Genomic DNA, 72,089 nt, shown 5'->3' on the forward strand with positions numbered 1-72,089 from the left:
TCATTTTGTCCTATTGACAGTGTCCTTTGCATTACAGAAGCTTTTCAACTTTATGAGGTCCTATATTCTTGATCTTAGAACATAAGCATTGGTGTTTTGTTCAGGAATATTTGCCCTGTGCCCATGTGTTTGAGGCTCTTCCCCACTTTCTGTTCTACTAATGTCATTGTATCTTTTATGAATGTGGGTGCCCTTGCATTTGGAGCACAGATGTTCAGAACTGAGAGTTCACCGTGGTAGATTTTTCCATTAATGAGTATGAAGTGTCCTTCCTTATATTTTTTTGATAATTTTTGTTTGAAAGTTGTTTTTATGCAATGTTAGAATGGTTACCCCACCTTGTTTCTTGGGACTATTTGCTTGGAAATTTTTTTCCTAGCCTTTATTTTGAGGTAGTGTCTGTCTGTGTCACTGAAGTGCATTTCCTGTATGCAGCAAAATGCTGTGTCCTGTTTATGTATCCAGTCTGTTACTGTATGACTCTTTGTTGGGAATTGAGTCCATTGATGCTAAGAGATAGTAAGGAATAGTGATTGCTGTTAGAGGGGGAATTATGTTTCTGTGGCTCTCTTCTTTTGGGTTTGCTTAGAGAAGATTAATTTCTTGCATTTTCTAAGGTGTACTTTCCCGCTTTGTGTTCGAGTTTTCCATCTATTTTCCTTTGTAGGCCTGGATTATGTAACTATATTGTTTAAATTTGTTTTTGTCATGGAAAATCTTGGTTTCTCCTGGGCTCACGGTTGTGTTTTCTTAGTGTCTGTATGAAATCTGCTCAGGATCTTCTGGCTTTCATAGACTCTGTTTAGAAATTTGGTGTAATTCTGATAGCTCTGCTTTTATATGTTACTTGACCATTTTCCCTTACTGCTTTTAATATTCTTTCTTTGTTTTGTGTATTTGGTGTTGTGACTATTACGTGACAGGCAGAATTTCTTCTCTGGTCCAATCAATTTGGAGTTCTGAAGGCTTTTTGTATGTTCATGTGCATCACTTTCTTTAAGTAGGAAATTTTTCTTCTATAATTTTGTGAAGATATTTACTGGCCCTTTAAGTTGGGACTCTTTGCTCCCTTCTATACCTATTAATCTTAGATTTGGTCTTCTCATTGTGTCCTGGATTTCCTAGATGTTCTGGATTAGGAGCTTTTTGCATTTTGCATTTTCTTTGACTACTGTGTCAATCTTTTCTATGGTATTTTCTGCACCTGATATTCTTCTATCTCTTGTATTCTGTTGGTGATGCTTGCATCTACGACCCCTGATCTTTACCTAGGTTTTCTATCTCCAGGGTTGTCTCCTTTCATGATTTCTTTATTGTTTCTATATTGTTTTCTGTTATTTATATTTTTAGATCCTGGATGGTTTTATTCAATTCCTTTACCTATTTGGTTGTGTTTTCCTGTAACTCTTTATGGGATTTTTGTGTTTCCTCTTTAATGGCTTCTACTTGTTTACCTGTGTTCTCCTATATTTCTTTAAGGAATTATTTATGTCCTTCTTAAAGTCTTCTATCATCATCATGAGATGTGATTTTAAATCCGAATCTTTTCCAGTAAGTTGGGGTAGCCAGGACTTGCTGTGGTGGGAAGACTGCATTCCAATGACGCCCTGTAGACTTGGTTTCTGTTGCTCGGGTTCTTGTGCTTGTCTCTTGCCATCTAGTTATCTCTGATGTTAGTTGGTCTTGTTGTCTCTGATTGGAGTTTGTCCCTCCTGTGGGCCTGTGATTCTGTGATCTTAGGAGTGAGACCGCTCTTTGGAGCCCAGGTCTATCTGGGTAAGATTTGGGACAGGAGGACTATGGGACATCCTTAGCTCTAGGCACAGGCAGAGATTGGAAGGATTCTGTCCCAGGCTTTTGCTTGGATCCTGTGTCCTCTGTGCTCCTGGCAGGTTCCACTTTTGACATTTATTTGAGCAAAGCTGAGGTCTCACCTTTGAGCTTAGGAGTGAGAGAACTCCTGGGAGACCAGCTCTATTTGGGCAGGATTTGTGTCTGGAGGGCTGTGGGGCAGCCTTACCTCTGGGCACAGATGAAGACTGGAAGGGTGACATAAATTTTTACACTTTTATTTTTAGGAGCCTGAAAAGTCTGACTTTAAATAACACAAACACACACACACACACACACACACACACACACACACACACACGCACGCACGCACGCACGCACACGCAGTAGCGGGAACATTTATATAATGTTTCAACTCACTTTTTACAAAACAATTTAGAATGTTCATAATATACTATGTATTAATACGATTGCTTATTGGAAATTGCAAGTAAAAGCATGTAGTTTTCCCTCAACTTTTTTCTTGAAATGTTGTGCTGATCACTATGCTGAAATTTCCAAAGCAGACCACAAAATACTTTGTCAATCAGTACACCTGATGGAGAATTATAAAGTAATCACAACTTTGAGTCTCAAATGTGACAAACCTGTTTTTACTGCATGATGTAAATACAGGTTCCCTAATTCATTCATTCGAGGGACTCATGAAACATGAGAGAAAATATTAAAGAAAATAATCTTCCAGGGTTTGAAACAATTTTCACTGAACTGGGGATCATGGAATAAGTTCTTGCTTGAACCAGAAAATGTCTTATAATCTCATATAAGGGTGCTATTTTCTTTCTGAGGTCGAGAATGAAAACTTTTTAAAAAAAATCTGGTACAGAAACTGTCACATTCCACGGTGTAATTTTCATAGCGTGTTAGAAAGAGACCTTCATTATGGCTACTATCATCTTTATCAGCAAAAGTTTTGGATTCCTGAGGAGAACAGAGAAGAATCCATTGGTTGCAGGAGCAATACAGTCTCCATGGAACAAAGCTGATCAGCAAATTTATTTGTTGTAATAATTTTCCTTTGGCCACAAAGGTAAATTCTAATTTTTTTCTTTTCTTTTCTTTTCTTTTTTTTTTCTTTTTTTTCTTTTCGGAGCTGGGGACCGAACCCAGGGCCCTGCGCTTCCTAGGCAAGCGCTCTACCACTGAGCTAAATCCCCAACCCCCCTAAAGTTTAATAATACATTATTACTGCTTTTTAAATTTCTGATCTGTACTGATGAGTAAAGAGAAGCGAGAAAAGATGTTCAAGATATACTTAGAGTTTCCTCAGCATTCTCTCTGCAAAGAGAAACAACAAAGGGACCAGGGATTTCTCAGGATTCAACCTGTGTTGTCATGACTGAATACCTTGCAGCATTTTCACAGAATACTGTACTTGCAAACCCAGCAGTTTCAAAAATCTCTTCCTGCTAAAAGATACTTTCTTTTTAATGTCACTTGCTTTCCCTCTCCCAACAGATGCGAATGCAAAAAAGCAAATGACTGTAGAGAACGACTGTTCTGTGACTGATTTTTTATTTTATGTAATTAACACACCAACCTGAGTTACAGGTGTCTTTTTTTATTTTTTTTTGCTTATTTCTCTCTCTCTCTCTCTCTCTCTCTCTCTCTCTCTCTCTCTCTCTCTCTCTCTCTGTGTGTGTGTGTGTGTTTCTGCTGAATTGCTGAATTATTCAGCCATTGTGATAGGAAATTTGTGTTTAATGATTTTTCTCATTTGTCCAAACTCATACCTTCACACTCTAGTGTACTTTTTCCTGTTTAATTTGTCCTTGGTTGATTTCTGTTATTCATTTGTCTGTACCCCTAAAGTGCTGATGGGTTTTGTTACAGAAAAAAGCATCATATCGTATACAGGATGTATGACTCAGCTATTCTTTTTCTGCTTTTTTGTTAATTCTGAGTGTTATGTGCTGACAGCAATGGCTTATGATCGTTATGTGGCCATATGTAAGCCCTTGATTTACGCCATTCTTATGTCTCCTAGGATGTGTTCCCTGCTCATGATTGGGTCCTACTTAATGGGACTCGCAAGTGCCATGGCTCACACTGGCTGCATGATTAGGCTCAGCTTTTGTGATTCGAATATCATCAACCATTACATGTGTGAAATCTTCCCCCTTCTCCAGCTTTCCTGTAGCAGTACCTATGCCAATGAACTTGTGAGCTCTCTTATTGCCTGCATAGTTGTCATTGCATCTGGTCTTGTTATCTTAACGTCATATGTTTCCATCCTTTTAAATATTGTCTGTATGTCATCAGCTACAGGTTGGTCTAAAGCCATGGGTACTTGTGGTTCTCACATCATAACTGTTAGTATATTCTATGGTTCTGGGCTGCTTATTTATGTCTTATTTATAATCAGCATCTTCTGAGTATATAGACCAGGGGAAATTTTTCTCAGTGTTTTATACTCTTATGGTTCCCATGCTGAATCCTCTTATTTGTAGTCTCAGAAACAAGGATGTCAAACTTGCTGTGAAGAAAACTATGAAGAGAATCACAATGTGATGTAACAGCTGTGTTTTCAGTAGTCTCTCACTCCATGGTAGGGTCGTTTCATTGCCTTTCATCCCCAATTACCCTTTTTCCATTCTTTCCTTTCTTCTTTTTTTTTGGCTTTTTTTATCACTTTTATCTTTAGTTCAGAATTTCAACTATATTGCATATACACACACATATGCACAACAACACCATAACTCACACTGCCACATAGAGCACCACAAGAATCAGTACCAGCACAAGAACTAGCACTGCCACCACCATCATCTACCATCATTGTCGTCATCATCACCGTCATGGTCGTCGTCATCACCATCATCATCATCATCATCATCATCATCATCATCATCATCATGTGCCAGGCAGCCTTGTGCCATTACTCTTGGGATTTAAGACTCATCTATACTCTAAGATTATCCATGCTGATTGTCATAACCTGTTCCAGATTAAGACTTTGGTCTAATATATTTTATACATAAAGATAATACTATTTTAAAGTTTCCTTTTATATCTTTTTTATGAAAATAAGTCCATGAGACTATTTTAAATCCTAGGAATAATACCCAGAAAACTGAATCTTCACCATTGTACCACAAATTTTTAAGTTTAGCCATGTATTGTTTCTAAGAATAGGTAACCAGATAAATGTTTTTTAAAAGAAGAATATTTATTTAATTATGCAAAAACAATGAAAAGAAATAGAGTGGTAAAGACACAATACCTTTTGGAGAGTTGTTTTAGTATAGGTCAAAATGGCAGTGTATTTGAACGATGGTCCAGCCAAGTTGGCTATATTAGAAATGCTATCCATAAAACATTAGTAGGAATTATTAGGAAATGAGTAGGAATAGAAGCAAATTCCCAGGAAAAAGCATGACTTTAAATTCAGTGAGTAGACCAAGCTACAAAGTGACATTTTAACTTGGTTCTTCATATTCATGATCATTCTTTTATGAATGGTGAAGCTGAGTGTTTTGATCAAGCCTTTTTGTGGAGAATATCATTATTTCTCCAATAAAATAAAGTAACAAAATAAAACAAAATGAAACAAAACAAACAAACAAAAAACCCAGAAAATTCCATAAATATTGAAACTGAATGAATCTCTACTCAATGATAATTTGGTTAGGGAAGAAATAAAGGAATTAAAGACTTTTTACAATTTAATGTAAATAAAGGCACAGCATAACCAAATTTATGTGAAATAATGAAAGCATTGCTAAGAGGAAAACTCGTAGCTCTGAGTGCCTCCTTCATAAAAAAAAAAAATTGGAGAGAGCTCTAGAAAAAAAGCATACTGCTTTATTGAGAAGCCAAATTATTTGTTCCAATAAAAATTAGCAGAAATTATGCTCTACAAAATTTTCTAATATGTATCTAGTATACAGGGAACACTTTGATTTTTAACCTCAATTTTTCGAGAATTCAGGCACATACCCATCAGTGGTGATACTATAATCAGAGAAAGATTATTCAAAATGTAATTCTTATATTTATCTCAAGTTCATGGTGTTTTAAAAGTTTTGAAGTAGTAGATTAGCAGTATAACTTTCAAAGCAAATTATCAGTGTTAAGGTATACTTCTTAGTTTCATTTTAGTACCTGAAATGCAAGTTATTAAAATCATTTGGTTTACATTTTTATCATAAGACATATTTTAATAAAAGTGTAGAAGAATAAACAGTTACAGATAATAAGGTATATGAAGTTTCTGTTCCAAAAATCCTTGGAGCTTTCAAATATACTACATGATTTACAGAATAGAATGCATGTTGAGATCTCAATGTGACACCATTGTTTAAATAGAGACAGGTTGAGAAAATATGAGGAAATACTATTGGCACATTTTTATCACACCAAATAAGTTGATTTTATAGGTGGAATTATTTATATCGCCATGGAAAATTTATTGATTTAACATTTTAATTAGCCTGCGTTTTATAATAGTTATGAATAAATTATTAAAAATTGGTAATCATTATAAATAAATGATTGCACATTTAATTTCAAAAGTAGCATTACAAGTAAGTTAAATTCAAGATAAATTTTAGAGGTAAATTCACTTGATTATAAGCATTTGGAGAAACTCCATATATATTCGTGAATAATATGGGAATAGTATACTTATATTTCTTCTCTAATTTGTGCATCATTATATCATCATTTACAAATTTTGAATGTGAAATTTTGTTTCATAATTCCATATTAACAAATGTTAAGTGCACATAAATCTGTTTTTAGATAAAAGCTTAATTTCATACATTTCTGTCCCTTAGATGTCATTAGTATAAAGGGAAATACTTTATTAAAGTTTGACAGTGAAGACAATATGGCACTTGAAGTTATATGAATTTCCAGTTCTCAACAACTACCCACTGTATGTAGCTCTTAATGTAGGGTGTAAAGCATGGTTAAATTTCCTCAAGTGCCATCGTTATCTCGGCATGAAATTCCCCAAATTTGTATTCCCATAAGATATGTTATATCAAAGGTTTGGGTTGGGTAAAGTATAACCTCTGAGCTTTTTTCTTCAAAGTAACATTATTTAGTTTATTTTGCTATTTTAACTGTCTTTGATATACAATTCTGGTGAATTGATTTTCAAGACTAAAGGTATATACACTTCATGTTGAAAGTTCTATAATATGTTCTTGTGAATGTTTCTGAGACAGGTATGTGTCATCAAGTAAGGTCTTTGTAATTCAAAAAAGTCAGGAGTTGTCTAGACTCTTAGAACACTGGAAGGAGAAATCTCTCCATATTCTTCTGACTGAGACTCTTTTCTGTATATTTTTGTGCAAAGGGTCAAGATACAGAATTGTTTGGAATTAGCTTTGATGTTAGAAAATTATTGGCCAAGAAACTGTCCTTGAATTTAATAAACCTTTTATCCTATGGAATACCTCAGAGGAAATGTTTTTCAGCTATGATGAAGAATGTAAAAGATATCATTAGCAATGTTCTATGACTGTTTCTGACAAAGGAACTAAATAGCCCTGCCTGAAGTAAAGAAGGGATGAGCTCACGCACGCGCACACACACACACACACACACACACACACACACACACACACACACACACACACACGTTGGAAGATGTTTTCTTCAAATTCTTGTGTCTCCAAAACCAACCTTGAGATCTAGATTACAGTGACATTCTGAGGGATTGCCTGATCTCAGTGCGTTCAAAGCATTCTTTGATATTTTCCCCAAAGTTCTCTGATACCCTCATACCTCTGAAAAGACTAGTGAAACTTGTTGACATTTTAACATACAGCTAATTTAAAACTCTTTGCAGATCTGTAAGTTCCAGTATTTTCTCATATTATACTTTTTTAAGTGCTATGGCTTTAAATTTATTTTGAGGTAAATTACAAGATATGAATTAATTTTTCTGTGTAGTGTGTATGATTGCTCTTACTATCTTTCTTAAGCACCTTTCTTCTCATCTTCAATATCCATTTTTTCAAAGTGCTCCCATATGAAATTATCCTTCAGCATCATTTTCGGAGCCCAAATACTATGCAGAGCACATTTGAAAATATGTAGTGAAATGTTCACCGTATTCCTATGTAGATGGTAGAGAGGAGAAAAATAGGGCATGGGATGGAAGGTGTTAAAAAGTTTCTGTTTTTTTTTTCTCCACTAAATAGAATGCTAGCACAACAAAACGTTAATTTCTCCAAATTTGTCAAACGAGGAACATGTTTTTTTATCAGATCCATGGCTCCAGCTGCATATGTAGCAGAGAATGGGCTTGTTGGGCACCGATGGGAGGAGCAGCCCTTGGTCCTGCCAAGGCTCAACCTCGCCTCAGTATAAGGGAATGTCAGAGTGGGGAGGTGGGAAGGGGTGGTGTATGGTTGGGGAAACACCCTCATAGAAGAAGGAAGATGGGATAAGGAGTTTATGGCTGGGAAACAAGGAAAGGAGATAACATTTGAAATGTAAATTTAAATAATCCAATAAAAAAAAGAAAATAACATGTAAACAGTATGAGGGCACTTACACATAATAGTATATTTTCATTCATCTAGTAATCTAACACACTATGTAGATTGTTTCAAAACATAATAGATTTTATGATTTAAAATTACTGTTGTTTGTATAAATTGTACCCATGAATTTAGTAGAACTACTACTCGCTCAGTATTTATGTGAAAAGTTAAGATCCTCTTCTCTCTTATCCTGTTCCTACAATTATTTTTATTACAGTGCTAGATATTGGTAAACAGTTTATTATTGAAATTATAGGAAAGCTACAAATGGCAAATGAACATGTCCCTGGACATTTCTTCTTGTAGAATTGCTCAGACCTTAATGAAAAGAATAACAAATGGGACCACTTACAGTTCTGCTCTGGGGACTAGACACTCCTTATGGGAAATTATACAAAAGACTGATGCTAGTTCTGTAGCACAAACTCACTGATTTCAAACTCAGGAGACCGTTAAACATGAGGATTGTCATAAACAAGAGTATAACTTTCAGTGCAACTAAAATTTTCTGTTGAATGTATTGGCCTTGAGGCTTTGGAGACTCAGATAACGGAGACATTTAATGTGTGAGACAAGAGTCTGAAATCCTCAGAGGAAAAGACGCCATTTTCTCAAGGGAAGGTCTTCTAACAATTGAGACACACTTTCTGCACTGATTGCAAACACCTTGTCCATTAATAACAACTTTGCCTTTCTGGCCACAGGGTGGAGTAAGACAACATGAACTCCAGTGTCAGAGAGGACTCCAGGTGAACCAAAGTGAGTGCTGGATAATCTTTACGTTGGCATTTTATCTTCATGTCCATGGCTATCAAATGTTCTGGGGAAAATTGTTCTTTTCAGCCTTAATCCTCAGTAAACCTTAGTAAACAGTAGGTAAAGAAAATAATGTAATGTTCAAAGAATTGTTCTGGAGAGATAAACCTAGCATGACTAGGGATTCCTCACTTCGTTCTCTCATTCAAGCTTGTAGAGCAATAAATCCCACATTTTGCTTGGAGCAAATGATGGTTTATGATTTAATATTGCTTTCTACAATTGTTCTTACAGATGCCGCACATGACTATGGAAAATAACTCTTCTGTGTCCGAGTTTGTTCTGATGGGACTGACAGACCAGCCTGAGCTCCAGCTGCCCTTGTTTGTTCTGTTCTTGATGAACTACACAGCCACCGTGATGGGAAACTTAACTTTAATGAATCTTATTTGCTTAAACTCAAACCTTCATACTCCCATGTACTTCTTCCTCTTCAATCTGTCCTTCATTGATTTCTGCTATTCAATGGTCTTTACTCCCAAAATGTTGATGAGTTTTATTTAGAGAAGAATATCATCTCTTTCGGAGGATGCATGACTCAGCTGTTTTTCTTCCTGTTTTTTGTGAACTCTGAAAGTTATGTGTTGACAGCCATGGCCTATGATCGCTATGTTGCCATTTGTAAGCCATTAACATACAAAGTTATTATGTCCCCTAAAATCTGTTGTGTGTTGATATTTGGATCTTACTTGATGGGATTTGCTAGTGCCATGGCCCACACAGGATGTATGATCAGGCTCACCTTTTGTAATTCTAACATCATCAACCACTACATGTGTGACATCTTCCCTCTCCTCCCACTCTCCTGTAGTAGCACCTATGTCAATGAGCTTATGAGTTCGGTTGTGGTAGGTACAGCTATAATTTTATGTTGCCTCATTATTTTAATCTCTTATGCAATGATCCTTTTCAATATCATTCATATGTCATCAGGTAAGGGTTGGTCCAAAGCTTTGGGGACTTGTGGGTCTCATATCATAACTGTTAGTCTCTTCTATGGATCTGGGCTGCTTGCTTATGTCAAGCCATCATCTGCAGAGACTGTGGGTCAGGGAAAATTTTTCTCAGTGTTTTATACTTTATTGGTGCCCATGTTGAACCCTCTTATTTATAGCCTCAGAAACAAGGATGTCAAACTTGCTGTGAAGAAAACCTGGAAAAGAATCACAAGCTGATCTATCCCATGATCTATCCTGTAGTCACACAATTCCATTTGATATGTTTTTATTTCTTTCTTGTTTTTTATATTACCTATATTTTATTCTATTTATCATTGAAGTTAATTAGAATTGGTAGAATGTATTGTATAACACATGTTTCTCTTTAAATCACGAAAAGTAACTCTGTGAGTACTGAGAGGATATGAGATATCCCCAGATTCACTATTTTTCCAAGATTGTGCCATGTTCATTGACTATATGATTAAGGCAATGGTCAACTTATTTTTACTTTACTTCAGGATAAATTTTCTTAGTTTTTAATTTTACCTGTTTATTTTAAATTTTAAATGTATATGTTGAACCTCCTTGAGTGTATGCCTGCCATTTGCATTTAGGGACCTGTCATGGATAGAAGAGGGTTTTGGATTCCCTTAAAGTAGAGTTATAGGCAGATGGGAACCACCATCTAGATACTGGGAAAGGAACACATACCTTTTATAAGAGTATTACAAGCTCTTTTTTTTTTCCAGAGCTGGGGACTGAACCCAGGGCTTTGCGCTTGCTAGGCAAGCACTCTATCACTGAGCTAAGTCCCCAACCCCGTATTATAAGCTCTTAACAGCTGAACCCTCTATTCTGCCACCATTGTTTATTTTTTCCAGCAAATAAAATTTCTGAAGGTGTATGCCTTATATCTAACTCATTTCATCCTGGGTTTTTGTTTCTTGATAACTTTGATGTGTTTCCTTATTAGAAGGTTTTTTTCTTGTACTTTTGTTCTAACAGATGAGAAGACAAGTATGGGAATTGTATATCTTAAAATTCTAGAAATTATTTGATATGTTCCCTTTTCTAACATTTTAACTTTAAATAGCAGGAATTTGTAATTAACTGGGATAAGTTTTTACCTCTGTGATTAACAGAGTACATGTTAGGGCTATTCCTCTGCACATGAATCACCCCCCCTCCCACCCCCATGAGAACTTTAGACTGTTTCAGAAAGCAGACATTTTTGTTATGTATATAATGGAAATTGTCACTTTCTTATTTATGATATGTGGATTATGTCTCTGACTGTTTTTATGAAATTACACACATTTCTGTCCATGGAACATAGTATTTTCAGTAATATACAGACTACCCCATTTCCCCATTCTACAGAAAGGATAGTCTTTTCTTAAAAATATGTAAAAGAAACAGCACATGTGATAAAGACATAGTTATATAGTTCCTGCATTTGTGACTGGATTCCTATAACTGAGAAGGATCTCTATATCATTCCTCCATCCATGTCTACCTCTATATCTATCTAGATATCTAGATACAGAGCCTTTTTTTTAAAAGATGTATCTAGTTGAGGATATGGTCACACGACTACTACAAGATTATAAACTATTGATTCACAGTTCATTTTTTGCATATGCTGCATTTCTTCTTTTTTTCCCTCTTCATTTTATTTTACTGGCTTTTTTTTTTTATTGGATATTTTCTTTACTTACATTTCAAATGTTATCCCCTTTCCCATTTTCCCCTCTGGGGTCCCCTCCCCCTGCCTCTATGAGAGTGTTCTCCCATCCACCCACACACTCCCTCCCTTTTCCCTACATGGGGGCATTGAGCCTTCACAGGGCTCCTCTCATTGATGCCCAATAAGGCCATCCTCGGCTACATATGTGGCTCTTTGGTTGGTGGTTTAAACTCTGGGAGCTCTGGGGAGTCTGGTTGATTAACATTGTTGCATTTCTTATGCAATAATACAGTAAAAGGAAAATGGAGTGTGAAGAAATAGATAACTGCTGGACAGTTATTCCCCCTGACTCCCAAAGACAGGAATCATTGAGAATATGGATTCAGCCAAAGGATCTGTACCATGTATTCCTACATGCCTCAGAGTAATGTAGTGTAAACCTGCTAAAGTACATATCAACATTTTTCCTGTTATTTTTAATGAACAAGAGTAAGGAGGTTTTTTTTAACCTTTCTAAAGCATCATGTCACTATTCTTCTTGTTTAGTATATATGTTAAAAGGTTTATTAAATGTTTCATCTTTGATTAGCAAAAAATATAATACATTCATGAAATATACACTCAATAATTGACATTGCATTACATTTTTTAGGTTTTTTTTTTTTTTCGGTAGAATATGTGCTTCAGAATATTCACTGAGAAAACAACAGACATGGAGATGATGAGTGTCTATGTTCCCTTGGGGAAGTTACCTGCCTATCTTGCTGTTAGCTTTATTTTAGGGTCTGTTTTTGTCCAGAAACTGAATAATGACAACGTGTTTTGTGAGTTTCCTAAATACTATAGGCATCTGTCTTCACCTCTAGAATAATTCAATTAAAATTAATTACATGGATCATGAAAGCATGATTTTTATTTTAATAATATCTGAAAAATTATATGACATTTGACTTAGAACTGCCAAAAGTAGAAAACTGATGCCTTTGAAATATGAAATCAATCTGATGAAAAGTAATGGTATTAGAACATTAAACATTTCTATTTATGTTAATACTAGCATGTTTATTGAATATTCTTAATTTTTCAAGAGTAGTTTGAATGCTTATGTCTTTTTAAATTTTTGTATTTATGTGTGTGATTAAACATAGTTGTGAAAGGTAGTTTTGTATTTGAGACTCCTATATTGAGAATTCTTTGTTTAGACCTGTTTCCCATTTTTAAATTTGATTGTATGGTTTATTGATGTTTGGTTTCTTCCATTCTCTATATATTTTGAATATTATTCTTCTACTTGATGTGGACTTGTTGAAAAATAACTTTCCCTATTCTGTTGGCTGCTTCTTTGTGTGAATAGCATTGGCCTTTGCCTTATAGAAGCTTTTCAGTTTCATGAGGCTCCATTTATTAATTGTTGATTTTAGTGTATGCTCGAGTTGTGCTCTGTTCAGAAAATCTTCTCCTCTGCTAATGGTTTCAAAGCTACTTTGCACTTTTATATCTATTATGTCCTAAGTATCTGCTTTTATGTTGATGTCTTTGGTATACTTGGACTTATGTTTAGTACAGGGTAATGTATGAATCTATTTGCATTCTTCTACATAGAGACATTCAGTTTGCCCAACATTATTTGTTGTGAGGAATCGTTTTGGAGTTTTGATGAAATAGCACTAATCTATAGACTGATTTTGGTAAGATGGCAAGTTTTACTATGCTTATTCTACTGAGCCATGAGCATGAGAGATCTTTCCATCTTCTGATGTCTTCTTCAATTTCTTTCTTCAAAGACTTGACATGCTTGTTATACAAATATTCACTTACTTGCTTGTTTAGAGTTACTCCAACGTGGCATTTAATACTATTATGAAAGGTGATGTTTGCCTAAATTCTTTCTCAGTCCATTTGTCATTTGTATATAGGAAGGATAATAGTACCCTTCTATATAGATAGATACTCTTATATCTAGCCACTTTGCTAAAAGTGTTTATGTATATTATCATATCATTAGAAACTAATTATACTTTTTTCCTTCCAATTTGTACATCCATGATTACCTTATTGCTCTAGATAAAACTTCAAGTTGAATAATTAATAAGATGGAGAAAGTAGACAGCTGTAAGCACCCATGCTAACTTATCAGGGCAAGGTCATCTGATAGGGACTAAAGGAATTAAACCAGGTTATTTTGAGAGGCCACAGCCAGCCTTATGCCCTGATAATTTTATTGAGAGCTGTCAGAGTTTTTATTCCTTTTTTCAGAAACAGAATATAGTGGTAATTGCCAAAATATATAGTTGGCATGATATAATAATGTTTGCAAACTTTATAGGTTATACAAGATTAATGTCTAAGATGAATTGTCCTGTCAAGTTTCCATGCTGCCTTGATTTCCAAGGGAACATAAGGAAAAACACAAAGTGGGCTGAATACTTCATTGCATGAAAGAGTGTGTTGGGCTCTCAGGAACTAAAGGACACCCCATGTCCCAGGAACCATAGACTCTAACCTGAAACTGTATGTATCCCAAGGCAATTATGGCAGGTCAACTCCATGGTCCCCTGTTGCCAACCTTGTATTGTTTCTGATTTTATTAGAATTGCTTTAAGTTTCTCTCTATTTAATTGATGGTAGCTATAAACATAAAATAAACAGGTGTGTCTTCTGTATCATTAGTCTCTCCTGAACTTTTATCATGTTGAAGTATTGAATTTTGTCAAATGGATTTTCTGCATTTAATGAGAAAATCATGTGATTTTTTAATTTTTCAGTGTGTTTCTACAATAGATTACATTTATTTGTTTTCTTATATTAAACCACTGTCGCATCTCGGGAATAAAGCCCATGTGATCCTATTGGATGTTCTTTCTGATGTATTTTCATATCTGGTTTGCAAGTATGATAGTGATTATTTCTAAATCTACATTCATTAGAATTTTTTTTTGTAATTATGCTTCATTGTAGAGGCATGTGGTTTGTGTATCATGGTAACTGTGGCCTCATAAAGTGAATTAGACAGCATTCCTTCTGTTTCTACTTGTGGAACAATTTGAGGAGTATTGGCATTAACTCTTCTTTGAAAGTCTGATATTATCAATTCTGCATTAAAACCATCAGTACCTTGAGGGTTTTTTTTGTTGTTGTTGTTGTTTGTCAGACTTTTAATGACTATTTCTGTTTCACTGTGTGTTATGGGTCCATTTTAATTGTTTAGCTAATCTTGGTATAACTTTAGTAAGTGGTATCTATGGAGAAAATTATTCATTTCTTTTAGATTTGTTTTAATTTGTTAGAGTATAGCTTTTAAAATATGCAGTTTTTTTGATTCTTTGGATGTTCTCATGTCTATTGCATTGACTTCCCTTTTACTTCTGATTTTCTTAATTTGGATATTTTCTATCTGTAATTTAGCTACTTCAAATAAGTATATATCTCTCTTGTTGATTTTCTCAAAGAACATAACTCTTTGATTGATCCTTTGTATTGTTCTTTTTGTTCTATTTTATTGATTTTAGCCCAGAACTTGATAACTTTTTGCCCTCTAATCCATTTGGATCATGTTGTTCTACAGTTTCTAGGTGTGAGTTTTAAGTTGCTAGTATGAGACCTCTGCAATATTTTGTGCAGGTACTTAAGGCTATTAATTTTCCTCTGAATATCATCTACATGGTGCCTCATTAATCTGCAAATGTTTTGTGTTAATCTTAATTAGATTCTAGAAAACTTATAGGTTTTTTTTTTTTTTACTTTTGTCTTGACTCACTTTTTCATTTAGTTAAGAGTCAGTTTCCATTAGTTTGCAAAGTTGTGGTTTCTGGTATTACTAATATTGAGGTCTAATCCATGACTGTCTGGTAAGATGCTGGAATATTTCAATATTCTCACACCTTTTAGATTGTGCTTTGTTTAGTAGAATGTGGTAAACGTTTAAGAAAGTTTAATGAGGTATGAAGAAGACATATTTTTTGTGTGTTTGTGAAATATTATGTAAATATCTATTAGGTCCATCTTGTTTCTGGTATCTGTTAGCACCCATATTTCATGTTTAGGTTTGTCTGGACATCTTGTCCATTGGTGAGAGTGAGGTATGAAAGTCTTCCACTATCTGTATGTTAGGGCCAATATGTGATTTAAACTGAATTAGTTTTTGTTTTATGAACTTGAGTGCCTTGTGTTTAAGGAATAGATTATTGAAATGTCACCTTGGGAGATTTTTCCTTCAATGTATACATAGTATCTTTCCAAATCTATTTTCTTTGGTTTTGGTTTGAAGTCTATTTTATTAGTCATTAAAATGGTTGATCATCATGTTTCTTAGACACATTTAATTGGAGCGCTTTTCCCAAAACATTTTCCCTGAGGTGATAACTATCCTTGATGTTGAGGTATGGTTTTTGGATGTATGTAGCAAAATAAAGAAACCGTATCCATTATGTTAATTTGAATCTTTTTATTGGAGACTTGAGATAATTGATTTTGAAGGATGTCAATACCCAGTGATTGCAATAATTGTTTATTCCTGTTATTTTGTTGTTGGTGATGATGATGAGTGTGTGTGTGTGTGTGTGTGTGTGTGTGTGTGTGTGTGTGTGTGTATGTGCATGCTCGTGCTTTCCTCTTTTGATTGAATGATGTGATTTTCGATTTCCTGTGTTTCATAATATATAGATATAGGGGACAATAAATTTGTTTCCTTCAACAATGTCAATGAGGTCATTACCTGTTGCATTACTATGCAAAGTCACATCAGCCTTATGAATTTTATATTCAGCCAGAATACTCCACCATTTCAGCATCTAGTTCACTCTGAGGGTAAGTGGCTATGTGATTAATGACTCCATTGTCTTTCTTCTTAAGGCTGATGTTGGGGAGTTTGCTATTCACACGAATCCTCAAGCCTTCCAACTCATTTTCAATTATCTTCTTATACCCCAAGGATTTTAAGGCATCCAGAACTATCAAGATCAAATTACACATTCAGTCCACTGTAATGACTTTTCCCATCTTTGGCACCTTCGATAAAACCTGGGAGATCCAGGAGCTGGATTTAGGCACCTTTACATTGGATGATACCAAGCATGGTGATCAAGGTAGTGGATTTGTACACTCTTTCTAGGTGACTTAGCAGCTTGACTTCCCCACAGATGGAAAACGCACAAACTCTATTTGAGCATCACCTGTCTTGGCGATTTCAAAACCTTCTCCTGGTCCACCACTGCCGCCACCTTTTGGAGTAATGAGTTCTCCTTGAAGCTTAGGAAGGTGAACGTTAAGCAGTCCAACGTGATTTGCTGTAGCCTTGTTGAGTCAAAGCCATCTCAGCTTTGATCTCTGTTATCTTTGTTATAGTCATAGTAGCGGGGCCTCGAGGTTGCACTGTCCTTTATATTAGCTAGATCACCTTCATAGGCCTACTGCGCCATTGGCCCAAATGTTTTGTTTGATATAGTACTCGGACTGGCATCTATATTCTTTATAATCTACAGCATATCTGTCCAGTACCTTTCAAATTTTAGCATCGCCTTTGAGAAGTCAGATGTAATTCTATTAGGTCTGCCTTTATATCTTTCTTGGTCTTTCTCCCTTTCAGTTTTTAATATTATGTCTTCGTTCTGTAAGTTGTTTTGACTTTTATGTAGCAAGGGGACTTCTTTTTTCTGGTCCTATGTGCTGTTCTGTATGTTTCTTTTACTCTTATTGGCTTGCCTTTCTTGATGTTAGGAAACTTTTATATTATTTGTGATGATTTGTATATTCTAGGTTCAGGGAGTGGCTCTATTAGAAGGTGTAGCCCTGTTGGAGTATGTATGGCCTTGTTGGAGTTGGTGTGTCACTATGGGTGTAAGCTTTAAGACCCTTATCCTAGCTGCCTGGAAGCCAGTATTTTGCTAGCAGTCTTCAGATGAAGATGTAGAACTCTCAGCTCCTCCTGCACCATGCCTACCCGGACACTGGCATTCTCCTGCATTCATGATAATGGACTGAACCTCTGGACCTCTAAGCCAGCCCCAATTAAATGTTGTCCTTATAAGAAGAGTTCTTGGTCTGTGCACAGCAATGAAAACTCTAAGACATTATTCGATGTTACTTTTAAAGATGTTGTTATCCTGACTTGTTTCTCAGTTTGTCATTTGTATAAAGGAGGGCTACTGATTTGAGTTAATCTTGTATCTATCTACTATGCTGAAAGAATTTTTCAACTGTAGGAGTTGCCCAGTGGAATTTGTAGCATCATTTATGTATCTAACAAAATATTCAAGAAAGTAATGTTGAACTTGATAATCCCCAACTTTCTGACTGTGCAACTATAATAATACATAGATAATGCTACTAATGAAACCTTAGAAACATAATCACTGAATCAAAATCTAAACTCCAGACATTGACCTTTATAAAGTTACCAAGTGATTTTTGCCAAGGTGATAGCTATTTATTACAGCGAAACCAGTTTTTTAATAAGGTTGATTATATAGCTTACTGCACTAGGGTAATGACCATATTTCATATTCTCAGACCTATGTAAAGTCAAATAGAGTAGTTTCTACCTCTACACTCCTTGTGTTCTTCCACAGAGATGGAACATGGAGACAGGATTGTGGCTAGCTATCCTAATGAATGCAAAGAGAGGCACTGACTCTGACACAAATATGGTGGAAATATCTGTACATTTCTACAATGTATATGAATCATTTCAATCTATTGCTAGTATCTTTCCTACTTCCGCTTCTAGTACCCACTTCATCATCCTCCCAGGTTCATGTTGTCATCTTATGGTTTTTTTATAGACTTGATATTGCATAGGTTTTGTGCAGGTAGCTCTTAATGCTACAAATTGATTTGTACAACTGCCATGCCATTCTTAGAAGTCAGCAATTTGCAGCTTTTCCACATCTGCATATATATATATATACACATATATATGTATATGTATATACATGTGTGTGAAAATATATTTCTTCATACAATATATTGTGATAACACTTTCTATAACCCCCTGAATGTGCATGAGTAACAATATTCCTACCTTGAGTACCTTCAATGACCAGTTTTACCCACATAACACTCTAACGGCCCTAAAGGCTGGACCTAGCCTCCACTCTACAAAGTAAACTCCCAAATTCTGGACTTGAAATCCACCAAAGTCTACCCTGGAAAATCTTGTCTGAAAAATCTCCAGGTCACCAGAAATATTTCATAAAACCTGTCTTCTGCTCAGTTCTCTGTTGCTTCTTGCCTGAACAGAGGCAGCCACTTTCTCTATTTTTTTCCTCCCAATAAATCTCTGTGTGTGGTTTGTTGTGTGATATGACTTTGTGGTATCATTGGCTCCTGACTGCAAGGATAACTTTCTTCTCAGAGGCATAACATAGTTTGCACTCTCTCAGCTCCTGTGAGATTCTCTCCATCTATACTCCTTCAGGATCCAAAGCTATATAAAATTTTATCACTCCTTAGAAAATAAACAGCCATCTAAAGACTAATAATAAAAACAAATAGAATAGAACCAAACAAAAGAATCATAATCAGGGAAAACAAATACACAGAAGAAAGGGAGTCAAAACAAAACAAAACAAAACAGAGGAAGCAGATGTGGAAGTAAAGACACACACTTGCATACACAAAAATTACATAAAAACAAAATTAAAAGTCATAATATATATGCAAAGGACCTGTGAGGTAAAAAAAATAGTACTTTGATATAGCATTATATGAGAGAAGGAACCTCCAAATATGCTGCTGACCATCTATTACTGGGCATTATACCTACCCTTAATAGTTGTTAATTTACTCCCTAAGACACCTACAGAGAAAAATCACTTTTCATTTGAAATGGTTATAAGTTGGACATAGCTTCTATGTTAGGGATGGGGACATATTTTCCCATTTACTCACAGCTCTGAGATCACACCCGTTTCTAGAGTAGACCCCTTTAGGTCCTGTGAATGGGACAACATCTTTGTGAGGTCATGCAGGTTGTCTTTAGCAGGGTTTATTTTCTTTCTTTCCTTTACCCCTTCTGGGTCTCATAGTCTGTCTACTCATCTACAGAGAGACCTTGAGCCCTGAGAGGAAGGATACCAGGAGATAGTTCTTTTAGAGATGAATGTAGGTATTCTTTGTTTCTTGAGAATTATTGTCTTAGAATTATACATAGCATAATATGTGTGTATATAATTATATGTCAGTTTTGTAATTTTATTTTTTTTCCAGAGCTGAGGACCAAACCCAGGGCCTTGCACTTGCTAGGCAAGCACTCTACCACTGAGCTAAATCCCCAACCCCCTTGTAATTTTACATAAATATTTTGTTTATAGATTTTTTTAAAACATCATTTATGGTATTTTCCCACCTCTTTTTTTTTCTTGTATTTGTCTTAGTCTTTTCACCATAGTTAAAGTGACTCCATTATTCCCAAGATTCCATTTGTAGTGCCTTTTTCCTACTAATCCACCTACTACCCTCTCCCCATAATCTCTTTCTGTAATGGAATTTTAATATAGCAACACAATTCATTTGTCAAGAAATCAAGTCTAAATACCTTCTAGCTCTATTTAGTCAGGGTAGAATGTTCATATGTTCTGGATTATAGTATGATCCAGCCAGAATACAAATAAATCCTTAGTTCATGCTTTTAATTCCAAACAATGAAAGCAAGGCTAGTTTATAGAAGGAAGCAATCATGTTTGAAAGTGACATCTAATTTAGAGGTAGACATGTTTGATCAGATAAAGATTTGATAGAATGAGTCAGATAGGATATGCCCAAATCTCATAAGAACAGACAGGAGAGAAGATTTAGGAGTGCATTGCAGAGAGGGAAACAGGACAGAGGGATACACACATACACACACACACACACACACACACACACACACACACACAGAGGGAGAGAGAGAGAGGGAGGAGAGAGAGAGAGAGAGAGAGAGAGAGAGAGAGAGAGAGAGAGAGAAAGGCAGAGACAGAGTTCTCAAGAAAGAAGCCAGTTTTAATAGTACAGCCATTGCCAGAGAATGAGAAGGAACCAGAAGATTAGAACAGATTTCCAGAATTAGTTTCAGGCCAAGCGTAGCAATTCAGCCAGAAGATGAGAGAAGATGGTTTGAATCAGTCAGCTTGGAGAGGACTTTTGGTCAGAACAGCTGAACTGAACCAGAAAAATCTAGAAAGGATTAGTTTATCAGCAGTATCAGCAGTAAGCACTCTAGATGACAATTATATTTGGTGAATAAAAGTTACTTTTACACCTTTTTAATTTTTTATTTTATTTTTCTAGGCAAATATAAAATAAAATTATATTGTTTATATTAAAGTTTTCCTATATCTTTAGCTCAACATAATGCTTATTAGATTTAAGTCATAGTTTTGGATTTGTGAGAGCATTTACTTGCTGAGGTGGATGCCATTAAATGTATTTTAGCTAATTTATTTAACCCTTCTTTGATAGAAATTTTAGTACAATGAAGGAAATTTAAGTGAATTCCCATACCCTAGATTTAATTGTGGACATGAATTAAAAATACAATATCATTTGGGGAGTGTGAGGGAAATGAGGAGAAGTGGGGAAAAGGAGGAGGAGGAAAAGGAGAGAAAGACAATAGGACAAGAATGATAGAAATAGCTCTTTTTCTACAAATTTAACAAGATATATACAGGTTTTGTCGGGATATTAATGTGAATTATTCTCCAAAGGATCATGTGCTTAAAACTGTGATCTACAGATGATATGGCTGTTTGGGAGGCTAGGACCGTGGTCTACATGTGACTTCAGTAAGAAAAGTGTGTTGCTGTGGCTAGCCATTGAAGGTTGTACCCAGGTAAAGGTGTTGTGTGAGCCATCATTTTCCTGGCCATTGCTCTTCACTATTTTGCTTTATGCTCCCTTTAGTGTTGAAAGATGGAGCCTCTGCTACCCACCATGCCTTCTTTGCTGTGCCTTCACAGTCAGCAGGGACTGATATCCTATGAAACACTGAAACAAAATAAACCTCCCACTTACTCTCAAATTGTTTCTTTTTTATGATAAAAATAACAAAGTTTCATAATGTGAATAACTACAAAACTCTGATGAAAGTGAATAAAAGAAGCAGAAAAATAAAATGTTTCCATTTTCCAGTATTGCTGGAAAATATAATGTATCAGGGTTTTTTTGTTGTTGTTGTTGTTGTTGTTGTTGTTGTTGTTGTTGTTGTTGTATAGATTTAACTAGTCCAACTCACACTCTAGAATATTGCAGTGTAGAAATGATCAAACAAGTAGCAAGAAAATATTGAAGAAAATAGTGCACCTGATAATCCCCAACTTTTTGACTTTGAGCAAATATAATAACTTGCATAGCATACAAATAAGTAAACCTAGATACTTGAATCAATGGAATAAAATGTAGACTCCAGACATTGATCTCCAAATACTGCCTAGTAATCTTTGCCCAGTTGACACCCATACACTACAGGAGCAATAGTCATTTTATAAAGCTGATGACATAGCTTACTACTCTAGGGTAAACACCTGAGTTCAGGTCACCAGATCCTATATAACTTCAGACATGGTAGGGCCCGCATCTATAATCCAAGTATTCCTCCAAGGAAATGAGATGTGGGAACAGGAGATTAGATAGATATCCTGATATATGTGGACAAGAATCACTGACCCTTCCTCAAACTGATGGAATGTGAGGAGTCACATTCAAATGTGACCTGCACTGCTATATCATGTCATATGCTCAGCTGTACACACACACACACAGACACACACACACACACACACACACACACACACACACACACACGGCTTCCAAAAGTAACTGCAAAGAGACTGAAAAGACAATTCTCTGTTTGTCTGTTCTCTACTGCTTTGATAATATTCTTTGACTTTTTTTCTCATTAACCCATTTCCCCTAAATTTCCCACCTGTGACATGTATTCTTTCTTTAATGTGACCAAGGTCCTCTAAAACCTAAATCTTTGGAAAGAGTAATGAGATTTGTTCAGTTAAAGATAGAGCTAATTTAAAACTGCAGATCAGTCAGTCTCAGTGTTCTTTTTTAACTTATGCTCTTTTTGTAAGAGTGTTATGTTTTAGATTTTATATTTTGGTAATGACATGTTATACTTTAATTTTTTTGTATGTAGTGTGCATTACTCTTTTTATCATCAGTCTTAAACAACTTCCTCATGTGTTCAATGATGTCTTTTTCTTCAAAGTAGTTCCCATGAGAAAATATACTTAAGCAACACATTTTCTGAGTCCAATGTCTATGATAATATATATGATGATATCTAAATAAATATCACTGTACATGTATAATGTGTGTATGGTGATGAGAAAGAGAGCATGGCATGGAATCGTAGGGGTCAAAGATTCTACTTTGTCTCTATCACATACAGCAAGAATTTGTCTTTTCCAACAGTACCAAAAATGAACAACTTAATTTATTTTAGTAAGAATGAAAACAGTATGAGAGTACTAACACATACTATTATATTTTCATGTATTCAGTAATTTCTAATGCACTGCATAAATTTTCTCAAAAATTTAAGTCTGTTATGTTACACATTTGAATTTCTTACTGTCTGTAAAATTGTACCCAGAAATTCTGTATTACAAAGAATCCACAATTTAATCCCATATTTATGAATCTATTTTACAGTTATTCATAATCACATATAAACAAGCATGGCAAATTTGTGTGGTTTTGTTTCATGGCCTGGGAATGAAAAGTTCTAATATCAATTAATACAAACTGGAGAGCCTGTTCAAAATTCTTTTATCCCCCTGTTTTAAGTGTTTTGGTACAGTATTAATCCTTGGTCCACAGTTTATTAATGAAATCATATAAAAACAAATGACAAGTAAGTATGTCCCTGGGCATTTCCTCTTGTACAGCTTTGTGAAACTTAATGAAGAGAAAAACAATGGGGCCGCCTCTGCTCTGGGGATCAGATACTCCTGCTGGAAAATTATAAATTGAATAAAATATTGAATCTCCAAAGAACTGATGTTAGTTTTCTGGTACAAACTCATCAGTTTAACCCTCACACTACTCATCCAACATGAAGACTATCTTAAAGAAGAGAATACTTTTCTGTGATTCTAATAAATTTTGTCAAAAATATTGATCTTGAGACTTTGAAGACTCATATAAGAAAGCTATTTTCTTTTTTGTATGAGACAAGAGTCTTGGAGAAATTCTCAAAGAATAACCGTGTCATTTTTCTCAAGCAAGTGAACTTCTAGCAAGTGAGATACACATTCTGCACTGATCACAATTACCTGCTTCATTATTAACGACTTTGGCCCTCTCTGCACAGAGGAGAGGAAGATACCATGAGCTCCAATGTCAGGGATGGCTCCAGGTGATCAAAGGTGGGCACTGTGTAATCTTTATCTTGAGATTTTTGTCTTCATTCCCACTGCTAGATGAATCATAAATTCTGGAAAATGTGCATGCATTGACCTTTGCAACCTTTAATGTTGGTAAATAATAAATGAAAGAAAGGATGCTTTGCTTGAGGAAAATAAGGTTTCCCAGCAACTTTCTGGACAGAAAAGGGAAGAGGAAATAGGGATTCCTCAAGACTGATGTTCCCCAACTCAGGCATAGAAACCAACAATTCCAGCTCTGCCCTTGGTGTGAAGAATGGTTTATGTGTTAATACTGTCTTTTACACTTACTACATTACAGATGCCACACATGATGCACATGACTATGGAAAATGGTTCCTCTGTGTCTGAGTTTATTCTTATGGGACTGACAGACCAGCCTGAGCTCCAGTTGCCCTTATTTGTTCTGTTCCTGGTGAACTACACAGCCACTGTGATGGGAAACTTGTGCTTAATGAATCTCATTTGCCTAAACTCAAATCTTCACACTCCCATGTACTTTTTCATCTTCAATCTGTCCTTCATTGATCTCTGTTATTCAATGGTCTTTACTCCCAAAATGCTGATGAGTTTTGTTTTGGAGAAGAACACCATCTCCTTCAGAGGATGCATGACTCAGCTGTTTTTCTTCTTATTTTTTGTGAACTCTGAGAGTTATGTGCTGACAGCGATGGCCTATGATCGCTATGTGGCCATCTGTAAGCCACTGCTCTACAAAGTTGTTATGTCACCTGGGATCTGCTGTCTGTTGATATTTGGTACTTACTTGATGGGGTTTGTTAGTGCCTTGTTCCACACAGGTTTTATGATAAGGCTCAACTTTTGTGATTCTAACATCATCAACCACTACATGTGTGACATCTTCCCTCTCCTTCGGCTCTCTTGCAGTAGCACCTATGTCAATGAGCTTGTGAGCTCTGCTGTGGTGGGTACAGCTATCATTTTATGCTGCCTCATTATCTTAATCTCTTATGCTATGATCCTCTTCAATATCATTCATATGTCATCAGGTAAGGGTTGGTCCAAAGCCTTGGGCACTTGTGGGTCTCACATCATAACTGTTAGTCTCTTCTATGTAACTGGGCTGCTTGCTTATGTCAAGCCATCATCTGCTGAGACTGTGGGCCAGGGAAAATTTTTCTCGGTATTTTACACCTTTTTGGTGCCCATGCTGAATCCTCTTATTTACAGCCTTAGAAACAAGGATGTCAAACTTGCTGTGAAAAAAAACCTGGAAGAGACTCACATATTAGTTTACCCATTGATATCTTTCCTAGCCTCATCAAATCCAGTTTGATGTGTCTTTCTCCTATTGTCTTATATTTACATTGTATACATTCTGTTATTTTCCTTGCTTTTGTCCTTCAGTAGCATTGATAGCATTTACACTATACCAACATATCTTTTTTTTCTCCATGAACAATGTCTCTATGTATATATGAGGATATGAGACATCCTTACATTCGATGTGTTTAGGATAATGCCATGTCTACTGCCTCTATAAGATTAAAAGAGTTTGCTTTTTCTTTTTATGTTACATTTAAATAAAAATTCTTAATACTTTTTCATGAAAAAATAGCTGTGCATTTATTTTAAAATTATATGTCTGTGTGTGAGCATCCCTGAGTTTATGTGTACTATGTGAATGCAGTAGCCTGAGGGGGAGAGATGAGGTTGTTATATTACCTAGTAGTGGAGTTACAGGGATCTGTAAGACACCATGTTGGGGCTGGAAGTGGAACTGAGATATTTTGTGAGAGCCATAAGAGAACTTAGCTGTTGAATCCTCTTCGTGTCACTGGTTGCAATTTTCTCTCAGGTAATGAAATGCCTGGTATTCTGTGCTTTATTTCTAATTTGTTTCTTTCTTTTTTTCTGTACGACTTCAGTATTTTTCCTTATTTGCAGGGCTTATTACCTGCGCATTCACTCAAAAATATGAAAGACAATTTGATTGTGTTCTTATTCTAGAATTTTAACTTCAAAAAGATAGCGGAAATCTGTAAGTTACTATAATCGGCTTTGATTTTACTCAGCTAATTATTTGCCTTGTATTATGTTTTGTTATTATCTGTGGTGGGTAGGAGATACTCTCTGCAGTGTTCACTGAAGAACTCCCAGAAGCATTGCTGTTGCATGTCTAGCTTCCCTTGGTAAAGCTCCATGCTCATCTTGTAGTCAGCTTTATTTTACAGTCTGTTTTCCCCCAGAAACCATATACTGATAATATGTTCTTAGGTAGTGTCTTATGAAGATAACAAGTTTTGTGAGTGTCTTGGGTATTATAAGCACCTGAATTATCTCTAGGAGGGAATATTTCAATTTTAAAAAAAGAGTTACAAAGTAGTGCATATAGAGTGCTTAGAATACAGTGAATTACTCAGGTATAATTTTTATGGGAACAATATTTGAAAAATTCTAAGATAGATGGCCTAGAATTGTAGAAATAGAAAATTGATGCCTTTGAAAAGTTAAACCAATCTGCTGAAATTAGTGGAACATAGAGAGTTAAACATTTCTGTTCACTATAATAGTGATCAGATTCTTGAAGATTTTTAAGGAAGCCTGAGTGCCTAGAGACTTTTCAATGTTTTTTTCTTTTACTATTCATTATTTTGCATGATTAAGCAGAGAAAGTGAATATGGCCCACGGGCACAATATAAATTAAAGTGTACACATGCTCCATTGCAGTCATCAGCAGAACCAGATGCAGAATATTCAGCAAACAGCCTGGCTCAGTTTAGGAGACTAAATAGGCTTATGAAATAGAGTATGTTTTCCCATGTAGCCCAATCCATCCTCTAATGGCACTGAGAGTTCTAAGTTCTTCATTTGATGGTCTTGAAAGGCCTCAAGCACATCTCTCCATGGTGTTTACTCTTGCCCTTTCATGAAATAATGTTAAGAAAGAGTTTTCTAACAAAAGCCTTTGTCACACTTTCAGATATTGAGGCCATGCCTGTCCTGGGTGACTTGGATCCATTATAAATTCATCATGGTTGTACTGGCATTGTTGTCTAGAAAGCAGTCTGGTGAAGCCAAAAGTAAGGAGGTATGATATGTTAGCACACTATGGGCCTATTAGGAGCAAGGACAGGGTATATGTCATTGTCTCTTGCATTATGACAACCTAGCAAAGACATACATCTTATAGCAGTTATGGCAGTTATAGGCAGGGGCAATGGTCACTCTGGTAGCTTGTGTTTCTGGGCAGTCTTTCATTTCCTGTACCCAAGGAGCAAACTTTTCCATCCTCCTAACACTTTTGTGACTTTGCCAGGCCAGGCAAGCATTTCTGTGGTATTACCTCTCCAAGCAGAAGCCTTGGTCTATTTCTTTTTAGGATGGATATAGATACTTCTGTTCAATATTAGATGACATTTTTGGTGGCCTCTTCAATAGCTGCAGTTCAACACTGTAAAAACTTTCTGATTATTAGGTTTTTGCCTTTGATATTTTGACATATCTGAAGTTGAAAAGTGCAATTGATTTTATGCAGTTCAAAGTTTGGTATGTAAATGAAAAAAAGATATTGTATATTACTTAAACTCAATTGAATGTAAAGATTTTAAAAGGTTATAATCAATATTTGAAAGTACATATTATTCCTGGATTCCCATGTAAGGGTCATTACACAGAGCTGAGAGTATCAAGATACTTTCCTCCATCATCTTAGCTTCTAAATTATCTCTATCTCTCTGTAATATTCCCTGGGCCGTAGGAAGAGGAATGATGCAGAAGTTCATTTATAGCTGAGACATATTCCTTAATATTTTTCTAGGACTTTGAAATATGTGAGTTTTTGCATTAATTATGAACTAAAAAAACACTTCTTTGTCTCAGACTAAGAGCAGTACTAGTCTATGGGTATAAAGATGAAAAATTGGAAGGCAACTTGACCACCACATATTCATTTAGGGAAACAATGGTATATTGTCATCCTTCAGGATTATGTTATCTTTCACACTATACATTTGAAAAAGGCTATAGTGTTGGATGTATAGTATTTCATATGAAACAGAAATAAAGTCAAGTCACAAAATGATTGGTTATTCCCCCAATATTATTGTCACCATTGCATCACCGTGCAATCGTGTACAGCCTGGCAGGTCATTATTGTAGCATGCATAGTTTGTGGTTGAGTTAGACTTTTGATAAAACTAACTAGGAAGAAAGAAGTTTGTAGCTTAGATGCACCTTTCCCTCTCTGTGTCATGTATCTAAAATGTGCAATGCCTTTATAAACAGGCTCTTATCATTTTGGGTCTTATAAATAACCAAGAGTAACAATGATAATAGCTTTTTGGATAAATCTTTTTGGATCTTCTTGGATTTCTCTAGCTAACAACTCATGGAAGGCATTTTGTGCTTGACCCTCAGGTTATTATTTAAATGCCCAGACTTCTGGAAACAGCATGCTAGCTCCTTTTGCTTTGGTATGTTAACTTGAAATATAGTTATATTTGAGCTTATTAATTTTTCCTTCTCATGTATTAAAATTAATTGTTATTTACACACAATTTAATCAGGCTTTCAATTGCATTCATGCAATTTGAAATAAGCTTTGCCTTGTTTATAATTTGAAATTACCTAACAGTAAATTGAGGACATGGTGCTGAGACAAAATGATCTTTGGGAGCCTTCCCATAATAGGTACATTAACAACACAACTTTTGCACATAATGCTCAAGGAACATCAAAAAAGGCAAACTTAATAATTCTTAAGGGGAGGCTTTCTGAACTTCTACTTTTCAGAGATAACATCATCATTGTGTGTAGTACCAGTCAAGTCCCTCAAACCCAATGAGAAAGGTCTAAGTGAATGGATCTGGCAGTTTTGGATGCCATCAACTGTTGCCAAGTGGATACTTTTACTATCAGTGAAACATTCATTGACCCCAACTTACATGGTCTATATATGCTAGTATGACTTTACCCACGGAAAGTTTCAGGGTAGACTTAAGGCTGAGAATGGGAATGTGTCATCACCAGAAGGCCATCATCATCTTCTATGAGTAAGATCCCACCGACATCAAATGTGATGTTGCTAGTTCCACGTTTGTTGCAGAGTCGAAAGTTGTCTTCACCACCACAGAGAAGGATATAGTCCAATTGAAAGGTTGGGCCAAAAGGTTTATCATATCTGCCCCTTCTGGAGATGTTCCTGTTTCAGTGATTGTTGTGAACCATGATAAGAATGAAAACTCACTTAGGCTTTTCAGCAATGGTTCTTGTACCAGCAGCTGCTAGTATCCCTGGGGAAGGTTATCCATGATATGTTGGCATTGTGGAATGATTCATACCATCATCCGTGCCATTACTGATACACAGAAGATTGTAGATGGCCTTTCTGGAAAACTGTGGCATGATGACTGTGGGGCTGCCCAGAACATCATTCCTAAGGTTCTGCCAAAGGTATCGCCATGGTCATCCCAGAGATGAATGGAAAGCTCAGTGACATAGCCTTCTGGTGTTCCTATCCTCAATGCATCCCTCATGGATCTGACACGCAATGTGGAAAAAGCTTCCAAGCATGATGACATCAAGAAGTTGGTGAACCAGGCTTCAGAGGGCCCACAAAGGACACGCTGAGCTACACTGTGGATCAGGTTATCTCCCAGAATTTTAATAGTGAAATGCATTTTTTGTTGTTATCTTTAAAAGCACCAGTTTGAAAGGTTTAATTTATAGTTTTAGCTTTAACGTGCAAACCATACCATAGTATAAGTACTCATTAGTATCTCCATTTTACCATTGTATATAACAAATAAAAATAACACCAGCTTAAGAATGGAAAGGGTCTTGAGGAAAGACAGAGACGAAGAAAGGGATGCAATTCTATTTCGTTTCTTTTTCTTTATTTTTACATAATATATCAACTGACTTATTTATTTATTTTCTCCTTTTATTGAAATAGATTTTTTTCTCCTATGATATATTGTAATTATAGTTTCTCTTCCAGCCATTCCTCCAGTACCTCCAAACCTCTGTCACCATTTCAATCTACTTTCTTTCTTTCTCATCAGGAAATACAGGCTTCTAGAAGATAACAGCAAAACATAAAACAAAAATATGATTAAAAAAAAACCTATCACATCAAACTTGGACAAGGAAAACCAACAAAAGGAAAAGAGTCCTAAGAGAAGTCATCCAGTCAGAGATGCACTCATTCAGGAGTGCTTTAAAAACACTAAAGCTATAATGCATGTGCAAAGGACATGGTACAGACTTGTTCAAACCATAAGCATAATTACTTTTGCAATCTCTGTGAATTCCTATTAGCTTTGCTTGGGTAATTTCGAAGACCATGTTATCTTGCTGTTCTTCACACATTATAGCTCTTACACTCTTTTAGCCTCCTCTTCTGCTGGGTTCTCTAGGCTTTGGGGAGGAGGAACTTGATGGAGACATCCCATTTAGAGTGTGTTCCAAGGTCTCTCTGTCTCTGTCTCTCTGTCTCTCTCTGTCTCTCTCTGTCTCTGTCTCTGTCTCTCTCTCTCTCTGTCTCTGTCTGTCTCTCTCTCTCTGTATAATGTCTGACTGTGGGTAATTGCATTTCTTCCCATCTGCTGCAGGAGGAAGCTTTTTTGATGATGGCTAAAAAAGACATTTATATACGAGTATAGCAGAATAGCATTAGATGGAATCGTTTTTTTTATTTTGTTTTAATACTAGTAGTATTTGCTTTTACATAGGTCTCTGAGATACTGAGACTCTGGTTCTTGGTTACTCAAACTCACCTGTTGGGTATATATTTTGTTTCATGAATTAGGCCTTAAATCAAGTCAGAAATTGGTTGATTACTACCACGAACATTATGGCAGTATTGCCTTAGCATATTTTATAGTCAGTATAATATTGTAGATCAAATATTTTTATGGTTTTTTTTTTGATGTATATACTTCCCTTACAGAAGCCTTCAGAATACTTTCCTGTATTAATGTCACTAAAACACAGGGGTGAAGGTTCTGTGTACCTGGTAGCTTGATATCAACACATTCAGTGACTTGCGTGAATATTGTCTTCAGCAATTTGGTCTTGTAAGTTTGTATAGAGTAACATATTGCTCTCGGCAACAGACATGGTTGTTTGTGGGTTTCCACAGGACCACTTCGGCCAACAACCTAGTTGAACGTAATACAGTTCTAGTATTGAAAGCTTTCCTTGGTGACAAAAGATGGATAGTTGAATCTCACCCATTATTTGGAGACTTCACTAGGATCAACTTCATATGCTCTAGGAAGATTCCACTGCACTAGATTTCTATTTAACCACTCAAATGCCCCTCAATTATATATGCTTGTCCTTATATTTTTTACACCTATCGACGTGATCCTTTTATTCCATTCTCCCCAATCCCAGTCCACCCATAAAAATCTATTCTATATGTCCCTCCAGGAAGTTCTATCTATCCCTCTAGGGTCATCCCCTATAGGTAACCTCTCTTGGTCTACAGATTTTAATTTGCTATTATTTATTTAATGACAATATCCACATAAAGAAAATGCATACCATGTTTATCTTTTTGTTTCTTGGTTATTTTTCTAATTCTTACCATTCCCCTGCTAATTTTACAATGTGATTTTTGACAGCTGAATAGTGCTCCATTCTGTAAATGTGCATTTTCTTTATTTATTCTTCTGTTGAAGGACTTCTAGGTTGTTTCCAATTTCTGACCCCTGTGAATAGAACAGTGATCAACATTCCAAAAGGACACTTTGGATATCTACACAGGAGTGGAATAATCAGATTTTCAGGTAGATTGACTCCCAATAATCTGAGGAACCAGCATAGTGGTTTCCATAACACTTGTACAACTTTGCACTGTCACAAGCCATGTTGGAGAGTTCTCTTTACTCCACAACTTTGTCAACATGAGTGGTCACTTTTGTTATTGATCTTAGCCATTAGGGCAGGTAAAATCATATACTAATTTGATTTGAAATTTCTTGATGGCTAAGAATGCTGAATGTTTTTATGTATGTATGTATGTATGTATGTATGTATGTATGTATGTATGTATGTTTGTATCTATCTATCTATCTATCTATCTATCTATCTATCTATCTATCTATCTATCATTAACATTACATACCAATCACTGCCCCTGCTCCTGATCTCCCCTCTCACAGTCCCTACACTTATCCCCCTCCCCTTTTCCTCGGAGGGAGTGGAGGCTCTCCCTGGCTATACACCTACCCTAGTACCTTAAGTCTTTGGAGGGTTAGGCACATCTACACCCACTGCTACCAGACAAAGCAGCCCAGCTGTTCAAGACAGGCAACAGCTTTGGGGTATTTGAAAATTTTTGGCTAAAATCACTTATCACTGAGTATATAGCATGTATGTCCTTTTGAGTCTGGGTTACTTCATGAAGAAAGATATTTTCTAGTTCCATCCATTTGCCTGAAATATTCGTGATGCCCTTGTTTTTAATAGCTGAGTAGTATTCCATTGGGGAAATATATCACATTTTCTGTATTCATTCTTCTGCTGAGGGACATTTGGGTTGTTTTCATCTTCTGGCCATTATAAATAAGACTGCTATGAGCATAGTGGAGCATATATCCTTGTGATATGGTGGAGCATCCTTTGGGTTATGACCAGGGGTAATATAGCTGAATCTTCAGGAACAAGTATTTCCAGTTTTCTGAGGAACTACCAGATTGAGTTCTCAAGTGATCATACCAGTTTGCAATCCCACTAGCAATGTAAGAGTGTTCTTCTTACATTTAAGTGTTTCTTTAGCCTGTTGATGTTCTGGGTCACTCAGAATGATTAAAGAGTGTCAGTCCACAATGAAATATGGCCTTGCAGGCAGCAGGGAAATCAAACTTTAATGAACTGGGCTTCAAAGAGCAATGCAGAAGCATATTTATTGATTGTTACACAAAGTTCCTTAAATTGTTAGCTTTCAAACATTTGCTGCTTTATATAGATGCTCTGATCCTAAATTTAGATTTATAAACTATCACATAGTGTGACCTCAGCAATGTGCATGTGTGCACACTGTCTACTGATCTGCATATGTCACTTGAGCATTGAACACAATTTGTATTTAACACTGTGTTCTATTCTGAAAAACGTAGTGTACATAATTGAATCCCCATGCATATGACTTTCTAAAGGATTCCTGATTGTGCATGTTTATGTACTGACTCTCCACTTTGGGTTTTCTGACAGTTATTCATATTCCTAGAGAATTATGGTCTATGATCTTAGAAATTAATCTCTTAGCTTATTAAACTATACAAGCTACACTTGAAAAAATACATATCTTACTTCGAACAAAATACTTTGTCTACAAATATACCAGATTTTCAAAAAATTCTGTCATTCTTGCTGTATTCCCAGAGACCTGCTGGCACTGGGGATATCCATATAAGTTCAACCTGCATTGCTTCCTGTGCCCAAATCCCCTCTCTGCCAGTACCTCCTCAGGAGAGAGGATAGCAGTGCTGAGATTATAAGAGTATGTCGGAAGACCCCCACTCAATAAGGCCACAGAGACCAGAATTGCTGCAATCACAAGAGGTTTATTGTTCCAACGCAGGTTGGGATCCCCCAGCATGAAGGCAAGAGGAAACCACGAGCACACACTATTTAAAAACATTTTGGAGGGGAATTCAGCGGTCTCCAGAGTTGGATGGCTGTGATTGGTTACCCTGAGCAACATTTAAAGTTATTGGTCTACTCTAATGGGAAGGTTGTCTCCTTCATTTGGCCCTGTCCTGCCCATCTTGTGGAATTTGTGGTATTTCCTGGCATTGTCTTTTCTCTGAGTAACTTCCTTCTCTGGCCTCACCCTAGGCAGGGTGGTTCCCTGTTTAGGCCATTTCCTTATCTGTCCTTCCCCTAGGCAGTCATGGGCAGAATGGAAGGTTTCAGTCTTCAGTTGGGCTATAAGCCTGTGGGGAGTTGTCCTATTTCTGACTGGGTTCTCACAAGATAACCCCAGAAGCCTGCACTTCATTTTCTGGCCCACAACTAGGCTTGTGTTTCTAGGGTCTACCTGCACCAGCAACAAGCAGCTGGCTAAAAGTCAGTGTAAGAACACAATAAATAAGTGCCAGAAATTATGGTACTTCCTGAGTTTAGATACCTTACTACGGCAAACTCTGGGGATCCTAACACAGATAAAACACAAGAAAGTGACCTGAAATATAATTTTGTGAAGATAATAGAGGGTATCTGCATCTATTTCAGTCCCCTGCTGGATTGAACCTCTCAGAGGACAGATTTGCTATGTTCCTGTTATGTTAGCAAGCATAGCAGAATACTATTAATAGTGGAAGATTGGGGCTTGCCCATAGGATGGGTTTCAAGTTGGGACAGTTATTGGTTGGTCTTTCTCTCAGTATCTATCTGCTTCATCTCTGCATTTATTTTATTTTATTTTATTTTTTTAGATAACACACATTTTGGGTCAAAAGTTTTGTGGGTGGGTTGGTGGCCTTATCTCTCTACTGAGGGTCTTGCCTGGCTACTAGAAGTGGCCTCTTCAATTCCATGACCCTACTGTTAGGCAGTTTGACTAAGGTCACCTGCATTGGCTCCTGGGAGCCTCCCCTATCCCAGGTCTCTGAGACTTCCTAGAGATTAGCTCCATCCCCAACAACCCTTTCCCAACAGTTGCCAAATTCCATTAATTCTCCTTCTGGGCTTCCCTAGTGTCACTCCCCACCCCTTCTCCTGCTTCCCTATTCCACTACCTCTCTTCTACCATTATTTTGTTTCCACTTCTTAGCGTGATTCGAGCATCTTTGTTTTTGGTCTTCCTTCTCATTTAATTTCTTTGGGTCTGTGGGGGTATATCATGGGTATTCTGTACTTTATGGCTCATCTTCTATCAGTGATAAAAGACTATGATTCTCCACTTAGATATGGGCTACATCACTCAGGATATAGTAATGGATATATTTCTAGTTCCTTCCATTTGCTTGCAAAATTCATGATGCCCTTGTTTCTAATAGCTGAATAATATTCCATTGTGTAAATAAACCACATTTTCTGAATCCGGTTTTTGGTTGAGGTACATCTGGGTGGTTTCCAGTTTCTGGCTATTATGAATAGAGCTGCTATGAACATAGTAGAGCATGTGTCCTTGTGATATGGTAGAGCATCTTTTGAGCACATGCCCAGAAGCAGTATAGTTGGCTCTTCAGATAGAACTTTTTCTGGCTTTCTGCCAAATTTCCAGAGTGGTTGCACAAGTTTGCACTCCCACCAGCAATAGAGTACTGATCCCCTTTCTTCATATGCAGCATATACTGTTCCTTTCGTTATTGATTTTAGTCTTTCTGATTGGAGTAAAGTAGAATCTCAGGGTCTTTTTGTTTTGCATTTCCCTGATGAATAAGGATGTTTAGCATTTCTTTAAGAGCTATTCCACCATTCAGGATTTCTGTATTGAGAACTGTCTGTTTAGTTCTGTGCTCCAAATTTAATTGGGTTAATTGGTTTCTCAAACTTATGGGACATAACGCAGTACTGTGGAACGTGGGGACCAAGCCCACAAAAACTATCTCAGAAAACATCAGGTGTTGGGAACTTCCCGCAGCGGAGCTCCACAAGAATTTGCTGAGTAAACACCCCATTCTAGAAGTATCACAAATGGAACAGGGGCAGGATCCCCCACTACCTGCTCTACAGGGCCAAAGATGTCTCCCTGCTGGAGCTTGAATGTATGTCATACTTACTAGCCAATAGATTTAAAGGTCAATATGCTTAGCCAATAAGTTTAAACTGTAAATTTACTGATGTAATTTGTACCCCTAAAAGAGTATAAAAAGGGGTTGGGGATTTAGCTCCGTGGTAGAGCGCTTACCTAGGAAGCTCAAGGCCCTGGGTTCAGTCCCCAGCTCCGAAAAAAAAAAAAAAGTATAAAAAGCATGTGCCGTTGTTCCCAGGGTCACCTCTGCCCGGATTGCAGAACAACCCTAGTGCACTGGACTAGTAAAGCCTCTCGTTTATTACATTGGTCTTCGTCTCTGTGTCTCGGTGAGTAGGACATCCCGGACGCAGGACTTGGTGGGCTTTTCTTGAGTCTTACACAAACATACCAAAAGGACAATTGCTCAACTATGTTCATAGCAGCTTTATTCATAATAGCCAGAAGCTGCAAACAATTTAAATGACCCTTAACAAAAGAATAAATAATGAAAATGGGGTACATTTATACAGTGCAACATTACTCAACTATTAAAATCGAGGACATAATGAAATTTGTAGGCAAATGGGTGGGGCTAGAAAAGATCATCCTTAGTAAAAAAAAACAAAACAAAACAAAACAAAAAAATCATGGCAATACTCCAGTACTCCCTTATAAGTCGATATTATCCATAAGGTACAGAATATCCATGCTACAATCTCCAGAATTAAAGAAGCTAAGTAAAAAGGAGGGCTCATGAGAGGATGCATGAATTTCAATGAGAAGGAGAAATGCAATAGACATCAGTGGTTGTTGGAGGGAGAGAACCTGGTGACAGAAGGGTTAGGGAGAAGAACAGGAGGGATCAAGTATCAGAGAAAGAAGGGAGAGAGGACTGGGATCTCTGGGATAAGCTAGATTCCTAGGATGATGGAAACTCCCAGGAATCTATAAGTATGACCCTAGCTAAGACTCCTAGCAATAGGGGAGGTGGAATCTGAAAAGGCTGCTGTTGACATTTTGTCTTCTACTGTCTATTGTAATGCTTGGTGGTGGCCCTAGGAATGAAGTCTGCACATAGCCTCTGGGACCCTGCCCCCAAATTGATTCTGATTGGTAAATAAAAATGCCAACAGCTAATAGCTGGGCAGAAGAGGCAGGCGGGGTTAGGGTTTCGTGAGCTTGGGAGAAGAAGGGAGAAACTGCCATGGAATTAATTGAAGAAGAACATGCAGGAGAGAAGAAAGGGGAGCTGCCATGAGTTAGCTGAGTCATAACAATGTAGCCATATCAGCTTGCCAATTTGAGATAAGAGCATCCCAGAAGAAACGAAGTGTAGTAAGTAATAACTTGGGTTATGAATAGGAAGGTCTATTCTAACAGGATGGAGGGTAATCAGTTGCTCAGATATTGTGCTGCCTAATGCAGTTTTAACACATCACGTGCATCATCTTTATATCAAAACTACAATGAAATATATCCTTAATTTTATTTGGTAATTTTATTATTGTTTTTCCAGCATGAATCCCACAGACTTTTATAAGTGAGAAGTTTACCATTGGTCTACAACTCATGTTCCTCCCCTTTTCTGAGTCTGTTTTATAGGCATACATAAGAATATGTAGGTATAATTATAAATAGTCCAAGGTCATGGAAGTCTAGGAAGTGGAGAAGTGAGCATAAACTCAGGCTGATTTGAGAGATTGTTTCTATTTTTTCAATCTCTTTGTAGAATTTGTTTTCGTACAGTATTAAAAAAAAACTAGTCTAATGTACATAACTACTATCAGAGATACCTATAGGAAAGTTACAAATGGCAGATAAGTATGTCCTTGGACATTCTTCTGGTAGAGTTGTACAAAGCGTAGAGGAGGAAGACAAAGAGGAAAGCTCGCCACTCTGTAAAGGGGACTAGGAATTCCTAGTGGGAAATCATAGTCTAGTAACTTTTGAATCTTAAAAGATCCAATATTAGTTCCATTGCACTGAATGCAAGCACAAGATTATTAATTAAGGTTCTCCAGGCACACAGCCAGCAGGGAAATAGTCATAAAGAAGAGAGTAATTGTTTGTGATCCCAATGATTTTTCTCAGAAATCTTGGCCTTGAAATAGGTATTCTCATTTGAGTCAGGCAATGCTTTGGAGACTTAGGTAATATTGTTATTTTATTTTGTGTATGTGAAAATACATTTGCCAAGAAACTCTCAAATGAAAATTCCCTGTGTACCTCTTCTAAGAGTTCATAAAGAAATTAGTAGTGCTATCTATACTTTTCTTTATTGTTGGATACTTGGCCCTCTCAGTACCATAAAGAGGGAAACTCTAAGAAAACCAAAATGAAAGAAGGATCCAGGAGAACAAATGTATGCATAAAATCATCTTTGACTTGGATATATATCTTAAAACCAGATGGTATTTAAATTATAAATACTGCATAAAAGTTCTTATGTGTTGCTCCTTTCAGTTTTAATTGGTAGTAAAGAAAGAGATGAAATTATAACTAATTCAGATGTTTATTTTCATGCTTTCTGGACAGATATACATATTACAGTTAATGGAAAGAGGAAATAGAGGCTCATGTGAAATTAAGATGAGTTCCTGGGAATCTTTCTATGGCTTGCTATGTGTTCCTTGAACCTAAGTTTGTAAAACAGTTTTAACTTATCATTCTGGAGTAAAGGATAAGTTGATTGGTAGTGTCACCTTCTATTCTTACAGTTGCTATACATGAAGAAAATAATTATGGAGAATGACTCTTTTGTGTCTGAATTTATTCTTATGGGACTGACAGACCAACCTGGGCTCCAGCTGCCCCTATTTGCTCTGTTTTTAATGAACTACACAGCCACTGTGATGGGAAACTTGAGCTTAATGAGTCTCATTTTCTTGAACTCAAATCTTCATACCCCGATGTACTTTTTTATCTTCAATTTGTCCTTTATTGACTTTTGTTATTCATATGTCTTTACTCCCAAAATGCTGATGAGTTTTATTTTAGAGAGGAACACCATCTCCTTCAGAGGATGCATAACTCAGCTCTTTTTCTTCTGCTTTTTTGTGAACTCTGAGAGTTATGTGCTGACAGCTATGGCCTATGATCGCTATGTGGCAATCTGTAAGCCTTTACTATACAAGGCTATCATGGTACCTAGGATCTGTTGTCTTCTGATATTTGTTTCATATTTGATAGGGTTTGTTTGTGCCATGATCCTCACAGGCTTAATGTTTAGGCTCAAATTTTGTAATATCAGCATCATCAATCACTACATGTGTGACATCTTCCCTGTCATTCGGATCTCCTGCAGTAACACCTATGTCAATGAACTTGTGAGCTCTGCTGTGGTGGGTACAGGTATCATTTTATGTAGCCTCCTTATCTTAATCTCTTATGCTATGATCCTTTCCAATATCCTTTATATGTCTTCAGGTAAGGGTTGGTCCAAAGCCTTGGGCACTTGTGGTTCTCACATCATAACTGTTAGTTTCTTCTATGGATCTGGGCTGCTTGCTTATGTAAAGCCATCTTCTGCTGAGACTGTAGGCCAGGGAAAAATTTTTTCAGTGTTTTATACATTTCTGGTGCCCATGCTGAATCCTCTCATTTACAGTCTCCAGAACAAAGATGTCAAAATTGCTGTGAAGAAAACATTGAAGAGAATCACAAGTTAATTGTACTAGTGGTGCTTCACATAACCCTGTCCCCAGGGGACTGCTTATCTTTCTCACTACCCACCTTTTATTCTTTCTGCTTTCCCTTACATTTCCACAATGTCAACATGATTTCTACTATATCATTTTTTTCTTCTCATTATGAATTATAAATATGTGTGTGTGCCTGTTTTTGGACTTGGTATGTTAAATTATGCTGATTTTGTGCTATGTAATCTCACATATGTATATTTTGCAATTCATTTCTTTCTAACCTTTGGAGACTATATATATAACTATTTCCTTATTTGATAGTATTATGACCTGCAGATACAGTTCATAAAGGAAATGATGAGAAAAATCATAGGCTTGAAATAACTCCCCCAATTTTAGTTACTATCCACTTTCTTTTTGAGAATGATTCATACTCCAGGCTTTTAGCTTTAAAGCTGTGATGGACATCTGTAATTTGTTGTAATATGGTTTTATTTTTATAGATATCAGAGTATGTAATACGTTCAATTCACTGCCCAATACCTCGAATCTTTCAATTCTGATAATACATGTTGAAGTCTAGGTTATTTTCTGTCTTTCCTCAAATGGATACTCTGTTGTAAAAATAAAAATAAAACAGAGGAGGATTCTTTTTTCTGAAAAATCAAAACCCACTTAATGATTAGGGGTATATTGATAGATTATCTTGTTTGAGGTTTTAATTAAAAAAAGATTCATTCCATAATAAATCTCTACTTCCTGTTATCTGTCTATTGTCTATCTATCTATCTATCTATCTATCTATCTATCTATCTATCTATCTACCTACCTACCATCTATGTCATGTAGTTTAAAAAATGCCTGTATGACTTTGGTAAGACGGTACAATCAATGATGCAGATCCCAATTTACTACTTTATGTATCTTATGAGAAATGAATAGGGCAGGAATAGTGGAGATGACTTCGTGAATAAGGTTTATGCTTTTCTTGCACAAGATCTAGGCTGAGTCTTCATCACCCACATCATAGCTCATCACAACTGCCTGTAAAGTCAGTTCAAGGCCTTCTTCAGGCCTTGATGTGTGAGGCATGCAAGTGTCACACACATATATAAATTCAAGCCAAAGCACTCATACATTTTTTTTAAAAAATGACTTAAAAGAAAAGAAGGAAACACACAAAAGCAACACAGAATTCTAAAGAAATGGAGTAAATCTCAGCAGAATTGTTCCCAAAGATTGCAAGTTAGAGGAACGTAAGAGAATATGAACTATCACAAAGATTAGGAGTGGGATATATAAGAATATGGATTATTACAGAGTTTAGATTTTTTTATAAGGATATGGACTACTGTAGAGATTAGGGTTGTAGAAGAAGTTACATGATTATTAAAGGAGCTATGTATAGGAATTTGAAGTACAAATAAAATCATGCATGCTATCCTATTAGAGCCTCATCTTTAAGTGTCACAAGCATGGTAAACATCAAAATGATATTCCACAATTGCTTTTCTGTTAGTGATATTTATTTCTGGTACGGTGGGAATTGAGGAATTTGGCCAAACGTAGGATTGAAGCATGTCACTATTCCCAAAGTTACAAATATACTTTAAGAAGTCTGTCTCATGTTATATCTTGGACAGACAATAATCTATTCAGGAAATATACAAATAGGAAATTTACATTCTGTCACACTTTTTGAATGTGTCTGCTGGCTGAAGATACATCATACTGTTCATCACAATCATAAGTGAGTGAGTTATGGGCTGATACTTCTCAGTGAATGTTGTGAGTTCTCCTAGCAAAAAAATAATAAAGTCCATTTACTCCAGATGGCAAACCAAAGAAATAATATGGTAGAGGTATGGCTTGGTGAAATGATGGCTATTTTGCAAATTACTATGTAGCTCTAGACAGAAGTTACTGGCAGGAATATTGGAAAGTCATAGGCAGGTGCCTTACTGAAGAAGCCACATAAGCATGACATTTCATTAAAGCTGCCCCATTGAGGTCTCTGTCTAAATTCCAGTCAGCTTTCTACCTCCTGCTTTCTTTCAGAAACTGTTTAGTGCTAATGTATTCTTAGGCCACTGCCTTGTCAATATGGTGACTTTTGCAAGCTTCCAGAGAATTATGAGCATTTATCATGAAGCAAAGCTTTTGAGTCATATCTGCAAAATACTGAATATTTCCAGTTTATGGTACAGTAAATTTCTCAACTATTAATTATTTTACATTGACATATGAAGGATTGAAAGAAATTTTGTTTTAAATATGGGCTTAGAGAAAAATGCCTGTTAAAAACTTTAAATCAACCTAATTTAAATGATTTGTATCAGAGAGCTAAACATTTGAATTTAGTTTAATATTGAGTAAGTTATTACAATGCTTTCTGCATTACAAGGGTGTTTTTAGCTGATTGCTCATATGGAAAGTTAGAAAAACACGATATTTTTTCAGAGTGTTTTTGGGGAACTCTCTTCTGTCCATAGGGATTGCAACCCAAGTAATAGCATCTTTGTATACATTCATACAGACATATCTGAAAATTTTTTTAGCAAACATTAATACATCTGTTCTCAGTGGAAAGGAAAGAGAAGTATTTACTTCCTAAGTTTAAATAAGCATTTGTACTAATCAGGATTCTCTGTGTAGCCCTGGCTGTCCTGGAACTCACTTTTTACAACAGGCTGGCCTTAAACTCAGAGATCCTGCCTTTCTATGCCTTCCATGTGCTGGGATTAAAAGTATATGCCATTGCCACATTATAACAAGGTTTTCTAGAGTAACAGGACTTATACAATATCTCTCTCCTTTCTCTCTTGCTCTCTCTCTCTTGCTCTCTCTCTCTCTCCCTCTTTTCATATACACACATGAACATATATACATATACATACACGTGTGCATACATGTACATTCACATACATACATATACATATACATATACATATACATATACATATACATATACATATACATATACATATACATATACATATACATATACATATACATATACATATAAACTGTGGACCACCTTATCCAACAATGACAGCCTATGTAGAAAAGGTCCAATAATCCAGTAAACATTCATTCCATGAGGCTGAATGTCCCAGCTGGTCTTAAGTATATCCTGGAATTCCCAGAAGTAGGTTCTAACGCTAGTGAAGGAATGGACTTGCTAATGCAGGTAGGAGGAAACGAACAGAAAAAGAGAGCTTCCCTCTTCCTTATCCTTTGGATAGGCATCCAGCGGAAAGTGTGGCACAGATGAGAAGTGAATTGAAGGTGTGTTTTCATATATCAGTGAACTGAGTTAGATGGGGATCATCCTAATTCAAATGGTCTGTTAAGGAGAAAAAATCTTCACAGGTGTGCCCAAGCACTTTAGAGATTCCTGATATTTCAAATTAGTCAAGTTGACAACCAAAAATCTTTCCTCCAACTTTAGGTGCTTTTCAACATAAGACTGGGTAGTATAGAAAGTCACATAAGCAACTTTCAAACATATTATCTTGATGATGTTCCTTATTTGTTTATACTATTTTTCTACCTGTCTATTTGACCTTTATAATGTTAATGTGGTCTGAGAAATGGCTTGGTAGGTACTGAGACTTGCCACATAGTTGAAAGATACATCCCACTTCTATAAGTTGTTCTTTATTTTTCACACATGCACAATGGCTTCTTTTTGCATGAGTATAAACTTACCCACATCCACAGCATAAAAAAAGGTGGAAATAATATGAACAAGAACTAGGTGAAAAGAAAAACTGTGTTAGGTGAAGAGGACAACTATCACTATTATTTTACCCTCAGAGAATTATTAAACATCTTTCTTCTTGTGGCATAAATCATTAAATAGGATATTTAATTGAAATTATTAATGAAATACTTTTGCTACTGGTCTGAAAATAAGTTTTCGTGCCCATTATATCTGTGATGTAAATATATCTATGATATCAAATTTGGTATACTGTTGTGATTAAACATGCAACATAAGAGTTATTAGTGAAATTTTTGCAAAAATAATTTGTTCTTTGTTCATTTTTACTGCAATAAATAAACTTTAAATGATTATTTTCATTTCTGTATGTGTTTGGAGTGGGGTAAGTGTCCCTCTTGTGATACACCTATCTGATGAATTATTTGCAGTGATGGCCATTGAAGGGAAAGTCTATGCTTTCTTTTAGACATGGCAACTGATAGGTTCCTAAGGCCCTAGTGGATACCCAATATACTCATATACATATGAGTAGAATTGAGTGGACTCAGGAATTATTAGTAGCAATAAAAGTGCATAAATAAAAAGATATAAGACCAAATAAAGATGAAGTTGAAGCATTAAGTGTATTTGGAGAGCAGTACTAGTGGATTGATATTATCGATACACATTGTATAAATGAATGAAACTTTCATAGGATAAAATATTATTTTATATCAGAATTTTGAGATAAAAACAAGATGAAAGATGCAAACTATTTTCAGTAAAATTCAATTTTTGGAGTTAACATTCATGTCATTTAAAATTTACTTGTAACTATTCAAAAAATTACAAAAAGAATAAGAACTTGAAAACTTAAACAAGAATATGTTAGTAATCATCAAATAAAATGACTAAAATAAGAAGCCATGACAAATATGAAAATTACAAAGAATAGAACACTAAAAATATTAGAAAATTTCACACATTTCTCAGGGAGATATGAATGATGCAAACAATTGGTGGAGAATTTGTTAGTGTCTTACAGAAGTAAGCAGTGTTATATCTCAATCTATCTGCTCCTCATTCTTAACTAATTTGAAAACAGAATGTTATTGTTGACACAAATTTGTTCACTCTCCCAGTGTTCTTCATTCAATCTAGTTACCATGTCAAAACATACTTCAGAGTCTCACCTTCTGTTCTCTATTGATATCAATAACACATTTGAAAACGCCTGAGACATTTTATTGGCTCCGACTGACATGTGTGGGTGGTAGGGAGGAGAGACTCACATGACATAAAGAGCCAAGCTTGCTGTTTATTCTTTCTACACAGGTCAACAGCAACACAATAAGTGTGCTTCACTCAAATGTGACCAGGCTAGAACACATTGATGAAACTGAACAAGAAAATAAAACAGGATCAGGGAACAAACATTTACCAGTGTCTTTCATTATGTTCAATACATTTTCCACACACATCATGTATATCATCTTCATAACAGTGGTGAGATATCACTTGCATTTAATAATTTTATTATTGTTTTTTATGTAATTAGCTCTAACAGACTTCTATAAGCAATAACTTTGCCATTGGTTCAAAACTCAAGCCCCCCCTTTTCTTTTTCTATTTCATAGGCAGGCATAAAATATGCAGATGGAACTATATTTAAAGAGAAGTCAAGGAAATCTACACTTTCATAAATAGGAAGTGGAGGAGTGAGTGTAAAGTCAGGCTGATGTGAGAGACTGTCCCTATTCTTCTAGAGGCTTTGTAGAACTTCTTTGTATAATGATAAATCAGTGATCTGGTGTGTATTATTGCAATCAGAGGTGCCCGAGGGAAGCTATGAATGACTGATGAGGATGCCCTGCGACACTCTTCTTATGCAGTTTTACAAAGTGTAATGACTATTCCTAATTGTCAACTTGACTATATCTGGAATGAACTACAATCCAGAATTGGAAGGCTCACCTGTGATCCCGATCTTGAGCTTGGGAGATACAAGTTTCTGACTTAGATCTTGGCATGGAGATCTTGAGCCATAATGGCTATGAATCTCAGGAGACTAAGGCAAGAAGATCTTTGAGTTCAAGGTCAACCTGGGACAAAACAAGTCCCAGATCCAGGCACGGTGGTACACACCTTCAATCTGGGCCACAGTTTCTGCTGGAGACCTATTTAAGGACATTAGAAGAAGGAAGATTTGCTGCTCTTCACGTGCTTGCATTTACTTGCCAGCACATCTGTTAGAATCAACTAGCTTTGTGGGACTGAGGAACTATTAGATCCTTTGACGTCCCATTCACAGCTGACCATTTTTGGGGAGTTGGACAACAGAATGTAAGTCATCATAACAAATTCCATTACTTTATAGCGACTATTCATAAGTGTTGTGACTCTAGAGAACTCTGACTAATATGCAAAGCACAGACGGAAAGGACAAAGAGAAACACTCATAAGTGACAAAGAGATTAGGTAACCCTGGTAGGAAATAAAATATTGACTAGTATTTTGAATCTCCAAAGATCCAGTGATAGTTACGTGGCACTGAATGCATGTAATTTACTAATTAAGACTCCAGGCACACATCCAACAGGGAGGAAGACATAAAGAATAGAATAATTTCCTGTGATCCTAATGAATTTTCTCAGAAACCGTGGCCTTGAAATAGATATTCTCATTTGACTGAGACAAAGCTTTAGAGACTTACATTATTTACTTTGTATATGTGAAATGAAATTTGTCGAGAAAATTTCAAACAGAAATTCCCCATGTACCTCTTCTGGGAATTCATAAATACATCTGTGCTGATGTCTATAACTTTTTTTTTAATTACTGAATACTAGGTCCTCTCAGTAGAGTAAGGAGAAAGGCTTTAAGAGATCAAGAACACGAAGAAGCTCCGGGTGAACAATGGTAAACACAAAATTATCCTTCTTTGAATTATGTTTCTTAAAACTGAAAGTTATGAAAATCATGAATGATGTGTAAATGTCCTTGCACATTGCTCTTTTCAGTTTTATTTGTTAGTAAAGAATAAGCAATGGGATGGAATTATATTAAAAATGCATGCTTTCTGGACATATACACACATTATTAGAAGGATAGAAGAGAAATAAGGGCTCCTCAGAATTGAAATGAATAGTTGGAGATCTTTGCACGACTTGCTATATGCCCCTTTGATACAAGCTTATAAGCCATTAGTTTTAGCTTATGCCTCTGGAGTCAAAGATGAATTGCTTGGTAGTATAACCTTCTATTCTTACAGAGCCCATCCACGAAGCAAATGGCTACAGAAAATGACTCTTCAGTGTCTGAGTTTATTCTTATGGGACTGACAGACCAACCTGAGCTTCAGTTGCCCCTGTTTGCTCTGTTTTTGATGAACTACACAGCCACCATGGTGGGAAACTTGAGCTTAATGAGTCTCATTTTCTTGAATTCAAACCTTCACACCCCGATGTACTTTTTCATCTTCAATTTGTCCTTCATTGATTTTTGGTACTCATTTGTCTTTACCCCCAAAATGCTGATGAAGTTTTTCTTAGAGAAGAACACCATCTCCTTCAAGGGATGCATGACTCAGCTTTTTTTCTTCTGCTTTTTTGTGAACTCTGAGAGTTATGTGTTGACAGCCATGGCTTATGATCGCTATGTGGCCATCTGTAAGCCTTTACTGTACAAGGCTATCATGTTACCTAGGATCTGTTGTCTTTTGATGTTTATGTCATATTTGATGGGGTTTGCTAGTGCCATGATCCTCACAGGCTTTATGTTTAGGCTCAACTTTTGCCGTAGCAACATCATCAACCACTACATGTGTGACATTTTCCCTCTCCTTCGGATCTCCTGCACGAACACCTATGTCAATGAGCTTGTGAGCTCTGCTGTGGTGGGTACAGCTATCATTTTATGTAGCCTCCTTATCTTAATCTCTTATGCTCTGATCCTTTTCAATATTCTTCATATGTCTTCAGGTAAGGGTTGGTCCAAAGCCTTGGGCACTTGTGGGTCCCACATCATCACTGCTAGCCTCTTTTATGGATCTGGGCTGCTTGCTTATGTCAAGCCATCATCTGCTAAGACTGTGGGCCAAGGAAAATTTCTAACAGTGTTTTATACATGTCTGGTGCCCGTGCTAAATCCTCTTATTTATAGTCTTCAGAACAAAGATGTCAAAATTGCTGTGAAGAAAACGTTGAAGAGAATCACAAGTTAATGGAACCAGTAGTGCTTCACAGAGCCATGTCCCAGTGCGTTGCTGGGTAATTTTCATTATCCTTCTTCTCTTTCTCCTCCTTATATTTCAACAAAGTCAACATCTTTTCTACTATATCATTTTTCTTCTCCTTATAAATTGTAAATATGTGTTTGCCTATTTTGGGACTTGTTAGGCTTAGAATTATGCTAGTAATGCACTATGTAATCTCACACATATATTTCTTGTAATTCTAACATTTGGAAACTATTTCCTGATTTGATGGTCTTATGACATACAGCTATATTTTATAAAAGAAATGATGAGAAGATTGTAGGCCTGGCATACCTCACAAAATTCTAGGTAGTATCCAGTGTGTTTTTGAGAATGATTCATAGTCTAGGCTTTTAGCTTCATAGCTGTGATAGAAGTCTGTAATTTATTGAAATAAGCTTTTATTTTTTATAGATATTTGAGTGTTAGGCCTATTTCTCTGCTCAATATCACAAATCATCAATTTTGAAAATACATGTTAAAATCTAGGTTATTTTTTGTGCTACCTCAAATGCATTCTATGTTGCAAAAATAAAAATAAAATGGATGAAGATACTTCTGAAAAACAGAACCTGCTTAATGCTTGGGGATATAATTATAGATGGCTTTGTGTTTTCAATTAAAAAATTATTCCATAACAAATGTCTACTTCTCATTATCTATTCCCAAACTTTAAAAACTCTGTTTTATGTTACATCTTTGCTTGGACAGAAATTTGTTTATTCCTGCAATATACAAATAGAAATTTTCACTCCGTCATGCTTTTTGATAGTGTCTGCTGGGCAGAAGGTTCATCACAACCATAAGTGAGTTATGGGCAGATGCTTCTCAGTGAATGTTGTAAGTTCTCCTAGGAAAATAATAAATTCATTTATTCCAGATGTCAAACCAAAGAAATAATATGGAACACGTCTGGCTTGGTGAAATAATGACTATTTTCTGGTTATTTACATAGAGCTAGACAAGAAGTTACTTATAGGAGTATGGGATTCAGTCAGGTACCTCACTGAGGAAGCCACAGAAGCATGATTTTTCATCAAAGTGGCCCACTTGAGGTGCTCTGTCTAAATTCCTGTCAGCTCTCAGCATTCTACTTTCTTCCAGAATGTGTCCATGCTAATGTGTTCTAGGGCACTGCCTCATCAACATGGTGAGTTTTACAAGCATCCAGAGAATTGTGAGCATTTTTCATGAAGCAATGCTTCACTTTTAAGACTATATCGGCAAACTATTGGCTATGTCCTCTTTATGGTATAGTAAATTTTCAGCTGTGACTTTTATATTAATATGTGAAGAATTTCAAGAGATTTTGTTTTAAATGTGGGTTTAGATAAAAAGTCCTTTAAAAACTTTTATCAGCCTAATTTAATGTATTTGTAACAGAGACCTCAACATTTGAATTTATTTTAATGGTGAATTATTACTACAATATTTTCTGCATTATGAGAGTGTTTTTACCCAATTGCTCACATGGAAAGGTAAGAAATACATGGTATTTTTTTCAGATTTTTTTTTTGGATTTCTATCTTTTGTCCATTTATTAACTGTAACCAAAGTAATACCATACTTTTATATACGCATATAATATATGAAATAATTTTTATGAAACATTAGTAAAACATGTTCTCAGTGGAAAATAAAGAGAAGTATTTACTTCCTAAGTACAAATAAGCTTTTGTACTTGTCAAGATTCTCTGTGTAGCCCTGACTGTCCTGGTACTCACTTGCTATAGTAGGCTGGCCTCAAACTCAGAGATCCTGCCTGCCTCTGCTTTAAATGTGGTGGGATTAGAGGTGTGTGCCATTACCTTCTTGTGTCATGGTTCTTTAGAGTAACATGACTTATAAAACAAATCTCTCTATCTCATTCGCGCGCGTGCGCAAGCATGCACGCACACACACACGCACACACACACACACACACACACACACATTTGTCTGTCTGGTATGATGTCAAACAGTTCACTGATGGGGAATAGAAAAGACAGAAAAGAAGACGCACAGTCAAAGTTTAGAAATGGGAGGACTGTCCAGTCAGTGCTACATCAGCCCCAAGTTTTATTCTCTTAGGTTTTATAGACTTTACAGCAATGTGGGAAAAAAGTCATAAGCCAACAGAGACAGTGGCTGATATTCATTCAATATCTGTACCTACCCAGACCAGAGGCCCCTCTATTGCTTCTTGTTCCTTCCTCCAAGATTAGCAGAACATTCAGCTCCTCCCCTTGAACTTTAAGTGTACCACTTCTAATTGTTTCTTGCATCATAAGGCCAGGAAATCTGCCAGCAGACCTTGGCCTGACTTGACTGTGCCTGAGAGGCAGCCTTTCTCAGAAACAGGCAAAGTGATTCCCTACACAACCCATGCACACATGTTGCTCTTCCTCTTTTCTATAGATTTCCAGCAGAAAGAGTTGCCCAGATGAGAGCTGATTAAAGGTGTTTCTTCATATATCAATGATTTGGATTTTAAGTGGTTCATTGTACTTGAAATGATTCATTAAGCAACAAAATTTCTCAATATGCACATACATACACACATACATACATACATACATACATACATACGTACATACATAGACGCACACTGCAGACAAGTTTATCCAACAATGACAACCTATGTTCAGAAATTCCAAGAATCCAGTAGTTAATAAGTCCATGAAACAAGATGTCTCAGTTGGTTTTAAGTATATATGGAATTCCCAGAAGTAGGGTCTAAGGCCAATGAAGGAATGGATTTGGTAGTGAGGGCAGAAGGAAGCAAACAAAAAGAAATAGCATCCCTCTTCCCCTTTTGTATAGATTTCCAGCAAATAGAGTTGCCCAGATGAAAGCTGATTAAAGGCGTGTCTTCGTATATCAATGAGTTGGAATTTAAGTGGATCATTGTACTTGAAATGATTCATTAAGCAACAAAATGTCTCAACAGTTGTACCCACTCACTCTTGAGATTTTAGATATTTCACATGTGGTCATATGGACAACCAAAAATAGACATTACAGGACTGAATGTTAAGGAAAGAAATAGATGAATAACAAAAAGATCCTTATGTTAGATAATTTAAGCCATTATATCCATGATAACCAGTCAACATCATTTCCCTGAGTTCATGAGTTCTTGACCCCATCTTTCCTCCATCTTTAGGTGCTTTTCAACATAGCACTAGGTAGTATAGAAAGTCTACATAAGCAACTTTCAAACTTTCAGTTATCTTGATCATATTCCTTACTTGTCTATATTATTTTCCTGCTTGTCTATTTTACATTTACATTATTAACATGCGGCCTGAGAAATGACTTGGTAGGTAATATGATAGAGACATCTCACTTCTACAAGTTGTTCTTGTTTTTCACACATGCACTATGGCTTGTTTTTGCATGAATGCAAACTTACCCCCATCCACAGTATAAAAAATGTGGAAAATGATAGGAACAAGAACTAAGTGACGAGAAAAACTGTTTTATGTCAGGGGAAAACCTATCAGTTTTACTCTGCCCTCAGATAACTACTAAACATCTTTCCTTTTGTGCATAAATCATTAATAGGATATTTAATTAAAAGTATTAACAACACTCTTTCACTACTAGTCTGAAAATAAATTTAAGTGAACTGCACTTTATATCTCTGATATTAAATTTGGTATACCCTTGTGATTAAATATGCAGGATATGGTTTAGTAGTGAAATTTGTCCGTAAATAATTGTGTTTGCTAATTTTTACTATAACAAATACAATTCAAATGATTATTTTCATTTCTTTGTGTTTGGGATGGAAGGAGTGCACCTGATATCACATGCCTATCTGATGAATTATTGGCCGTTGATGGCTGTTGAAGGGAAAATGTGTACTTTTCTTTAGGAGTGGCCACCCAGTTGCTTCCTAATGCCCTAGGGATATCTCCATATATATGAACAACATTAAGTCGACTCAGGGGTTATTAATTGAAACTAAAAGTACATGAATAAAAGGACATAAAACTGGAAGGAAGATGAGTTGGAATATTAAGTATATTTTGAGAAAAGTAGTAGCAGTTTAATATAGATACATATTGTATAAATGAATGAAACTTTCATAGGATAAAATGTTAGTTTAAAAACGAACTTGGATATAAAAGAAGAAAAAGAAAAGATGCAAAATATTTTCAATAAAATTCAGTTTTGGGAATTACATTTCATGGTATTTAAAATTTACTTGTAAGTATTCAAAGAACTACAAAAAGAATAAGAACTTGCCAGAACATGTCAAATACAGAGGCGAATGCTAGCAGCAAACCACTGAACTGAGGACGGGATCCCTGTTGGAGGAATTAGAGAAAGGACTGAAAGAGGTGAAGGGGCTTGCAACCCCATAAGAACAACAATGCCAACCAATCAGAGCTTCCAGGGACAAAATCACTACCCAAAAGACTATACCTGAACTGACCCTGGCCTCCAACTGCATAGGTAGCAGTGAATAGCCTTGTTGGGGCACCAGTGAAAGGGGAAGCTCTTGGTCCTGCCAAGGTTGGACGCCCAGTGTAGGGAATTGTTGGGGAGGCGGTAAGGTGGGTTGAATGGGGAGGGGAACACCCTTACAGAAGGGGAAGGGAAGGGGCTAGGGGTCTGATGGACAGGAAACCGGGAAAGGGAATAACATTTGAAATGTAAATAAGAAATACCCAATTTAATAAAAATGGAAAAAATATTATGAGCATTTTTAGTATCACTAATAGTGTTAGAGTGTTCAGATTCTGTTTCATTGTATAAAAAGTAAGAGAAAAGGTTAATAGTAGGTATGTAAGAAAAATAGACAACTACATTAACACATTTTGAAAAAACATTCCAGTCAAAAAAAAGGGTAGTATACACCTTTAATCTCAGCACTCCATAAGCAGAGGTAGGGAACATATCTCTGTGACTTCCAGGACAACCAAAGCTTTGCAGAGACAATCTGTCTCAAAACAAAACAAAACAAAACAAAACAAAACAAAACAAAAACAAAACCAGAAACAAAAACAAAAAACAACCACAAAGAAAAATAGAACAAGATTTTAATAATCATCCAGTAAATGATTAAAATTAAAAACTGACAAATATGAATATTGCAAATAATAGAACACTAAAAAATATTAGAAAATTTCACTCATTTCTTCAGGAAATGTGAATAATGCAAGTAATTGGTGGAGAATGTGCTAATTTCTTGTAGAAATAGGGAGTGTTATGTCTCTATCTTCTCCTTGATATTCATTCTTCTCTAGTTTGAAAACACAGATTGTTATTGTTGACACTCATTTTTTCACTCTTCCAGTGTTCCTTTTTCAATGTAGTTTCCATGTCAAAACATTATATTTCAGAATCTTACTTTCTGGTCTCCAGAGGTATCCATAGCACATTTGACAATCTCTAAAGACACTTGATTGGCTTGAACTGACATTTGTGGGAGATGGGAAGGAGAGGCTGGGATTGAATAAGGAGCCAAGCTCACTACTTATTCTTTTCTACACAGGGCACCAGCACTACAATAAAAGTGTATTTCACTCAGTTGTGACCTGGTGAGAATTTTGATGTATTGAACAAGAAGACTATGAGACATGATAGGGAGCAAACATTTACCCATTGTCTGAAATATACATTTTTAACATTATGTGCATCAACGTCATAACAGCTATGAGATATCATTGCATTTTGTTTAATAATTGTATTATTGGCTTTACATAATTAGCTCTAACAGACTTCTATAAGCAAGAATTTTATAATACCATTGGTCCAAAACTCAAGTCCCTTCCCCCCCATTTCATAGGCTTGCAGAAAATATGCAGCTATAGTTATATATAATCAAAGGTCAGGCAATCTACACTTTTAGAGTTAGGAGGTGGAATAGCAAGTAAAACTCAGGCTGATTTGAGGGACTGTTCCTATCCTTTCAAAGGCTTTGTAGAACTTTTTTGTATGGTGTTAAACCTTTGGTTGGATGTTTATTACTGCAATCAGAATGGTATGAATGGCAGATGAGAATGCTCCTGAATACTCTTCTCATGGAGTTTTACAATGCATACAGGAAAAGCACAGAAAGGAACACTCTTAACTCTGTCAAAGGGATTAGGTTACCCTGGTGGGAAGTAACAAATTGACTAGAACTTTGAATCTCCAAAGATCTAACGTTAGTTCTGTGGCACTGAATGCAAGCACAAGTTACTAATTAAGACTCTCCAGGCACACATCCAATAGGGAGGAAATCATAAAGAAGAGAATAATTTCCTGTGATTCTAATGAATTTTCTCAGAAACATTGGCCTTGAAATAGATATTCTCATTTGACTGAGGCAAAGCTTTAGAGACTTACATAAGATGGCTATTTATTTTGTATATGTGAAACGAAATTTGTTGAGAAAACTTTAAACAAAAATTCCATGTGTACCTTTTCTGGGAATTCATAAATACATTTGTCCTGATGTCTATAACTTTTTTTTTCATTATTGAGTGCTTGGCCCTCTCAGTACAGCAAGGAGAACATATCTAAGAGATCCAGATCACAAAGAATCTCCAGGAGAAAAAAGGTAAGCACAAATCTGTCCTTGCCTCGACTATGTATCTTGAAACTGAAAGTTATGAAAATTATGAATGCCCTTTTGTTACAAACTTATAAGCCATTAATTTTAGCTTATGCCTCTGGAGCCAAAGATGAATTGCTTGGTAGTATGACTTTCTATTCTTACAGAGGCCATCCATGAAGAAAATGGCTACAGAAAATGACTCTTCAGTGTCTGGGTTTATTCTTATGGGACTGACAGACCAACCTGAACTTCAGTTGCCCCTCTTTTTCCTATTCTTGCTGAACCATACTGCTATAGTGGTGGGTAATTTGAGCTTAATGAGTCTTATCATCTTAAATGCAAATCTCCACACTCCTATGTACTTTTTCCTTTTCAACCTGTCCTTCATTGATTTTTGTTATTCATTTGTTTTTACCCCCAAAATGCTGATGAGTTTTGTTTCAGAGAAGAATATTATCCCTTTTTCAGGATGCATGACTCAGTTGTTTTTCTTCTGTTTTTTTGCCCATTCTGAGAGTTATGTGCTGACAGTCATGGCTTATGATCGCTATGTGGCCATCTGTAAGCCTTTACTGTACAAGGCTATCATGTTACCTAAGATCTGTTGTTTGCTGATGTTTGTATCATATTTGATAGGGTTTTCTAGTGCCTCGGTCCTTGCTGGCTTAATGATTAGGCTTAACTTTTGTAATAACAAAATCATCAATCACTACATGTGTGACATCTTCCCTGTCCTTCGGATCTCTTGCAGTAACACCTATGTCAATGAGCTTGTGAGTACTGCTGTAGTGGGTACAGCTATCATTTTATGTAGTCTCATTATCTTGGTCTCATATGCTATGATCCTTTTCAATATCCTTCATATGTCATCAGGTAAGGGTTGGTCCAAAGCCTTGGGCACTTGTGGGTCTCATATTATAACTGTTAGTTTCTTCTATGGATCTGGGCTCCTTGCTTATGTCAAGCCATCATCTGCTGAGACTGTAGGTCAGGGAAAATTTTTTTCAGTATTTTACACATTTTTGGTTCCCATGTTGAATCCTCTCATTTACAGCCTCAGGAACAAGGATGTCAAAGTTGCTGTGAAGAGAACCTTAAAGAGAACCACATGTTAATCAAAGCAGTTTAGCTGGTTCATTTCTTGTCTTTTATTCTTTATCCTTTTCCTCATATTCCTAGAAAATCAATATGATTACTACAATATTGTATATTTCCTTCTTATCATGAATTGTAAATCTGTGTGACTTCTTGGGGACTTAATACTCTCAGTTTCAAGATGGACTTTATTATCTGCGTCAGACTATGAAGCTATTGTGAGAATAATCTCACATACGTATTATTTGTAATCCATTTCTTTCTCAGTTTTTGAAGTTACTTTAAAAGCTAGTCACTGATTTGAAAGTCATATTACCTACAGATGTATATTGAAATGATAAAGATGAGAAGATTCGTGAGAGAAGACTAGGTGTATCAGAACTACCACAATTTCAGGAATTGCTTGGTGTTCTTTTTAGTGTGGTTCTTGTTCTAGGCTTTTAGCTTCAAACCTGTGATGGAAGTTTGCAATTCATGGGAATTAGGTTTCATTTTTAGAGTTATTTAAGTATGTATTAGGCCCACTTCTCTGTTACATGTCTCAAATCCCTCGATTTGAATAAGATATTATCATAATTATGTTTTGTTATAAATTAAATTGAAATTGTAACTTTCTTTTTCTTGATATTGGGACTAAGTCTATAATTCGCTTTAAGAAACACATAAAGGGTATAACACTCGAAATGTAAATAAGAAATACTCAAGTTAAAAAAAAACAATTGAAATATAAGTAGGAAATACTCAAGTTAATAAATATGGGGAAAAAAAGAAACACATATATTCTTGACTATATAACTCAGAACAAAAGTTCATGGTAACAGCTAGGTTATTTTTTCTGTTGCCTCAGATGATGCTATGTTGTAAAAACAATTAAAAATAAAAAGAAGGTCACTTACTCCTGTAAAACAAACCCTGCTGGGCTTAGTGCTTAGGGATATCATCTGTAAATGTTCTTGTTTGTGAGTTCAACTCCAAAGAGCAAAAGAAATATCTACTCCTCTGTCTCTCTATGTATCTTTTATGTAAATGAATAAATGCCAGTGTGATTTCTGTAAGGCCATACAATGAAAAATTCAAAATCCAATTTAGAACCTTGTATATCTTACAAAGAAACATATGGTGGAGGATAGTAGAGATGTTTTAGTGAATACGGTACATTCTGTTCTTGCAGAACGTCTAGTTTTGGTTTTTAGCACCCACATGGTAGCTCAGAACTGTATGTATGTGGCATATACATATACATATACATATACATATACATATACATATACATATACATATACATATACATATACATATACATATACATATACATATACATATACATATACATATGTGTGTGTGTGTGTGTGTGTGCAAGGAAAAACACAAACATAAAAAGTAACAAAAGAAAAGAAAGAAATTCACAGGAGAGAACAAATTCTTTGGGAATATGGTGTACTTCAGGAAAATTCTTTCCAGTGATTGCAAGATGGGAGATTGTAAGAGAATGTAAACTATCAAAAAGATTGGGGAACGTGTCAGACTATAGACTATCACAGAGACTGGGGGTTATATAAAAATATAGATCCCTATTGCAGAGAGCTCATCTATAGGGTTTTGAAGTACAAATTTAAAATGTACACATTCCTAGAAAAGTCTTATATTAAAGTGTCACAAGCATGGTGAATGTCAAAATAATGTTTCATGTTCTTTTCTATTAGTGGTTGTTCTTTTTGTGTTTTTGTTTTTTCTGGTATGGTGGAACTGAGGAATTTGGTTAACCTTTCTAGTGAGGCATGTCACTCTTTCCAAAGCTACATTTATGCTTTGAGAAGTCTGTTACATGGTATATCTTTATTTGGACAGAAAGTGATTTATTCATGAAATATACAAATAGAAATTTGCATTCTGTTACACCTTTATGATTGTGTCTGCTGGACAGAAGATACATCATTACTGTCCATCACAACACGAGTGAATAATGGGCAGATGCTTCTCAGTGAAAGTTGTGACTTTTCCTAGGAAAACAATAATAAACTCTATTTACTCCAGATGGTAAACATAAGAAATAATGTGGAATAAATCTGGTTTGGTGAAACAATGACTATTTTGGGGTTTCATGTGTAGGCCTAGAAAGAAGTTACTGGAAGGAATATGGGAATCATAGGCAGGTGCCTCACTGAAGAAGCCAAAAGAGCATGATATTCTATTAAAGCTGCCTCACTGAGGTTCTCTATTTAAATTGCAGTCAGCTCTCTGTTTTTTGCTTTCTTCCTGGAACTGTTTAGTGCTAATATGTCCTTAGGTAGTGCCTTGTCAATATGGTGATTTTTGTAAGCTTCCAGAGTATTATGAGCCTCTTTCAAGATGGAATGCTTCACTTTTTGAGGCTGTCTCTACAAAATCTTGAGTGTGTCTTGTTTTTGGTATAGTAAATCTTTAAACTGTAACCTTTATGTTGCTATTTGATGAATTCCAAGAGATTTTGTTTCAAAATATGGGCTTTAAAAAAAGATCTTAAATCAAGTTTTAAATCAACCTAATTCAAATGGTAAATATTAGAGGATTAAGCATTGGGATTTATTTTAATATGAACAGATTACTACATTGTTTAATTTGTCAGTGTCATCTACGGTTTTTTCAGTTTATTCTTTAAAGACCATGATAAAAGGAGTTGTACAATATTGTTTGAAATTTCCTCAGAAACCCACATTTTAATAAGCAATCAGCATTTATTAATAAATAGAATAAGATCTGGAAAAGCACATATCTATACTGCTTTGATATGTCACCAGAAAGTGAATATGAGTTACAAATATGGATGGTGTACCATATTTCAGTCAGCATCATAGTCTGGTGCAGAATAAATCATGAAATTATCTGGCTCAAGTCTGTCAAATTAAATAGCTTCTTTTGATTTTCTAATTAGATACATTTTCCTGAGAAAATGATATGATTTACTATTTTAATAGAATATATTTTAATAATTTTTTTTAGATACTGGCCAATATTTTTTAATCATCACAAGTATATTGCTACCTAAAACAAGTATATTTGATAATTACTGAAGGGTTGATGGGTTGTGTATGTATTTGTTAAATTATATGTATACATATATATATAAAATCACATATATATACACATACATACACACATATAAATACATATATAATCTACACACATTGCTTATATATTCTGCCATCACAGGTTTCTCAAATATATGATTGGAATTAGGTAAACTTGTTCCATACCTTTATATTAACATATATTGGATTCATATTGAATCTCTTTCAAACAAGAATGAAAATTCAGAATGATCAACATTCAACATAAAGGCATTATTCATATGTTCAGCTATAAAAATATGAAATTAAAAAGTCCTAGAAACATTTTCGTACCCATGAATGGTGCCCATTTACCCAGCTAGTTCATTCCATCTCACTAAGTTATTGAGATGTTCACATATTCTTGACTTGCTGCCTTCATTAAAAGTTTCAAATATTTCTCTCTGTAGTTCTTTCTCTCTTTGTAGTTCATCAGTGAGCATCAGAACAAACTTTTGCAACAATTTGAATCTAAGGTGCAGTGATACTGGGCCCAAGTCATTTCAGATTGGTTGCTCTTGGCAGAGTGTTTCATAGAAAGGAGTATCCTGAGGTCAAGAGTAATGAGGCCTGATATGCTAGCACTCCATGGCTGTGGCAAGAGCAAGGATGAAAAGAATGACATCACCTACTTTATTTCAACAGCTAAGGCAAGGCTTATTCTATACGTGGCCAGCAGCTATGGTGCTTATGGAGAAGATGTCTGTGCCTTGGTTTGATTCTTGTGCTCAAGGACCATCAGCTTCATGTGCTTTCTTTGCTGTGGTGAGATGCCAGGTCAGAAGTTTTAAGGGCTACCTCATGACACAGGAAACCCAAAGTCTTCCTTTCTAGATAGATCCATTTCTCTCTAGGTACATAGTTCTTCACTTGCCTTAGAAATAATTACATGTGGCTACTCCTTCAGGGAAGAAGTTTTTGACTAGCCAAATGGATTTTGTATGTATGACTGTTCAAAAATACTTGAAATTGATTTTCAAATCAATGTGCTGAAAGAACAAATGTTTAAATGTGATTCAATTTCGATGTTTTAAATGTTGTAAATAATATTTGGAAATATGTTACTGTGTTGGGTCCCATGGATGAACATAGTTACATAGAACTTGTATGTCTGTGTCCCTTGGGCATATCAAAACTGAGGGAAAGCGATGCTTACCAGCAAAAGGAAGAGGTGCTTAGAAGTGAACACTAGAGGCTGTGGTCAAAACTTATAGTTTATTTGAGGAATAAATAAATTGCAAATCTGGGAATTGTAGTCAATAATCATTTTATGTATTTCACTGATTGATACAATGGAGTTTTATTTAATGTAAGCATCCTGATAGGTGTAATACATTGAATGATTTTGTTTTTAATTCCCTAATTTCAAATACAGTTTACATTTTTTCATGCTGATGATACACCCCCATATTTGAATAATGTTTGTGAAGAGGTATGTACATTACTTTGCAGGATTTTATCATTGTACAATGTTTATATCTATTTGTTAGGCAACCTCTAAAAATTAACCACAGTATCTGAATATCATTTTCCCATACAAATTCTAATTGATGGTGCCTAAAAGTCAGTTAGAGATATGAGACCTAACACCAAAGTAAAAATCTAATTATAAGACCGACTGCTTCACTTTCTTTTCTCATTCCTCACCTTCATTTTTTCCCTTCTCCTCCTCATCTCCTTCCTCTGTTATTTCTTCCCTTCCCTTCTGCCTTTGTAACAACATCTACCTATTTCTACTGATAATGCCGTTTGTCCATTGTTAAAGAGTCCTGAGTTGATATATTTTGCATAGCAAAAGGAGTTTCTACAAAACTCTACTTTCAGTAGTGAAAATTTATGTATAAAAGCTAAAGAATTTACCCTACTTAGGTTCACAATAGAGCTTGCTACTGTTAATTGATATTCAGGGAAATCACAAAGCACTTGGGTAAGGGACAAGCAACTTAATTATTCACAGTATAATAGACAGTTTTCATACTGTCAATTAACTTCTTATGTCTTTACTTCGCATCTCATAGAGCTAGTGTGAAGAAAGCTGACAGACAGTGCTATATGTATTACTGCCTCAATCTTAAGGAACTCTCAAGGGCAGGAGCTGTTGATAAACGGGTCCCAATTTGTAACTCTCAGAAATTCCCTTTTAAAAAATGTTACTGAACAAATTTTTTCTGGGAGGAAATTCTATCTCCATGTTCTCAAGATTGTTTGGTGCATATTTTTGCAAAGATGATTCAGAACAAGGTTGTGAATTCTTTATCAAGAGATATCTAAAATAGTAAGCTCTAAATGATTATGAGACGAGATAAAATAAGCAGGTATATAAAACCATAATTCTTTTTCTTCCAATAGCCATTATTTAGGCTGCATCTTCTTTTAAGGAGACCTAAAAAAGCACAAATCTTGTAAATGTGCTTCATAATACTGTGAAAATTATGCATTAAATATCATCATTTACATTTTTAAATTGTCCTGTCACTTGATTGCTGTCTTACATTCTGACTTAAGTAAATATAATATTTTGTTACAAAACTCTTATTTAATTTTAGTCGTTTCTAATAGAGACCATGTTACTTTCTAACTTTATGTTTGCTCATCAATGGATAAGCAATCATAGAAACACGCAAACACATACACAAAAGCATGCATGACAGAACACAGTCTACATGTGACAAAAGGTTGTGTAAGGGGAATTCTGAGTGCTTGTAAGAAAACACCAAGAAAAAAGGATGAGTATTTTGACTTCAGTTTCTTCAAAAATATAGAATTTTTCATGGAATGTGCTATGTATTCTTCCCAAGAGTAACACATAGGTTGAGTTTACTACAGCTGCTGTACTCATATGCCTCTATGGAAAAACATTTTTTGTTTTGCTGTGGTTTGCCCTTGTGATTAAATACAATACTAATCCAATTGTTTGTAACTACCAGAAAATAAATTGTCTATTGCTCTGAATAAAATTGGCTACAGCATGATAATTTTTCCAACTCATTTTCACTCAATGCTCTCCCAAATTCATGTCACCAACTAGAGAGGTACACACACACACACACACACACACACACACACACACACTGAGAGAAGTATAAGAATTAAAGAAACTGAGGCAGGAGGATCTTAATTTTAAGTCCAGTCTTGCATACTTAGTGAATTACAGGCCATGGTGGGTGATGTAGAGATATTATATAGCAAAGAAAAGCAATATGAACAATAAAAATCAAATAAATCAACAAAGTCAAAGAAGCAAAACTGAAAGAAAATGCCAACAAAAACATTGCTAATACTTCTTAAATGGTAAGTAGGTTTGTCATCACAGCACAACACAGAGAGGGTTACAAGAATCTTGAATTTGCAGACTATCTGGGCTATATAGTAGATCATATTTGAAATAGTAAATAAATGAATAAAAATATGTTTCAATCAGGTATGCAAACATAAGGCATTATACAGGATTATCATTCAGAAGAAGGTATACAGTTTCATTAGTAATTAAGAATATAGTTTACTTCATGTAATCTATGTATATTATATAATATAAGGAAAATTACCCATCAAGAGTTGTGGAATTATTGTCCCTTTACTGGAAGGTTGGTATTATATATAGCCCATATAATCTATAGACAAGTGAAACTTAATAAACATTCTCCTGTAAAGGCCTGTGTTATATTTTCTGGTACCATGAATGATAGCCAAAAATGAAGGAGCCTCCAGTTCAGTTCGAACTTGATTTCTGTGCCAAGTGTCCAAAGTATATCATGTATTTAACAATAGGAGTCTATGATCTGCCTCTGATGGGCAATCAAGAGAAATTGTAACATCCTGTATTATTTGGGGGGCCTCTGGCACTCTCTAACCAGTAGCTCATACAGAGGTATCTCCTATCTGGAACATCTGTTTTTTACTTAAATGTTATGACTTCTACATACAGCACAATTGCTTTTTGTGCCATTTTATGTTTATTGAAAATATAGACATATTTAAACTTCATCATATTTCCTTGGTATGAATTAAATTGTCTTACTACTTTACATGCTTATTTAAATTAATTAAGATTCATATAATTTGAGATAAAATTGCCAAGTGTATAAATTGAAATCACTCATTATAACATTGAGTTATCAAGAACACAAAGGAAGATTCAAGCTTGGCCATTTTGGTTGTAAATAGAAATACCAGATCTTTGCAGTATTTTACTGGAGTCAAAGAACGAAAGTTTCCATATGAAGTGGCTGACATTTTAATTTTCATCTGATTATATTTATCTGGCCTCTTTTTCCTACATGTGTGTCAATAAAAAAACATAAAGCAAACCACATAATGACAGAGAATATTTTAAAAATGTGTATCTGTTGAGAAATATTTACCTACAATAAATAAATAACACTAAGCATTAAATCACAAAGGAAAAAAACAGTAAGGTAAAGGCAAAAATCTGAATAGCGATATCATCAAAGAAAATTTGGGAATGTATCATCAGTATGAAAAATACATAAACTTTATTTGAAATTAGGGAATTGCAAAATAAAACCATTCAATGTATTACATCTATCATGATGACTAAACTTGAAAAGAAAATCCTGACCCCACGATTTCTTAGTATTCTGAAATGTCTGGAACAATGGGAAATTTTATTTGCCATTTTATTTTATTTTATTTTATTTTATTTTATGAGAATCTAGAATGAGTGACATTTTAGAAGAGAATTTGGTACCTTTGATTTTCAATGAAAAAAAACTTTTTCAAAGAATATATTTTGTTCATATTTTCCCCTCCTGCAATTCCTCCCAGATCCTCCCTTCCTTCCCATCAACCCAACTTTATTCTCCCTTTCTCCAAAAATCCAAACCAAAGACAAACTAAACCAAAGCAACAACAACAACCACAAAACAAAACAACAACAACAAAAGACCAAAGCAGATCATCTTCTTCTCTCATGGTCAATCTGCTCCTAGATAATTGCTATTGACTAGTTTGAAGACAAGTTTGCAAGAGAAAATTGCAAGTGAGTATGTCAGTTTAACTCATCTTTCCCAATAGTAACAACCAACCAAGATATTCTTCAAGAGATGGGTATTATACACACCCAAAATATTTGACGTAAAACTTATTCTGTCTATAAGAAATGCAAAACAGGGGTGTAGGAAAGACTGAGGGAATGGCCAACCAATAACCAGCTCAAAAGGACACACACTGTATAGATAAGCACAACTCCCTGGCACTATTAATGATATTCGAGTATGCTTACAGACAACAGGCTAGCATAGCTTTACTTTGAGACTTCACCCAACAGCTGAGTCAGACAGGTGCAGATACCCACAGCCAAACAGTGGATGGAATTTGGGGACTCTTATGGAAGAATTCTCTCATAGTCAATCTGTTTCTAGATAGTTGCTACGTAGTGGTTTGTAAGTAAGGATGTAAGAGAAATCTTGCATGTGAAAGTAGCAGCTTTACTCATCTTTTCCAACCCCAACAACCAACCAAAATATTCTTTAAAAGATGGGTGGATAAACAAATTGTAGTACATTCCTTATAAGGGGATATAAGGGAATGGGAAGAAATTAGACATTGAGCCTTGAAAAACATGTGGAGGAGTCTTAAGGACACTTTCCTGAGTGAAAAAGCTGACCCCTGTAGTTTGAATAATAGAGATATCTGGTACCACTATTATGTGGAGTGGATATACTCTCTGTAATCATGAAAATATTAATGGTTTTTAGGGATTAAGTGGAAGCAGAGAAGGAATAAGAGCAACACAGTGAAGTCCTAGGGAAATCAGACAATCCTGAATGATTCTATTGTGTTGTGAATATGAGGTCATGCTCTTTTAAACCTTGGGAAATCTTGAGGTTCTCTGTTATCATACCTTGTAGGCATAATAATTTTGTGAATTGTGTAAAGATTATCTTTTTGTTTGATTTCTCTGCCTTCCTATATTGTTTAAATCTGGACACCACATTGTAATGTTTATACCAAGAATTTCCTGTCTCAACTTTGTGTAAATAATTCTTGTCTTGTATTCTTTGCCTTGTCAACAAATGCTGATCACCCAGCAACTGGACAGATGAGAGAAAAGGGTGGGACTTCTATCTATCAGCTAGGTGAATAGGAGAGACTAAGTGGGCAAGAGGGCAAGAGAGTGAGCCAAAAAAACAAAAAAAACAAAAAAACAAAAACAAACAAACAAAAACCAAAAAACCAAAAAAACAAACAAACAAAAAAACAAAACAAAACAAGAAAGAGCTAAAGGGAGAGTTATAGAGCCAGAGAGCAAGTGGGAGAGCTAGGGAGTTGGAGGAGAACAAGAGAGCACGAGAGAGAGAGAGAGAGAGAGAGAGAGAGAGAGAGAGAGAGAGAGAGGGGAAGGAGGAGGAAGAGGAGGAGGAGGAAGAAGGGGAAAAGGGGAGAAGGGGAGAAGGAGGAGGTGGAGTTGGGAGGTGAGGGAGTTTCAATAAGAGCAAAGAGGAAGGGTTCTTTTGCTACAAGAGGAAGGAAGGAAGAGTTCATAACATTTAGCTGATCAATGAAAATTCTAATTCCAAGAATTATAGGATTTCTTGCCTGGGAGGTAGCTAGGTTAGCTTAGGGGATTTAATACTAAACAGTAGACTGCCCAGGTATTGTGGTGAATGTTTGAAAATAAATCTTGGTTTTTCTGTATCATTATTGGAAACTAGCTAGGATAAGCAAATACATCTGATGTATTAATTTACTAATTATATACATTAAAAACAGGCCAACTTATAATATATTGACTGTGTGAAATAATGAATGGTCTTCAGTATGAAATTTTAATTATGTAAATAAAGTACTTTCACCATATTTGTTCCCATATCACCCTCTCATCAATCTAGCTTTTGCATAGGACAGAAAACAAGGATTCACTCTGGATCCAATACTGCAATTGGAGGACCCTTCCAGTTTTTACTTGTATGTGGAACTGAACTGAACTTGTCCCACAGGTCTCTATACCCAAATCCCATGGGGAAGAGAACTGGACACTCAGAAGTGCAGACAATCCTGAGAGCTCAGGGGAGATCACCACTTCTGCTCACATTCCAGGCCCAAGAGGAACCTGCCTAGTACCCTTTGAATATGGGAACCTAGGAGCAGATAGGAGCAGGAACCTTCCAGTTCTGCTAAGCCCAGAGCTGAAAGCCAGGTGCATGGAGCACTGACACACTTGAGAGGAGAGGTAAGACAAACTCTAGAGCTCCAAGCCACCTGCCTGGAGGCTTCAGGACACACAAACCCAGGAAAAGCTGTCTTATTCCCAGATCCGGCTGAAAGAAAACAGGTCTACAGGAGTACTGACACGAAGGCTTACAGGAGGGTCAAGCCACTATAATAAGCCAACAATAATGACAGAAAGCCCACATATACATGGAAGTTGAACAACGCTCTACTCAATGATAGCTTGGTCAAGGAAGAAATAAAGAAAGAAATTAAAGACTTTATAGATTTTATTGAAAATGAAGTCATAACATACCCAAATTTATAGGACATAATGTTAGCACTGCTAAGAGGAAAATTGATAGCTCTGATTGCCTCCAAAAAGAAACTGGAGAGAGCATACATTACCAGCTTGACAGAACACCTAAAAGCTCTAGAAAAAAAGAAGCAAATGCAATCAAGAGGAGTAGAAGGCAGAAAATAATCAAACTCAGGGCTGAAATCAACCAAGTAGAAACAAAAAGTACAATTCAAAAAAATCAACAAAACCAGGAGCTGGTTTTTGAGAAAATAAACAAGGTAGATAAATCCTTAGCCAGACTAACCAGAGGGCACAGAGAATTAACAAAATCAGAAAAGAAAAGGGAGACATAACAATAGAATCTGAGGAAATTAAAAAAAATTAATCAGATCCTATTACAAAATGATAAACAGGCTGAGAAATAAATTTGGGAAATGACAGCTTTCACAATACTCACAAATAACGTAAGATACTTCAGCGTGACTCTAAGCAAGCAAGTGAAAGATCTGTATGACAAGAACTTCAAGTCTGTGAATAAAGAAACTGAAGAAGATCTCAGAAGATAGAAAGACCTCCCATGCTCATAGATGGCCAGGATTAATATAGTAAAATGGTCATTATGCGAAAAACAATGTATAGGTTCAATGCAATCCCCAGCAAAATTCTAACTCCATTCTTCATAGTTACAAAGATCAATTTGCAAATTTATATGGAATAACAAAAAACCCAATATAGAGAAAACTATCCTCAACAATGAAAGAACTTCTTGGGGAATCACCATTCCTGACCTCAAGCTGTATTACAGAGCAATAGTGATAAAAACTGTATGGTATTGGTACAGAGACAGACAAGTAGATCAGTAGAATAGAATAGAAGACACAGAAGTGAACCCACACACCTATGGCCACTTGATCTTTGACAAAGGAGCGAAAACCATCCAATGGAAAAAAGATAGCATTTTTTAGCAAATGGTGCTGGTTCAACTGGAGGTCAGCATGTAGAAGAATGCAAGTTGATCCATTCTTATCACCCTGTAGAAACCTTAAGTCCAAGTGTATCAAGGACCTTCACATAAAACCAGATACACTCAAACTAATAGAACAAGAAGTGGGGAAGAGCCTCAAACACACAGGCACTGGGGAAATTTTCCTGAACAAAATACCAATGGCTTATGCTTTAAGATCATGAATCGACAAATGGGACCTCATAAAACTGCAAATCTTCTGTAATGCAAAGGACACTTTTATTAGGTCAAAATGGCAAGTAACACACTGGAAAAAGATCTTTCCCAATTCAGACATTCAATATCCAAAATATACAAACAACTCAAGAAGTAAGACTCCAGAAAGCCAAATAACCATGTTAAAAAAATAGGGTACAGAGCTATACAAAGAATTCTCAGGTAAAGAATATCATATGGCTGAGAAATACCTAAAGAAATGCTCAACATTCTTAGTCATCAGGGAAATGAAATCAAAACAACCCTGAGATCCACCCCATACCAGTCAGAATGGATAAGATCAAAAACTCAGGTGACAACAAATGCTGGTGAGGATGTGGAGAAAGAGGAACACTTCTCCATTGTTGGTGGAATTGCAAACTCGTACAACCACTCTAGAATAATCAGTCTGGCAGTTGCTCAGAAAATTGGACATTGCACTAACAGAGTACCCAACTATAGCTCTCCTGGGTATATACCCAAAAGATGCTCCAACATACAACAAAGACACGTGCTCCACTACGTTCATAGCAGCCTTATTTATAATAGCCAGAAGCTAGAAAGAACCCAGATGCCCTGCAACAGAGGAATGGATACTGAAATGTGGTACATCTACACAATGGAGTACTACTCACTTATGAAAAAGAATGGCTTCATGAAATTCATAGACAAATGGATGGAACTAGAAAATATCATCCTGAGTGAGGTAACACAATCACAGGAAAACGCATATAATATGCATTCACTGATAAGTGGATATTAGCCTCAAAGCTTGAATGACCCAAAATACAATCCACAGACCACTTGAAGCTCAAGAAGGATGACTAAAGTGTGGATGCTTCACTCCTTTCTAAGTGGATATGGAGACAAAGTTTGGAAGGAATGGCCATTCAGAGCCTGCCCCACCTAAGGAAACAGTCTGTCCTGGTTTGCATATGCTTAGCCCAGGGAATGGCACTATTAGAAGGTGTGGCCTTGTTGGAGGAAGTGTGTGACTTTAAGGTTAGGCTTGGAGACCCTCCTCCTAGCTGTCTGAGGATGCTCTCTGTTCCTGGCTTCCTTTGGATGAAGATGTAGAACTCAGCTCCTCCTGCATCATGCCTGCCTGGATGCTGCGATGCTGCCATGCTCCTGCCTTGATGGTAATGGACTGAACCTCTGAGCCTGTACGCCAGCCCCAATTAAATGTTGTCTTTTATAAAACTTGCATTGGTCTTGGTGTCCGTTCATAGAAATAAAACCCTAAGACTGAAATTGGTACCAGGCATTGGGGTATTACTGTGATAGGCCTGACTATGCTTTTGTTTGGAAGAATGTAGATTTTGGGACTTCGGTTTGGAAAGCAGTGAAATGCTTTTAATGTGGCTTAATGGGCCATCTCAGTAGGAATGTTGACGTCTTTGTTACTGAGAGTGATTTGAATTGTGCACCCCGGCCCAAGGAGTTTCAGAGGGGAAGGATACTACTGGAACGATTGATGCTGGTTAGCTGGATCTAATAAAGAGATCAGCATGACTGAGGTGAAATCTGGGAAGTGTTTTCTGAAAGCACAAAGAAACTGTATTCCAGAGATAGCCAAGGTTGTGCCTCATGCTGCTGTACTTGGTAGTGTGTGAGAGTCACCCAGATGGTACTGGATTTGAAGGCATGAAGGGTTCATAAAGAGGAGCTGAGGCTGGGCACTGTGAGAGGCCATGGAAGACCATTGGTGGAGGTCCAGCTTCAGTTGCAATTGATGACCCAGGACTGAAGGGGTCATGCAAAGGAATCGGGGGTTGGCACCATGAGGAGAGCCTGTGAGAGGATATGGTGAAGCCTAGTTGCAACAGAAGATGCCAGTGTATTGGAGATGCCAGTACTGTGGAATGATTACCATGAACAGCTGAGACAGTAGAGTGGACCAACCTGAATGCTACAGAGGGGAGATCTGGAGAAGTGGAGCCAGCCCATTGGAGGGTCATGTGTGAATCCATGACATTGAAACAAGCTGCCTTGCAGACCAAAAGATGTTAAAGATTGCAGAGCAATTGGCTATCTGCTGAGGAAAGCTGCTAACAGGGAGTGGAACCAGCTCAGGAGAAAGAAGTTTGTTGCACTCAGCAAAAATGAAAAAGGAGTTGAAGATCTGAACACTGCTTAGATATCAGACATGGAGATGACAGAGCTTGGAGTTTGCCCAGACAGTTGCCTATCTTAATTTTGGATTACAGTTAATTGATTTGATGGATCTTGGAAGAGACTTTGAACTTTGGACTTTTAACACTGTTGATAGTGCCATAGACTATGGGGACTTTAGAAGTTGGACTAAATATACTTTTTTATTTTGCTATGTTAGGTATGACCTCCATAGAATCATGTGTTTAAACAAGTGAATAGAGGCCAGGGAGTGGCATGTGATGGTTTGCATATGCTTGCCCCAGGGAGTGGCACTATTAGAAGGTCTGGTCTTGTTGGAGGAGGTATGTCACTGTGGGGGTGGGCTTGGAGACCCTGCTCCTTGCTTTGTGGTAATGCTCTGTCTGTTCCTGGCTTCCTTTGGGTGAAGATGTAGAACTCAGCACCTCCTGCACTATGTCTGCCTGGATGCCTCAATATTGTTACGCTTCTGCCTTGATGATAACGGACTGAACCTCTGAACCTGTAAGCCAGCCCAAATCAAATGTTGTCCTTTATAAAATTTGCATTGGTCATGATGTCCGTTCACAGCAATCAAATCCTAAGTAAGACACAGCCCACATATATAGAGCCACCAAAACTAGATAATATTGATGAAGTCAAGAAGTGTATGCTGACAGGAACCTGATATAGCTGTCTCCTAACAGGCTCAGCTACAGCACATCAAATACAGAGGTGAATGCTAGCAGCAAACCATTGAACTAAGAAAGATATCACTGTTGGAGGAATTAAAGGATTGAAAGAGCTGAAGGGGCTTGCAACTCCATAAGAAGTGTCGGGGACCTGGACGGACTGCTGGACTGGGCAAAGCTAGAGCCCTGCCCTGAGCAGATTCCTGAGAAGGGCTTGACATTTTCAAAGAAAGAACATGTCCCCGGAAGACTGTTGCCTCTTTGTCTAAGAAGACTATCTTGCAGTTTAGAGATTCACCTTATGTTCTTGGGCACTTCCCAGTACTCCCCCTGCCCTAAGCTTCAGTTCCTGCTTCAATTCCTGCTTCAGAGCTTTAAATGCTGTACACTCCTCTCAATAAACAGACCTTGACAAGGACACTGCTTGGTCTCGCTCCACTTTCTCGCCCATTCTCCCGCAGGTATGGGTCCCCCACGACCCCCACGAATAACTGAGTCCCTGCTGGCGGGGACAAAGAAGAACAATACCAACCAACCAGAGCTCCCAGGAACTAAAGACTACACATAGACAGACCAATGGCTCCAGCTGTATATGTAGGAGAGGATGGCATTGTTGGGTAGCAATGGGAGGTTAAGCCCTTTGTCCTGCCAAGGCTAGACCCCCCAGTATAGGGGAATGTCAGTGGGGGTGGCAGGCATGGGGGGTGGTTTGGGAGAAGGAACACCCTTGTAGAAGTACAGGAGGAGAATGGGATAGGGGGCTTATGGCTGGGAAACTGGGAAAGGGAATAGCATTTTAAGTAAAATAAAAAATATCCAATAAAAAAAATTCAATTGACTTGATTTGAACTTCCAGGCTATTCTCTTCAATTTCCACAAGTTAGTATTAAATAACACTCTATCATGAATCCACAATATATTTTCTTTACCCATTCATTCAGTTCTATGCGCTTATACTGGTTCTGAAACTCAGATCCTATGAAGTATTTATGGGTAAAGGTAGGTGTGCAGGTATACTTACTAGATGCCAGGAATGACAAAACAGGATCCTATGATGGCTCTCTCTAGTTTAAGCTCTTCTGGAGAAAACTCCACACTCATTTCTATATGTCTAAACAATTTTACATGTCTACCAGTTTTAAGAATTGCATTCTCTTAACATCCTAATCAGTTGATTTTGTTTTTTTTTTTTCTGCCTGGTGCTTGTTCAGCCTGGCATGGCTTGAAGCAGGAGACAGATCTAGACATAGAGGTGCCTTTAAAGACTACTGGTCTTGAGTGTGTCTGCACCTTTGAAGACCCCACAGTCTGAAGGTCTCCCAGCAGGTCTGCTACAATTAGGCCACAGTTAAAAGACCCTATGAAATAGCAGCAACAGCTGGGAACCCAAGGAGCTCATCAGGGTTGTGACCCATCTCTATCCATACTCCCACCACCTGAGCAAACTGCACCCACTTTCAGGCCTGTGCTTTCTGCCAGGGCAGAGCAAGAAATGCCAAGAGGACTGTCAAGAGGACTGAAGATCCCACAGTCTGAAGGCCTCCTAGGAGGTCTGCTATAGCCAGGACCACGGGCCTCCCAGGAAACCTGCGGCAACCCAGGGACTTGGGAGGCAGGTTCCAGACAGAAACACATAGGCAAGTTAACACCAGAGATAACAAGAGATCAAGGATGAAACCATCAACGACAAAAGGCAACATACTCTGGCACCATCAGAAACTATTTTTTCCCATTACAGCAATCCCTAGATATAACAACACACATGAAAGCCAGGAAATGACCTAAAATCTTATCTCATGAAGATAATAGAGTTCTTTAAAAAGGGTATAAATAAATCACTGAAAAAAAAAAAAACAAGAACAAGAAAACACAGGTAAGCAGGTAGAAGTGCTTAGAGGGGAACAGATAAGTATCTCAAAGAAATGTCGGAAAATGCAATCATATAATGCGAAGGAATTGAACAAGGAAGTTCAAGACTTAAAAGTGGAAGTAGAAACAATAATAAAAATAAAAAATGGAGGCAATCCTGGGAATGGAAAACCTAGTCACAAGGTCAGGAATTACAGATACATGCATGAACAACAGAATACAAGAGATAGAAGAAAAAATCTTAGGCACAGAAGATACCTTAGAAGATATTAACATGACAATTAAAGAAAATTCAAAACAGAAAAAAAAAAACCTGACCCAAAACATCCAGGAAATCCAGCACACAATGTAAAGACCAGATTTAAGAATAATAGAAATAGAAGATAGGAAAGATTCCCAGCTGAAAGGACTTGAAAACTTCTTCAACAAAATCATAGAAGAAAACTTCCCCAAAAGTAAAGAAAGAGATGGCCATAAATGTACAAGAAGCCTAGAGAACACCAAATAAATAGGACCAGAAAAGAAAATCCTCTCAATACATAATGATCAAAACACTAAATGCACAGAAAATAAAAGGATATTATA

At 36.3% G+C, this 72,089-nt stretch overlaps 5 protein-coding genes and 2 pseudogenes across 5 annotated transcripts; 6 read left to right on the forward strand and 1 right to left on the reverse strand.

The window, feature by feature from the left end:
- On the forward strand, nucleotides 3,375-4,407 carry Or8c15-ps1 (olfactory receptor family 8 subfamily C member 15, pseudogene 1; annotated as a pseudogene).
- On the forward strand, nucleotides 9,402-10,342 carry LOC108351823 (olfactory receptor 143-like). Its single transcript, XM_017596184.2, is given in 2 exon segments — nucleotides 9,402-9,663; nucleotides 9,666-10,342. Coding segments are annotated over 2 exon segments (939 nt in total).
- Nucleotides 10,343-16,444: 6,102 nt separating this feature from the next.
- Nucleotides 16,445-17,142, reverse strand: Drg1-ps1 (developmentally regulated GTP binding protein 1, pseudogene 1; annotated as a pseudogene).
- A 7,340-nt stretch (nucleotides 17,143-24,482) lies between these two features.
- Nucleotides 24,483-25,466, forward strand: Or8c17 (olfactory receptor family 8 subfamily C member 17). The gene has a single exon (NM_001001083.1). The coding sequence runs from the start codon at nucleotides 24,483-24,485 to the stop codon at nucleotides 25,464-25,466; it is 984 nt and encodes a 327-aa protein (NP_001001083.1).
- Nucleotides 25,467-38,549: 13,083 nt separating this feature from the next.
- Nucleotides 38,550-39,491, forward strand: Or8c18 (olfactory receptor family 8 subfamily C member 18). Its single transcript, NM_001000442.1, has one exon. The coding sequence runs from the start codon at nucleotides 38,550-38,552 to the stop codon at nucleotides 39,489-39,491; it is 942 nt and encodes a 313-aa protein (NP_001000442.1).
- A 6,968-nt stretch (nucleotides 39,492-46,459) lies between these two features.
- On the forward strand, nucleotides 46,460-47,392 carry Or8c19 (olfactory receptor family 8 subfamily C member 19). Its single transcript, NM_001000443.1, has one exon. The coding sequence runs from the start codon at nucleotides 46,460-46,462 to the stop codon at nucleotides 47,390-47,392; it is 933 nt and encodes a 310-aa protein (NP_001000443.1).
- Nucleotides 47,393-54,130: 6,738 nt separating this feature from the next.
- On the forward strand, nucleotides 54,131-55,072 carry Or8c9 (olfactory receptor family 8 subfamily C member 9). The gene has a single exon (NM_001000964.1). It carries the CDS (start codon nucleotides 54,131-54,133, stop codon nucleotides 55,070-55,072), a length of 942 nt encoding a protein of 313 aa, NP_001000964.1.
- Nucleotides 55,073-72,089: the final 17,017 nt, after the last annotated feature.

Source organism: Rattus norvegicus, chromosome 8 (assembly GCF_036323735.1).
Source record: "Rattus norvegicus strain BN/NHsdMcwi chromosome 8, GRCr8, whole genome shotgun sequence".
Lineage (NCBI taxonomy): Eukaryota > Metazoa > Chordata > Mammalia > Rodentia > Muridae > Rattus > Rattus norvegicus.

What these genes read in the sequence shown, in the direction of transcription:
- Or8c17 (NM_001001083.1), top strand. Translation starts at nt 24,483, where the DNA reads ATGCACATGACTATGGAAAATGGTTCCTCTGTGTCTGAGTTTATTCTT.
- Or8c19 (NM_001000443.1), top strand. Translation starts at nt 46,460, where the DNA reads ATGGCTACAGAAAATGACTCTTCAGTGTCTGAGTTTATTCTTATGGGA.
- Or8c18 (NM_001000442.1), top strand. Translation starts at nt 38,550, where the DNA reads ATGAAGAAAATAATTATGGAGAATGACTCTTTTGTGTCTGAATTTATT.
- Or8c9 (NM_001000964.1), top strand. Translation starts at nt 54,131, where the DNA reads ATGAAGAAAATGGCTACAGAAAATGACTCTTCAGTGTCTGGGTTTATT.